The 70,088-nt window shown below is 44.0% G+C and overlaps 4 protein-coding genes across 4 annotated transcripts; 1 reads left to right on the plus strand and 3 right to left on the minus strand.

Moving 5' to 3' along the window:
* Positions 1-7,476: 7,476 nt before the first annotated feature.
* Positions 7,477-17,793, plus strand: SLC30A10 (solute carrier family 30 member 10). The gene is made up of 4 exons (XM_059469037.1): positions 7,477-7,993; positions 8,435-8,518; positions 11,940-12,176; positions 12,908-17,793. The coding sequence occupies exons 1-4, from the start codon at positions 7,477-7,479 to the stop codon at positions 13,372-13,374; spliced, it is 1,305 nt and encodes a 434-aa protein (XP_059325020.1). The 3' UTR covers positions 13,375-17,793.
* A 20,117-nt stretch (positions 17,794-37,910) lies between these two features.
* On the minus strand, positions 37,911-40,782 carry LOC132071358 (acrosin-like). Its single transcript, XM_059468918.1, has 6 exons — positions 40,712-40,782; positions 40,190-40,432; positions 39,610-39,875; positions 39,195-39,340; positions 38,479-38,720; positions 37,911-38,019 (listed from the first exon to the last, which is right to left on the minus strand). The coding sequence occupies exons 1-6, from the start codon at positions 40,780-40,782 to the stop codon at positions 37,911-37,913; spliced, it is 1,077 nt and encodes a 358-aa protein (XP_059324901.1).
* Positions 40,783-45,052: 4,270 nt separating this feature from the next.
* LOC132070669 (acrosin-like) lies at positions 45,053-47,175 on the minus strand. Its single transcript, XM_059467653.1, has 5 exons — positions 47,108-47,175; positions 46,607-46,828; positions 46,039-46,304; positions 45,714-45,859; positions 45,053-45,238 (listed from the first exon to the last, which is right to left on the minus strand). Exons 1-5 carry the CDS (start codon positions 47,173-47,175, stop codon positions 45,053-45,055), a joined length of 888 nt encoding a protein of 295 aa, XP_059323636.1.
* A 4,271-nt stretch (positions 47,176-51,446) lies between these two features.
* Positions 51,447-53,679, minus strand: LOC132070670 (acrosin-like). The gene is made up of 5 exons (XM_059467654.1): positions 53,609-53,679; positions 53,087-53,329; positions 52,512-52,777; positions 52,098-52,246; positions 51,447-51,632 (listed from the first exon to the last, which is right to left on the minus strand). Exons 1-5 carry the CDS (start codon positions 53,677-53,679, stop codon positions 51,447-51,449), a joined length of 915 nt encoding a protein of 304 aa, XP_059323637.1.
* Positions 53,680-70,088: the final 16,409 nt, after the last annotated feature.

Genomic DNA, 70,088 nt, shown 5'->3' on the forward strand with positions numbered 1-70,088 from the left:
AGTGCACTATGACATCCAGCTCCTAAATACTATGCATAAATGAAGGAATGGATGATTTATGCATTTATTTCCATAAATCCCAGAGATGTTAATGTGTTGGCATGCAAGTAAACAGAGCCTACTGTAACAAAATATTTAGATTTTATGGCTTTGCTGGATGTAGTCCTCTCAAAAGGAATAAAAAGGTCAAGGGACAGTCTCAAAGTATTTTTAAGTGTTTATCAAATGTTTAAGACTGAACACAAATTTATCTGAAGATCTTTAGTTTAATAGTGTAGCAAATAGTCCTCATCAAAATTTTCCAAAGCTTTTCTGAGCAGCCACTGAAAAGGTAACCTGATTTGTGTTATGTTCAGTGGAGCTCTAATACAAAGCATTTAAAAAGAAAAGAGAAGAGACTGTGAAATTTTACTTAGCAATGTCCTTCTCTAAATTTTCTTCACAATTTTGAGTGCTCTTCAAAGAGAATTCAGAAGATAATCTGAGGGTTAGTTGTCAAAGAGAAAATTGTGCATAGAAGCAAATAAAAGCAAATGTTTTAGAGCTACATTGTGTCCAAAATGAAAAGTGCAGAATGGAAAAGTGAAGTCTTTGGAGAAAGCAAGCAAAGCATCCCTGGATGGTTTATGCAACAAGATAAAGGTGAGATTAAACTCTCTGAACCTAGATTCCAACAGTGCTAGTGCTGCTGAACTTTGGGTACTGCCTTCGCTCTCAACCTTGAACCAATTTCTTAGGAGACTCTGAATTACATCACAGTATCTGGGGTGAGCTGTAAGGAAATAAAAGTACTCTAAGATGACTGAGTTCAAAGTCATAAACAGTTTCAATACAATGGGGTTCTTTAAGGCTGACATGTGTTGTATGTTAACTGCAATTGCTTAAATTGGATGTTCTGCAGACACTGACACTGGCATATGTCTGGTATCAGTTTCAGTCTAAAATGCTGCTGATATAAAAAAAAGAAGCTTTTGCAGTAGGACTCAATGGAATTTACAGTGATGAAATCAGTGATTGGCCTTTTCATTGTCATGTTCTTCGCAATGGGCTGTGCTACCTGGAAAAGGTCATATGTAGGCATAAATATACACAAAAGTACATTTATATGGGAAACTACATTTTTTTAAAGAAGTGAAGTATTTGAAATATTTCAGGAAGATTTATCCAGGTGATAGAGAAGACACTGACTGAAGTACGCAGAAAGGTTTTTATGCTGGATATTAGGTGCAGAGAATGGTGATTTGTGACTAAAAAACTGAACAACCATCTTAAAATAGGGAAAAATATAACAAAAAGAAGACATTACATCCTAGGAATTAAATAATCCCACAGGTTCATAACTTCAGATTGACCCACCAGTATGTTCAAGTGAAATTTAGGAGAGCATGAAAAATACATTCCCAGGCCAAACTCCAGTACAGAGTCTCTCCCCAGGACAGTTTCAGGACTGTCACGAAGAGTAACAGCTGTGATTAAAAATCCAGCAACATTCACCTCTGTACTCTGCCAAGGACACTGATAAAGCTTTCCCCCAGACTGAAGTCTTGCTAGTCTAGGCTTCTGCTCCCTGGGTTGAAGCAGACCGAAAGACTTCCCAGCCATTCCGTCTTTCAGTCTATGCCAAGAAACCCTAAGAAGAAGAAACCATCTTGAGAAAATAAATAAACCTAACCCAAGAATAAATAAATAAACCACCCTAACCCAAGAAACTATCTTCCTCTTCCAAGTGTGAGAGGGAGGCACAAATAAAATGAGCAAGGAATGAGGAACAAACCGCCTTCCACAATTAGGTCTGTTGGCCAGTGTTTATTTTGTTCTTCATTTTGTGGTTGAATTTACCTGGGGCAGAAGCCAAACACATGGTTTCCATTTAGATTTGCTATAATTTGGTCCATGATTCCTAATTTAGAGAAACAAGGTTCACAGTCAAGGCTGTCACCAGGTCTTCTTGCAATGAACCTTAAAGGCCCTCTCACAGCCACACATTGCATCTCAGGCTAGGGGTGCTGCCTTAAAATGCCCAGGGACAGCCTCAGCTTTTTAGTACAAAGGTAATATTTTCCTTCCCACGGCCTTAGAGCTTGGTAACTCCTTCATTACATACAGCAGGCTGTGGGCGTTGGCTCCGTTCATTCTCTAGTTTCTTCCAGATCGTTCCTGAAATGTGTGTTGTAAATAATTTTTATGATGGGTTAAAAAAATAAAGTCTGACAGCATTTTGATAAGCAGAATGAAAAGAGATCTCTCTTAACGGTAATGTTAATGGTTCCTTATTTTCATGATTATTTTTGCCATCCAAATTCTACAGAAGCACGAGACTATGAGTGACCTGTTTTCATTCAGCAGTAGAAGAAAATTACCATAATTGCTGCTGTTATTATTGTCATATTTCATAATTACAGAGATATCTTACTTTCAAAGGCCAGTAGCCATTGAATGTTTGTCTTGTCTTCTGAAACAAGAGCATGTGAAGTGAAACTAGCAGGATTCAGATTCAAAACAAGAGGAAAAAGGCAATAGGCTGAGAGAGTTGTGGTTGTTCAGCCTGGAGAAAGGAAGGCTCTGGGGACACCTTAAGGCACCTTGCATTATCTAAAGGAGCCCACAAGAGAGCAGAAGAGGGACTTTTTACAAGGGCAGGTACTGACAGGACAAGGCGGAATGGCTTTAGACTGGCAGAGGGTAGTTTAGATTAGATATTAGGAAGAAATTTACTCTGTGGGTGGTGAGGCACTGGAGTACATTGCCTAGAGAACCTGTGGATGCCCCATCCTTGAAATGTTCCTGGCCAGGTTGGATGGGGCTTTGAGCAACCTGCCCATGTCTCTTCCTGTGGCAGGGAGGTTCCAAACTAAACTATCCTATGGTTCTTGTTTCCAATTAATGTTGAAGTCTGCATTTCTTAGTGAGGGCCTGGACTAGGACATGAAAGAAAAATCCACTGAGGGTACAAGATACAGATATCTAGCTCAGGAACTCACTTGGGCTGAAAAGACCTGAAGAACAAGAGAGTATTAAGGAAAGTGTACTATATACTTACCCTGCTTTACTGTTACCTAGGCATCGCTTTATGGCCACAGGTAGGGACAGACTCCTGGCTGCCAATGGCTAAGTGTTTAAAATTGGTGTGTTGAGTACTTTGAAAGCTTGGTACACAGAGATCTTGAAGCTTACAGGAGTGCATTGCATCTTTGTGGTTCAGAAGGGAAGTTTTCTTGTTTGTAATAATTTTAGAACTTTTGAAGAACTTTTCTAATTTTTGTTCCTGATTAGGATGAGGAAACGGCAGCTTTTCTAGCAGCATTGTAGCTGAAACTAAAGTTGGCAAAGCATTCAGAAAACTAAAGTGCTGGACAACCTTTTCTGCATCTCCTAAGAACTTGTTCCAACTCAGCATAGTCAGAAATGGGGAGACTGGGATATTTAGGCTGCTTTTTTCTTCAATAATATGTAGCTAGTTCAGGCCATCTCAGGGCTGGATGAATAAGTGAAATCATAACATTCTACTGTTGAATGTCTACAGTCAGTGTAGAACACACATGGATGCCAAGCACACTGCAGAGCAATCATACTCATGGTTCCTTTCTGAAAGGATTTGAGACCAAATGCTCTGATGCTGCAGGTGGATGTGTGCAGGCAGAATGGAAGTGCCAGAAAGGGGCAGGAGCCTGAGTGAAAACACTGGTAGTGGAGTCAGTGACTCCTATGCTCAGGATCATTGCTTTCTTTTGGACTATGAGGAAGGAGATCAAAGCAGAAAAGAGCTACAGGGATAGCACATATTTTATTCTGAAGATTCACCTGAATTAATTATTCTTCTTATTGAAAGCAACAACTTCTTGAATGAGAATGATTGAGGTAACTTTGCTCACCTGGTAGTTTTAGGAGCTGTTTGTGTTTAAGTGATTGTGGCACCTGGATAAAGAGAGAACGGGGAGGTTTGGATGCATGATGAGATGAAAGCTTAGATGTCCAAGAGGCTTCTAAGCAGCCACAGTGCAAAGGCCCTTGCATGGATGAAGAGCTGGTCAGGAGTTGTTCTGGTTTTGGCTGGGATAATTCATTTTCTTCACAGAAACTGGTACAGTACTGCATTTTGGATCCAGCATGAGAAAAATATTAATAGCACTCCGATGTTTTGGTTGCTCATAAGTAGTGGTTACGCCAAGTCAAAGAGTTTTTGGTTTTCCATGCTCTGCAAGTGAGGAGCTGCACAAGAATCTGAGAAGGAGCACAGTCATGATAGGCAGGACTTGGACTGGCCAAAGGGGTATTCCATACCACAGTGTAATTTTCAGAACATAAGATGAGAGGAGGTGGCCAGGAGTCACTGATTGCTGCTGGGGGATGAGCTGGACATCGATCAGAAGGTGGTGAGCAACTGTTAGTGCATCATTCGTGTCCTTGATTTATTTTTGTTTTGTTTCTGTGGGTTTGTTTGTTTGTTTTTACTTTGCTTCGATTATTAAACTGCTCTTATTTCAACCCACAAGGTTTCTTTACCTGTTTTTCTGATTCTCCTTCCCATCCCACCTTGGGTGGGAGAGAGTGAGCGAGTTGCTGTGTGATACTGAGTTGCCAGCTGGGCTTAAACTGTGATTGAAGATGAGAAACAGAGTGATTCCATAGATGGAACAGATCAGTTCCATAAAAATGTGTGCTAAATGTTCAGAACAGAAAAGTGAATCAAATGTGAGACCATACAGGGAAAGGAGCAAAAGAGACAGTCAGGACTTTTGCTGTTCCTCTCTATCAGTGTATCTCCTGTTTCTCTGTATCTGCCCTGTGAAGACTGTGCAGGTTTGGTTCCCTCATTTCCCAAAGGTGTAGATGGGAACTGGAAACAGTCCAGACACAGATCTGTGGTCTGACCCAGCAGACACTGCTCTGTTCTTGTGTCGGTGTGTGGCTGTTTTGTGACAAGCAGATGGAGATGTGTGAGCTTGACAGAAGGAATAATCACTGGATCAGCAGATCCAGTGTCAGAGCTGAGGCTCTGAATACATACAGTTTCTGACACCTTCAGCAAGTCAGCTGTAATTGTGCTCCATGCCAGAGGACTTAGTCACAGCCGTATTTGCTGAAAACAATATTTTTAACACTATGTCTTCAAAATAACTGTGATATTTTTATGTTTTGAAGTGAGTTCAGGGCTATGAAACTTCCTTTTTTTCTTTCCAAAGAGGATTGATATATATTTTTCACAGGAGGATTAATGATGTTTCAGCTATTGTATTATGTCTTCCTAAAATAAAAGTCACTAGGAATTCCTTTCAGTTCTATGAAGGTGCAATTAGCTGGGTTTCAGAGAGCTGAATTTTTTTTTTTTTTTTGATTGTAAGTCAAGTGCCAGAGTTTGCTATCATTAATTATAGTAAAGAAGATATAGTCTTTCATTTTAAAATTTATATCTGAGTATTTAACTTCCTATAACTCCTTCTTTTCTTCTTGTTGTTCTACCTATTTGCTTTTGATTTGACCCATTAAGCATTTCTTATCCTATGTTAGTAGTTGCAGTTCTAGAGCTGAAATGTGTGTTGATGTAAGTTATTCTATCCTCTCTGACAACTCTGTTTACTTTTATGGTAAGGTTCATTTCAATACATTTATTTTCATGCATTTGTTAATTTGCATATTGCAGGATATCAAGTGTGTGAATCTCTGCTTCATTGGGAGTTGTGTGGTAATTCTTTGCAGGGGAAACCACCCTCTGAAAGGCTGCTCAAGACCACTCCAGAGGTTAATACACATCTTGGGTTCTGTGCACAGAATTAGGAGAAATGGAGCGGCCTCATGTAAAAGATGTATTCAGGCAAGGGATCAACTCAGTCAACAGCAGTAACAATGCAACTGCTTCAGAGTTAGAACAAAGAGGAAATTCCCGAGGCCCTTAAGGAATTTCTGGTTGTAGAGAACACTGCCTTAGGTAGGTGGGACAAGATAGTGTTCCCTGGCCTGGCTGACTTAAAATCTGACAGCAATGGGTGCCTTGTCAAGTGTGGTGAATTGTGCGATGTGGCACTTCGGTGTGAATTGTAGCTGCTGAAGTGGTACCTCAGCACTGGTTTGCCTCTGGCATATCTGAAATGCTCCCAACTGTCAGAGGATAATGTTTTAAGAGCCTAATTTTCTCTAGGTCTTACATATTTTATTTATTATTTTTGGGCCCTGTTCTGATACTGAGAACCCCATAGCAGCTGCTTGATTTGAAATGATGTATTGGTGGTTCAGCTGTCTTTTTTCCATTTGCAAGTGGGGCTGTCATTTTTGCAAGAACTGTCCTACAAACAACAGCAACAAAAATCTACAAATAAGAGAGTGGTTTACTACCTTTTCATGGTTCATGTAGACTATCCTGTAGGTTAAAAAGTGCATGCAATTACCTTTCTATAGAGTAATGATAGAGTTGTGAACACTAAGGTACTATTTTCATAGAACAATAAAATCTTAAGGGTTGGAAAGGACCTTAAGGATCAAGTTCCAACTTCCTGCCATGGCAGGGACACCTCTCACTAGACCAGGCTGGCCAGAGCTCCATCCAACCTGGCCTTGAACACTGACAGGGATGGGGCATCCACAGCCTCCTAGGGCAACCTCTGCCAGTATCATACCACCCTAAATTTGCCTCTTTCAGTTTGTAACCATTGCTCGTTGTTCTGTAACCATCATTCCTGATGAAGAGCTCCTCTCTGGCTCCTCTGTAGCCCCCCTTCAGATGCTGGAAGGTTGCTACAAAGTCTCTCCACAGTCTTCTCCATGATGAACAGGCCCAACACCCTCAGCCTGTCTCTGCAGGTGAGGTGCCCCAGTCCTTATCAAATTTGTGGTCTCCTCTGGACTCAGTCCAACAGCTCCGTGTTCTTCCTATGTTGGGGCCACCAAATCTGGATGCAGCAGTGCAGGTGGAGTGTCACCAGAGCAGAGTAGGAGAGAATCTCCTTCAAACTTCTGGCCACGCTGCTTTGGATACAGCCCGGGATTCCCTTGGCTTTTTACACCTTTTTAAAGACAGGTGTCTGGAAACGAGCTGGCTCAGTAGATGGCACTCTGTCCTTTGGTTTGGCACTTTCGTCGCCAATAAAGCACCAAAGGTCCGTAATTATTGGATCCTTCGCTGGAACGTGACCGTCTCGGCGTGGCAGGAGCGCCGGCAGCACAGCCCTGGGCAGCTCTGCCTGCCGAGAGGGCCCTTGCCCCGCCGGCTCCGCGCCTCCCTGCGGCCCATCAGCTTCTCTTTATGGCAGCTCTGGTGGATTTCGTGCGGCCCTTGCCCCGCCGGCTCCGCGCCTCCCCGCGGCCCATCAGCTTCTCTTTATGGCAGCTCTGGTGGATTTCGTGCGGCCCGCTGCTCGGCTCGGGGCGGGGCGGGGCGGTGCCCGGGCGGGCGGTGCGGCCTGGCCCGGCCCAGCCCGGCCCGGCCGCTCTTATTGAGGCGGCGCTGGGGTGGAGCGTTACCGGCCGGGCCGCGCCGCCGCCATGGGGCGGTACTCGGGCAAGACGTGCCGCCTCATCTTCATGCTGGTGCTCACCGTCGGCTTCTTCGTGGCCGAGCTGGTGTCCGGATACCTGGGCAACTCCATCGCGCTGGTGTCCGACTCCTTCAACATGCTCTCGGACCTCATCTCCCTCTGCGTGGGGCTCTCCACCGGGCGCATCGCCCGCCGCAGCCGCCGCGGTCCCCGCGCCACCTACGGCTACAGCCGCGCCGAGGCGGTGGGAGCGCTCAGCAACGCCGTGTTCCTCACCGCGCTCTGCTTCACCATCCTCGTGGACTCCGTCCTGCGCCTCGCCCGCCCTGAGCCCATAGACGACGCCCAGCTGGTGCTCATCGTCGGCACCCTCGGCCTCGCCGTCAACGTCGTGGGGCTCCTCGTCTTCCAGGACTGGGGCGCCTGCTGCCGTGGGCGACGCCCGTGCCCCGCTCCGCCCGCGGCGGCCGCGCTGCAGGACGCGTCCCCCGGCGGCATCCCGAACGGCGAGGAGGATGGAGCAGGTGCCTTTCGGCTGCGCTTCGCCTCCCCTGGTGTCCCGCATCCATCTCTGCCCGCCCCTCCCTCCAGCGTCCCTCTCAGCCTCCCTCACCCTTCCCCATCCTCTCTCCCCCCCCCGTCTCGTTCTCCCTCGGGACCCGCCGGGCTGTTGGCCCAATCCTCTGGGCCCTTTCAAAGCCCCAAGGCCACTCGGGGGCCCCAGGGGGTCTCACTAAGCTCACTCAGGCTCCCGGGGCCTCTTACACCTTGTACTTTACCCTGAGCTTCTGGGCGTGCCCCCGGGATGGTCGAAGGAGGTGTTGCCCAGGGAGCTGCGTGGGAAAGGTTTTGGAGTGTTTTTGGTTTTCTTCTTGTCATCTTTAAAGTAATTGGTTTTGAGAAGGTTGATTTTTTTTCTGTTTGTAGAACTTATACACAACACAGCGTTTCTTCTTTGAATGCAGGTGATTCACCAAATGACCAAAAGAGCCCTGAAGAGGGGTTTGAGGAGAAAAAAGAGAAAAAATCTGAAGCCTTGAACATCAGAGGTATGGCATAGGACTATGCTGCTCATGTTAAATTAACTTGAAACACTTTATGGTTTCCATCTCAGGTTTATATATGCACCCACAAATATCACTAAGAAAGAGAGAATTCCAGGACTCATCCATGTAATTGGATCCAGTTATTCTCTAGCAGAAAGATTTTGATTATATGGAATAGCATGAGTAGTAGCAAAATAGTTTCATGCTGATCTGGCTTTGAGCATACTGACATTTTGATTTTTATTCTTAGAAGAGTGCAGCTGGACATTTGGAAAGGACACAAACCCTGCTGCACTAAGCTGAAGTCACTAGAGTATTTACAGGAAGGTTACACAGGGAGCTATGAGGTGAATCTTTGTGTCACTGATGTAGTAGTAGTTGAGCAGTTTTCAACCTTAAAATGCTTTTGGGCAGAAAGCTTAAATACTTCTAAATCCCAGGGTTGATAATGTTTTATTGTCAGCATAAGGAAAAGGGTTCTGAAACTGGTGCTTCAGCATGGTGTTTTTACACGTGTGAACCTGTTCTTGTGAGAGTGTGTGACAGGATCAGCCCTTCCCTCACTGTAATTTGGCAGGTCTTTGGGAATCTGTGGATTTTCATGGAGTGAAGCATAAAGCTACTCCTAGGAATAAATTACCCACATGTCTCTCCCTCTCTGTGTACGTGTTTCTCTGCATACACGTTTATGTGCCTACTCTGAGCAGAGCCAAAAGCAAATATCTTCGAGGATATGAAATACTGAGTTTGTCCCAAGGAAAGGACTGTCAGAAACTTTAATTAGAACAGAAGTTTTGGGTTTCTTATGGTCACTGATCAGCAGCTGATATTCCCCCAAGGTTGTGTGAGTTTGCGTTACATGAATTCAGCTTGAGAGGTCAATGTGGCAGTCAAGCACGTGGGTTTGCTGGTTTTTGTATTTGTGTGTGTGTCTTTCAAAAGTGTTTACAGAACTACACAAACAGACCTGTAAGGGAAGATGCTTTGAAAATCAAAGCATGTGCTAAGGACACAACACTTGCTTGAATGCCTTTAAGTTGGTGTCACTGGGTATTGGCATTAGAGTGATAAGACTTTTGGAGAAGGATGAGCAAACTGTCACACTCAGGGATGGAGGAGAGTAAGGAACCAATTGCTTTAGAGAAGACCTTGCTTGCCTGAACCACAATGCTTAGATATAATGAAGCTTTCAAAAAATGGCTGAAGGATAAAGAATTTTGTGACAGTTATTTTAAGATATGGATTGTCTTTGATTTTTAAAAGAAATTTTTAGGTGTTACTTTAGTATGTCACCTTTGCAAAATCTATTTTCATTGTCTTTATGATTACAGAGGTAAGGAATATTGATATGTGTATTTGAAATTCTGTTTCACTCCATACTTTTCCTTTTAAGTTACAAGCTGTATACTTTATAGTCACTTGGCAAAAAATTTTGTTGTGGAATGGGAGCCTCCCTGAAAAACACAGTTGAACGAAGTGGATTGGCAGAGGAATGGTTTCCTTGATTTTATAACTTGTAGGAACAGGAATCCATAGATTCTGCCTGGCAGGATTAATTATTGCAGTGTGAAATTATTCCTTTTGCTGCTTGAGCATACACAAAGTATTTCAGTTAGACTTTGGAATGCAAGCTGTTGGAAACTGCTGCCTATGGTCTTACCATAAAGACTTCATTTAGTAAAAATTAATTCTTTATTCCAGCTTATAATCATAGCTTTTGGGGTTTGATAGGGAAATGGACAAATTTTGGTCTGAGCCCTAATTCTGTGATGCATTACCAGGGTATCTGTGTTAATGACGTTAAGAATGTAGAACGTTTTTCCAAATTCTGTATTCTCAATTGCTAATTCATCAAAATTCTGACATATTTTTTTCATTTTTTTTTCTTAAATTCTTTTTTTTTTTTAATTCATTTTTTTCCTTAACTCTAAAGAAGGATTTCTGAAACATTTCCCTGTTCTTTATAGGCTGTGCTCTCTTGTTTGTTGCCTGGGCAATGCAACTGCATCCTGCCCATTCCTCTTGTTAGTGCAACAGCTGATAGCCCATGCTGAATCAGGACTATTTGTAAATGAAAAGGAAACACTGCGACACTGTTAGGAGGAGTAAAACCCCCTGGTAGTCTGCCAAATGGGGCAGAACATGCCTGACTCCAGCAGAAAGAGCTGGACTCACCAGGAGCTTGTACTTTCTTATCTGACCCAAGTGATTTGGAGAAACTCCAGAGGCTGTGGCCTTCATTTCTTGCACAGATCAAGGTGCGTGTACAGGGCTGGTAAGAAACACCAGCATGGGCAGAGTTCTAGGGCTAATCCAGTATCCAGCACCATCAAAACTCTTTGCTGTGTTGTTAGTGAGTTTTGGGGGAGCCTTTTACAGTTTCTCACTTGAAAGTCTATGTGATAGGGTTGTTGAAAATAGATGGTTCATTTTCTTCTCTCACAGGCCCTAAACAAAAATATTGATGAAGAAATTCACTTCATACAGGGAGAGATGTTCTGAATTAAGGTGTGGGTTGGAATAAAATCTGAGTCTGAACAGTAAAATCTAACAAAACTGGAGTATGTTTGAGCACTGATGGGAAGAGGGAAGTTTATGTAGAGTAGTAAGAAGAAATAGATTATTGGATTTTTGTAACTCTGTAGCAGAAAGACTGCTTTGGTCATTGTAGTTTAAAGAGCAGCTAAATATTTTACTGTAAGAGCCTGTTTTGTGTCTTTAACTTGTGTACAAAACCATCTTTATAAGATGTAAAAAGAAGTGCCCAGCATTCCTCTCAGAGTAGTCCAGGCACTAAACAATGTGACTGACTGTAGAACCAGATTCTGATTTTGACAGGTCTGAAGGCTAGTCATATCGATGGAAGAAGGTTTAATATGACTGGTAATCTAGTTTGATCTAAAAATTGGAGTCTGATGGTATTTGGAGCCAGCTTAGATTTCACTTAGGCAATTTTTCAGATTTCAGCAGTGTCGCAGAAACTGGTGGGGGAAGGTAACTGTTACTGGGGGTGGTCTGCCGCTCTCCATTCCCCGGATAGAATGGATAGATATAGTCATGAATTTTTAATTTAGATTTAACGTGCCAGGATCTGTTAATAATCTTCATGCATTTTAAGCCGGCACATTTTGTGTTACCATGGCATTCCAGTTGGACAGCAGTCGCTAGCATATCCTACATGCTTGATAATGCATCCCACTAAAACAGCAGTGCTTCAGAGTCAGTATTTTCTTGCTGTTTTTTCCAAAAGCTGTTACTGAAAACTTTGGTTATGATATTAATGGCTGGAATATTGCATTCTTCATGTCAAGTGAAACATACTTGAAAAATGCAGCATTACACCTACCCCAGGAAAAAACCCACAAAAACAAAGCAAAAAACCCCAAACCCTCCCCACTAATGAAAATTGTGCCTTTTGTTTCAGGTGTTCTTTTGCATGTTATGGGAGATGCACTTGGATCTGTGGTCGTGGTAGTTACTGCTACTATCTTCTATGTACAGCCTCTGGGGGATGCTCCGTGCAATTGGCAGTGCTACATTGATCCAAGCCTGACAATAGTTATGGTGCTCATCATCTTGTCTTCTGCATTCCCACTTATAAAGGAGACCTCAACTATTTTGTTGCAGATGGTCCCCAAAGGTGTTGATATGCAACTACTGAGTAAGTCGAATTTGTTGCTGAAATGCTGTTAATTTTAATGGTGGATTTCAATGCATATTGGTGGTATTGGTGGAATGAACATGTTTGGATTATTTATTCATAATAGCTCTAAATTCTCAAGAACTGTGAGAAATAGTCACATGCCTGTGTCCTAGCAACATGATTCAAATCTCTCTGGATTAGTTAAGGCATGCATTTTGAGAATGTGGTACTCCAACAATACATCAAACATACCAGGTCTTGAGCTGTTAATGCTTTGTGTGGGTTGTTTGTGAAAGAAACAACTTTGAGTTACAGTCTTTTCCAATCCTGCGGCGGCTGCTTCCAAAACTTATTAGAAATTTCCATTAAGGTTAGTTAACTTTGTAGTTCTTAGGTGCTGTTCATACTGGTTAATTGTGGGTAATTCTGGAATTCCCCCATGCTCGGGGCTTAAAGAAACCAGAAAATGTGGGGTCTTGACAGAGGAAGTGATGTAGTATTTCCTGTGTGAATAGCTGGTAAATTGCCATTTGGGAGCCTGAGGGATGGGTGAATCCAGAAGGAAAGCTGCCATGTTCATCACCGGGAGGCCGAACTGAAGGCAGCTGGGAGTAGATGCATTGCACCAAGTGTATCTCCTCTAAAATGATGGTTTTGACACTGCTGCTTTTGGATAGGATGCCTAGTGAGGCAGCTGATAATTAGCCAGTGCATCAAAGCCCCTAATAGCTTTCCCTTATGCTTTCCAGCTGACAGACTAGCTCGTGTACCAGGGGTGAGCAGCCTCCATGAGGTGCACGTCTGGGAGCTGGCAAGTGGGAGGAACATCGCCACTCTTCACATCAAGTGCCAGACCCCTTCTGATTACCAAGGTGCTGCTTACCAAATACGGAAGGTTTTCCACAAGGCAGGAGTCCATTCTGTGACCATCCAGCCCGAGTACACTGACCACAAGACCTCACATCTACTGTGCAGCTCACCCTGCATCTCAAAAGCCTGCGACTCGCATCTGTGCTGCAGCCAGAGGCAGCCCCCCCAGGCTGAAACGAATGGCTACGTGGAGAAAAGCGAAAGTTCCGTTTCTGCACAGCACGAAGACAATGGTTCAAGGAAAAGTGACGTTGAAATCCCTATGGAGGACCCAGTGGCAGAGGAGAATGTGAAAAATTGTGATGTGTCTGGTGACAAATCACAGTCGGGTAGTACACGATTTTAGGCAGTTTGCTCTGCTCTGTGCTGTGCTCTCATGGAGCAAACGTATCTTGTCTGGGAAGGGGGGCATCGGTGGTTGTAGCTGAAGTTGGTGTGGCAAAAAGATTTCTGTGCTTTAGCTGTAAACCAAAACACACCTAAAACCCCCTTGTACCTGAAATAAGGATTAAGATTTCCACCAAGGCTGTTGCATTCACGTGATTTTTGTGATGCAGCCTTACTCAGTTCCTTACCAAACTAAGGCTGAATTCCTGCTGTTAGAGTGGATGGGGTATGTTGCTCTCTGTCTGCACTGATGTTTGCAGTTCGTGGCCAGTAGCACTGGGAAAGAACCTCTGGCCTTTGTGGCTGGAGTGAGCTGTTTCTTGAAAGCCCTGTGGCCAGTTAAGATTGTACTGGGCTGAAGTACTGTATATTTATAAAGGGCTTCAGTAGAGAGAGATGCTTTGCTGATCCTTAAACCCCATTTTTGCATGGGCAGTTCATTTTTAAAAATAACAATTCTGGCCAGTGGAGTTTGTGAATGAAATTAAGAGTGTCTAAGGGGAAGCACTCAGGAATTATGACTTGTGTTATTTTCTTTATTGACTCCTGTATTTTGGGACTGAGCAGAAGCTGGTCTTGCTTCTCTACAAGTAATACTGGAGTCCCAGCCTAATCACAGATGAGCGTGCTAAGGAACAGACTGCTTGTCATGAAAGCAAATAAGTACCTACCAACGTTGTCTGTATTGATTCTAGCAAATGGAAATGCAGGTAGTCATCCAATTAACTTTTATCTTTTCACTGTTGTGATTGTACAACTCAGTCTTTTAAAGTTCTTGTTAGCCTTCTCCTGACAACACAAGTTCCAAGAGCCATGGTCTTATTTCATCATTGTGTAGTATAATTGCATTATCTTTAACACTGAGTCTGTCATTATTCATGCTGAATAAATAAGCTAATGTGTTTATTATGAACAGTTGAAATTCTGCAATTCTATTATTAAGGCATAATTTAATATTGTATTAATTAAGGAAGCACCTTTAAAGTCTTTTATGCAGTATTATCACTTAGAGGGAGCTTTAAGAAATTTAAACCAGGAAATTTTTCCTGGTTTAGTCTCAATCATTTCTTTTTGGCTGGTTTTAAAGGTCTTGATGCCTTGAACTCTACCCTCTACCCTGGTCCTCCTCACCCTGCCCAAACATGTATCTCAAAATGTATTTAGTGAAGAAGTTTCCTCCCTTTTTGCTGCTTTCTGAAGGTATGCAAGGGTGCTCTAAGGAAAACAAGGTGATGAGCCCTGTCTCCAGTGCTGGATTTCAGTCTAGTGGGCTCCATAGGTTTCTGGGAGGGGAAACCCACTGCTCAATCCACACTGTGTCTAGGGCTTGATCTCCCTGGCTATGCAGATCAGATCCAGAAGATTCCAAATATAATTTATTGACAAAAGAGCCTTTCAATGGTCTGTGTGGCCTGGACAGGCTATTTTATCAATTCATTCACAGGGACACCTTTGAAAAATAGTTGTGTCTTTGCCTCAGTGGCATCTTAACAGAAAGGGCAAATTGATTTCCAGCCTGGACTGGGAAAATACCAGGACCTCCTTGTAGGGATGGCTTAAAAGCAGCCAACTCCTTATTAATAAAGATGATTGCAATAATTCAATGAATATTGAAACACACAGCAGGATATTTTATTGTTTGGAATGTAGTTTTTACTGAAGCAGTGATTTCAGTCTGCATAGAACATTTCTAGAATTGTAATCACCCCTTTAAAACGGATTTTTGGATGAATTAAGATATTTTATACCAATTCATTGTAAGTTTGTATCATATAAATTAACAACCTATTTGTTAATATAATTAAGAGCTTGATTCTCCAGCCTCCTTGATTCCATTGGCAGCAGCAGGATCCTGCTTGGCAGTTATTGCATGAGTTAATGTAAATCAGGAAACATTGTAAGAATTCGTCTGTTTTTTAAAAGCATGTGCCATGATGTAAGACAGCCCTTTCTTCTGTTCTTTTTTTTCCCCCTCTTTATTTTCACCTATGATGATGCTTAAATGTAAATAACAAATGTATTTATTGTGGTTTGAGAACTGGAATAGAAATCTCCCAGAATAAAAACAGAGAACTTTCTTCCCAGATAGCTTCTAAAACAAGCACCCTTTCATAATTACTTGTATCTTAAATCAGGTTATTTGATTTGTGTATATATATATACACACATATTTTATTAAATGGTTGAAAGCTGGAATGGCAGTATTTACTCTGGGATTAAAGAAAACTAGTATGTGTGATGTTGGGGCATTTGTCAAAATGGACAGTTTTTATTCTTCCAGTGTTAAAACTGTGGCTATGTATTTTTTAAAACTTTGAAAAGTGTTGTAATCTAAAAATACAATGAAAACACATTCTTAAACTTTATTTTCTCTTGTCTGGTTGAATGTACTGCAACTGTTGCCTGTGAATAAATGGAAAAAAATCAGGGATTATAGAAATCTTAATATCTAGAAAACAAAAATGTTAATTTGCTTCATTACTTAAGTAAGCAAAACCAACAGTGCTATGTTATCTCTGAGAAAAATCTTGCTTTTTTTTTTTGTGTTGGGACTTTCAGGATATTCAGCTAAGGTTTCTGACCAGCATCTTTGCCTTCCATTGAGTAACAAAATATTTTTCTCCTGTACTGTGTGTCCCCGCTCCACTTCTGTGGGAGACTTCATTCCAATCCGTGTGTATTTTGTATTGGCCTATTTCCCTTCGGTTCTTGGCACGTCTCTTCTAATTCTGTTGAAGCAGGCTTCCCTCAGTTTGAGATACAGTATAGTTCCATGTTAGCCCTTATCTATGAGCACTTGTTCTAAATTCAGTTTTGTAGTCTATTGCACTGTCATAAAAGCTCTGTTCTGGCCTCTCTAGCTGAATCACTTTATTTCCCTCCATGACAAATGCAGGTAGATTGTGCTGCTCTGTCCGCTTCAAACACTGCCTTGTGATTGTCTTTCTTGGTTTTCAGGTTCTCTTGCAATGATTGTCCCTTCTGTCCATTGCTACTGGTAGCAAAGGAAATCTGCTGAAATTATTTGTGACTTTCAGCTGGTTGTCCACCTCCTGTGGATGTGATTTGTAGCCAGTCATGCATGTGACCTAGTAGAATGATGATAAAACCTTTGCTAGGCTTGCCAGATCATTCTGCAGTAAAAGTGTAACCTGGAATAAGTTAACATGACATTGAAAGCAAAAGCAATTTACTGGCCTTCATCAGTTGTGTGCCTTTTCTTAAAGGGAATAAATTCTTTGTCACCTTTTCATATGTGCCAAAAGTGCTGATTTGATTTTTAATTTTTTTCTTCTTCTGAAACCCTCTAAATGCAGGCATTTATTCTTCATTATAAAGAAAACTGCAACTATTTTCAGGAGTATTGCCTTTGTTTTGCCAGTTTTCAGTTGACTTCCTTTTCCTTGTCTTCTTTATAGTACTTACCTTGACTCATAGTGCAAGTGTGTTTTTTTCCCTCTTAATGTTTTTTCTCATTTTCTCTTCCATAAAAGCAGGATGGTTTTGTTAGCCTGGTCATGGTGATCTACCAACAATACAGTTTAGAAATTCCTTTTTATGCACTGGTTTAATTTTTGTACTCCATTCTATTAAAATACACCCACTTTCTGGTTTTGCTATGTGACACACCTTACCATTGCAAACCAGTTTTTGACCTTTATTTTTTTCCTATTCTTTCCCTTTCCCATTCCTGATTATAATGCTTGCTGTCCTGAATATTCCCTTTTATTCTGAACTTTGAAGGGAACATGCCACTTGAATTTTTCCCAAAGAGAAGTTCACTACCCAAGTTCTATATATGGCTTGATATGAGCTACTCTGAGGACTACTTTGTGTTCTGTGGTCTGTGTAGAAGTGTTATCTGAGTAGTCATCCTGAGATATGAACACATGTGTTTATGTATAATTAAACTCTTTATAAACACTCTACCTGAATCAACTTCTTAAGAAAGGTGGATTTCTAAACCTGGGAAGATGTAATGAAATCAGGATGGTTCATTGGTCATTTGTTAAAATCGTGAGGGAAAGCTTGGTAAAAGATAATTCGTAAGCCATGAACATTCCTAAGTTCTACTGCTTTGCTGTACAGTGGAAGCACTTTCTATATTAAATACTTTATTTGACCAGTGATACCTTGATGTGAGGATGTCACTGTATAGGATTGTTACATTTATGGAGCTGTGTTGCTTAAAAGTTTCTTCCAGTTTTTCTGTTCCTTAAGTAATTTAATGTGCCAAAATGTAATTTCCATGATTGCTGAAACTCGCTGTGGTTTTATTAACTATTAGTGAGAAATGACCTAAGTTTTTATGTACAACTATATTTTTATCAAAATGAAGATTGAATGTCTTGTAAATAAAGTGTATTTTTGAATAAAACTTTGTTCTGAGCTTGTGTCTCTTGATAATTTTAAGATATTTGTATGAGTGAAATTTGTTCTTATCCTGTGAGGCAGTTCATGTTGCAAATTTTGTGTGTATTTAGAAGAAACGGGAATCGACACCCAAAAGTTTTTCTTCTGTAAGCAGCCTTGCATTTTGCCACATGGAGGAAGTTGAATGTGTATCTTGTGATTCTCACTCCTGGGTTTCGTGACCTGAATGTACATGCTAGAAATGGGATGAGGTCTAACACTACAAGTTTAGATGCTTGTTTTGGAGCAGCAATCCTGGAGGTGCCCTCATACATTTCTCTCTTCTTAGCATCAGTATCATGTGTCTGCCACCTGGTTCCTACCCTCTTGTGTCCAATTGTCCAGTTGTTCATGTCCCTACTTATTTAGTTTACAATAATCAATAAGGAGGTAGTTGTGGTGGTCAATAAGTGGTCATTGTGCTTGGCTTTTGTTTTTTTTTTATTCTTTGAGTCTGTCTGAGTGGCAGATGCTACATAAAGGCTATATAAGAAATTCAGTTAGTGTTTGGCTAATAGATTGCCTGTGCTTTTGTGTGTGGTTGGTGTTACTCAGCTTGTAGATGATGGATGGCTAGCAATTTGGGAGACAGAACTGAAACATTTTTAAAGCAATTCCTGAGAAAGTTAAAATTATACATAGATTCACAGAATGTTAAGGGGTTGGAATGGACCTTAAGCATTGCTTAGTTCTGCAGCTCCTGCCATGTGCAGGGATACCTCCCACTTAACCAGGTTGCTCAAGGCCTTACCTAACCTGGTCTTGAACTCCAGGTTTGGGGCACCCAACAAATTCCCTGGGCAACCTGTTCTAGTGTCTAATCACCCTCACAATAAAGAATTTGTTCCTAATATCTAACCTAAATTTCCCCTCTTTCAATTTGTACCCATTATTCCTTGTCCTATGACTGCAGTTCCTCAGGAAGAGTCTCTCTCTGGTTTCCCTGTAACCCCACTTCAGATACTGGAAGGCTGCCATGAGGTGTCTCCACAGCCTGCTCTTCTCCATGATGAACAGCCCCAACATTCTCAGCCTGTCTTCCTAGGCAAGGATGTCCAGTCCTCCCATCCACTTTGTGGCCTCCTCAGAGTTGCTCCAACAGCTCCAAGTCTTTCTTATGTTGGGGTATAGTAGCGGCAAGCCCCTGCAAGGGGAATAACGAGCATTGACTCCATGCTTGCAGAAGGCTGATCAATTACTTAATTGCTTTATTGCTATGCCATGCCATGCTATGCTAATGCTAATGCTGAAAAACCCATTGCCCTTGCCAGACAGTCTGATACAGTTTTGACCTAATTGGTCAATCAATCAAAACACCATCACCAGAGTCCAATTAAGAAACCACCCTTTGGTAAACCACCTCCATAACACATTCCACAAGAGCACAACAACAGGTGCAGCAAATGGAGATAAGAATTGTTTCTTCTGAGCTTTCTCACAGCTTCCCAGGAAAATCCTGGGAGAGAATTGTGTCTCTCTCTGTTCAGAAGATATGTAATTACCACATTAGGGTCCCCAGATGTGGATGCAGCACTGCATGTGGGTCTCACCAGAGCAGGGTAGAGGAGGAGAATCACCTTCTTTACCTGCTGACCATGCTGCTTTGGGTGCAGCCCAGGATATATTTTCTTTTCTGTGCTGCAGCTGCAAGCAACATTGCCAGCTCTTGTTGAATTTTTCATCCGCCATCACCTCCAAGTCTTTCCTTACATGGCTGCTCTCAACCACTTCTCTGCTGAAACTGTGGGTGTGTCTGGGATTGCCATGACCCAGGTGTAGGACCTTGCGTAGGAACAGTTTCCTTGCTGCAGACAGACGTAAGGCACTTGAAATTCCAGGACTTCTCTACACAGAGGCCCTTATTTTGTATCTTGGTCCTTTTGGAACAGAAGGTGTTTCTCCACCATAGAGGGCTGCTACTGTTTTGGTACTTTTGTACTCTCCAAGAAACTACAGAAATAGGATGAGTTTGGGCTGAATGTGGTAGATTGTGTTTTTTAAAACAGCTTCTCAAAAAAAGTGAGGAAGTGAGGAAATAGTAGTGATCACAAATGGGAGATGAAATATCAGTTAAATTCTCTGGCAAATTTAGAATATATTTGGGGGCCAGTAAGTGAATCTTCCAGTTAGGATAAGGTGGAGGTTCAGTAAAAAAGAGTAGGAAACATGCAGTGAAATGCCAGTGGAAGTTAATGAGGTATTCATCAGGGATGACTAAGCCTCTATCACTTCAAGGACACAAGCTTTGCCCTCTGATTCAAATATGGAATTTATTGTTGAGTCCTAGTTGTATTTTACAGGAAGAGACTTATTTTGCTATAAAATGGTAGCTGGAAAAGCATAATTGCAATGCTTACCATCAGCTCTCTAGAGAGCCAATAGAAGTTTGTGGTTGAACTTCTCTCTGCTGAGGTGACATTGTCTGTCTGATGAAAGAAGCACGTATCTTGGTCAACAGAGATAATAGGGATTTGAACAACCATGAATTGTTATCAACTACTTGTATGTTAGTCAATTACTTATACCTGGGGACATTGCCAGGCACAGAGAGCAGCTGGCACACAAAAGCTTGTATCTGTGCTAGGGAGATACTCTGGGAGAGGGTGGCTCCCTGCTGAGGGCCAGCTCAGATTAAGTCCTCGACTCTGGACTGTGCCTGGGAATGGCTGGGACAGCAGTAATTGGCACAGACTGTGAAATGCTTGAACACCTTGCTAATTGTGATCGTGATTCATTCCCAGTTTTGGTTTAATTTGAGGGCCTTGGTCCCTGAGCCTCCACTCTGTTTTGCAAGGTAGCAGAATCTGCAGGTAGAAAAGGAGATGAGACTGATGGTGGTTTCTTGGGCTCTAGGGTGGAAAGGTTTCCTGTCTTTCCTCTGCATCAGTGCACAGGGCAAGCTGGGTGGGGAGAGGCTGCCCTGGTCAGCAGTGCAGTCAGCAGATAACACTATCACACCAGCTACTTGCACGGCTCTGGAAATTAAAGGTGCAAGGCAAGTGGCACATTCGATATGGTACTGCCCTTTGCTTTACCTCCTTCCAGTTCTAGTACATTCTTTTTTTTTTTTTTTCTTTTTTTTTTTTTTTTTTTCCAATGTTCACCCTTGTTTAATAAAGCTCTGTGTCTTCTCTGTGTCTGTTTAACCATACATTGCTGGCCACCCTATGGTGAGGAGGAGAGAACAAGAAAATGGTTAAGGAACTTCAGGGTATGTGTGGGGAAATAAATCAGTGATGACATTACACAAGTCATTGACATGACACAGTAGGTCCACAGCCTTGAGTATAGAAAATTTTTCAAGCAAAAGACTGTGTTAATTCAAGCGGTAGAAAGCGACCCTTTTTAAAATAAACACCTTAAAAGTCAGTCTTGTAAAAAGCATCGGATGTGGATGAGCCTATCCCCCAGGCTATAAACCAGGAAGTACAACAGGCAGTGGGAAATCAGCACAGGGAATGCCATCACATCTTGCAGAGCAACATTCTCTTTAGTTAGCTCTTTCTTTTTAGAGTTCCCATATGAAGTAGGAATGGTGGCCTTTCTGCATAGAAAGTTTCCTTTGCCCGCATTGATCAGAGAAAGTGTTTTTTTTTATGGCTGAGCTTTAAGTGCCCAGCAGTGTGCAGGGTCTACGCTGTGACAAAACACCTACCAGCAGCAGAGTACCTGCAGCTCTTTGTGGTGGTAGGTGCACACTTCAAACAATTGCCCCCAAATGATTTTGCTGACATTGCCATCTGGGGAGCACCCTTCTACTTACGAACTTCTGGTGTGTAATTTCTGGGAGTGTAAGTGGGTGTTCAGTGAGCCCTATATTTTCTGGGTGTAGCTTGATAACTCATGAGAGAAGGAAAGAAAGGCCCCTGAGGCCTTGGCATAGTGCTCAGAGGAGCTGCTACCCAGGCTTCACTGAGGAGGAAGAAGCTTCTCCCGCACCGCCAGCCCTGGGGGAGAGGACCTGTGGTGGACCATCTGCTCCACACTGTGCCTGTGCTGTCACAAAGGGACGTCCTGCATCCCCCAGGACAAAGGGGATGGGGAAGGATTTGCTGAGTCTTTCAGAGAGGGAAGAGTGGGAACCTGGGGAGCTCCCTCAGTGGTCCCCACAAATGTTGTTCTCTGAGTGCCACCTCTGCATTCCAGTACAGTTTCTGAGGCCATCTAGAAGTGGGCAGTGGTGTAGGCATCTTTCTGCCTCATGCTTCAGATGCTTTTTGCTTGAAGGGAAACAGCTATTCTTGAAAATACCATTTCCTTTGATTCCTATTGTCTTCAGACACAGTTTTTTCTCTTGTTTGCAGTAGCTCCTCTTTGCTTCTGCCCTTTATTATATAAAATATGAAATCTGATCGTAACCAGCCAGCTCCTTACACTCACAATTACAGCAAGTCCATCTACCCCTAAAAGTAACACTGGCACAACTTTTATGCTAATATGCTGGCACTGTGTGTGTGAAAAGAAAGAAAAAATCAAAAGCAGAGATCCGAAGGTATAATTCTCCTAAGAGCTATGAAATTCTAAAAATGATGAAATGGATTATGCTTCCTCCTGGTTGTAAGGCAGGGTATTGTTACCCCAAGAAGAAAACTGATCTTTTTGGGTTAGTGGTTGGGCTGACATGAAGGCTATTCCCAAAGCCTGCCTTTAGCAAACTGAGCATCAATGTTTTTGTGCTTCTTTGCCAGCCCAAGAAGGAAGGGATTTGGCTTCTGGCGCAGGAATACAAGAGAAAGCTATCTGCTGATGGAAGCAAGTGGAAGCATGTTGGCTAGAAGGAAGCTATGGCTGTTTTCACTGGCTGAAAATCTGTCCCTGTCCTCTGCTCTTCTCCATGTAACAGGGAACTAGGCTGCCAGTGCAGCAAGGAGGGGTTACACAGTGACTCAGCTGTCACCTTAAGGGGATGAAAATTTATTTTTATGGCTACAATGAGGATTTCCAGGGACCATGGAGCAGCAAAGCAATCACCCTGTACTTCTGCATGTTCCTGTATATGTATGTATTTATTATTTCTGGCAGATGTCAAAGGTTTCCACAAATTATTTTATATTTGCAACCCCCAACTCACACTTAAATTTCCTTCTGAAAGACAAACACTGTCTCTCCAAGCACTCTGTGTGCTGGCCAAAGAATAATCATGTGAGGCAGCAGCAACAGGAGGCTGAGGGGAACAAAGAGGAGCCTGGCTCACAGAGCTCTTTCAAAGCAGTTGTTCACTTGGCCAAAGAGTTCAGCAGCATGCCTGTTGCCTTCTTTGCATTCAGCCTCTCTGTCCAGCCCCATGCCTGCATGGGTCAGGGAAACCTTCTTCGCACGGGACACACACAAAACAAAAATCATTCTGGGTAAATGTGGCTTCAGGACAAGGATCCATAGGGAAGAGACGTATGGAGCCTCTTGTAGCATGGAGGTTGTTTCCACAGCTAATGCCAGAAGCAGTGGGTCTGATAAAGTGGAGAAATGTCTCATATTTAGGGCACATTCACATATATGCATGCATTTATTTTTGCATGCACACACACGTGCGTGCACACACACACATGATGCTGACTATATATGGCCATATTTATTATCATGTCTCAGCAAATGCAAGTTCTTGCTTTAGTCAGAGTGCCATAAAATACGGTTTACTGGGTATTCCTGATATCTTCTCTCTGGTGTCTCCTTCTTGTTTATAATTTTGAAATTGGACCAATTCAGTATGTCAGGATTTCGCAGTTGCCCTGGGTGTCTGCCTGGCAGAAACCCTAGCATCAGGGTTTTGTGTGTATTTGCTAAATACTATGTACTATTATTGAATTCTGCCATGTGGATCCCAGCTGCGTGAGGCATCTTTCTACTAGGTACTGAAGCTGTGTCAAGGGCAGAGGTATAATAAGTGCACTTTCATTGTCCTGGAGCTCACACAGGATTTTCCCTGCTGTGGTTGGTCTGGGTAGAGAGGAGCACAAAGATGTTGTTTAAAAGTTAGTGAGATGTGCACAGGGGAAAAAGAAGAGGGCATGGATAGACAAATAGAGCCAGTTCCCTTGGAAAAGTCCTCCTACTGCTTTGTTCAATGGGTAGTTAACTACTATAATATATGTTTTTGGCTGAAAACAGCCCCAATCTGACCAGCTCTTATCACCCCTCCACAAGCATGCTGGGCCCTGCTCCACCCTGCCTCTATCTGGGCACTCCACACTTTGGGCCCTCCAATTCCTTTTATTATTTTCCTTCTGCTTGCTCTTCTCAGATGCTCTGTCCCCTGTCATCCAGGGGTCCCCTAATCTCCTTTCTTCCTTGCTCATCTGTTCAGGGCTGCCAATCTCTCCCTCCCCAGCATGCTGCTGGCCAATTTGCACTTGCTGTTTTTCTGCTTGGAGACCTCCTTAACATGGTCCTGCAAAAAATCTAAAATGGAGTAATTCAAAGTGCCTAGGTCTGGGGCTTGAAAGTGCAGTGAGCTTGCAAACTAATTTGCAACCCATATATCTAAGATGTGGACATTGAATATACATTGCTGGCCAATTTTTTCTTTTTTACTGAAAACTGACTATAGGTTAGCAAGTTTGAAGATGTGGAAACTCATCTTGGTTACTGTGGCTAAGGTGAATTGTTTTTTAGCACTACTACCACCACTACCACTAACATGAAAAGAAAAGGCTGTGGTGACTTGTTTCAAGCAATTTGGAGAAGAGCATCAGTACAAAGATACTCCGCAATACTGCTGCTGAAGGAAATACTTGTGAGCCCTCAAAGTTTTTGTGGGAAACCATGTAAAATCAGAAGTATAGGAAGTGTTTGACTTGAATGTTTTCCACAGTCTTCCTTCAGGGTCACTTAGTGACTCCAAGACAAAGCTCTCTCCAGCTGCTGAGTATTATCCCTTTGGCAAACACCACAGATAACCTCAAGATCATCCTTGAGGTCCTGCTCATCCACAGCACTGACAAACCACCTCTTTTTAAAATCTGTTTTTTGTCTTATTTGAGACCAGGCTGGCTAGACTGCAGGTGGGTCTGCCAATAGACTGACCTTTGCTCAACCCGTTCCTGCCTTTGCCACTTTGGTCAATCTGCCCCTAACAGGAGTGCTCAGAAAAACCCAGAGCATCTTCTGAAGCATGATTTTTCCTAAGACACTGAGAGCATTTTAGCGCACTTGAGGTGAGCACAAGGTCCAGAAGAATGCACTCACATTTGTCTCTTGTTCTTTATTTATTGTTCAGGGAAGAAAAGAGGGTGTTTTGGGTTCAGTGACAATAGAGGTTTATACGTGCTCTTTACTCAGCACTATGTGATTTAGCATAAACCTCTTGACCCCTGGAGAATTGACTCTGTCATGATAACAAGCAGACATTATGAGTTAATGCCTATAATAACCTTTCATATGGTAAAAAATTTCCAGGGTTTACAGCTTTGAACCTGTTATCCTACACCAGATTAATACAACTGTATCTACAAAGTGATTACAAGGGCACTACTCTTGAGATAGGCAACTTGTATGAATGATTAAACAATTCTGACTAATTTGACTGCTGTTACATATTTAAAGAAAACAAATAAAACAGATCTTGATCAAAGATTCTAGGCACTTAACCTTTCAATCTAACTAATTAAAAATGAAGTTCAGCTGACATGAAAGACTGGTGGTTATTTAAAAATGAATTTAGCTCATTTGAAGGACTGATGATTCCACCTTCACTGGAAGATCTCTTCACTGAGATCATGGGCACTGTGCGACTGAGCCTCATGAACTTCCACTGTGGCACCCATCACAGCTGTTTGTTTTTCCTGGTTGAACGAATGACTCTGTCCTCTGGATAATTTTCTTTTTGATCCCCCCTCTCCTTTGGGCTTTCAGTGATAAGACCATGTTAATAAGGCTGAATTTTGTTTGCCCAGCTGGGCATTGTAAAGGGACCCTCTGAAGTCTTGTTTGATCACACACTAAGGGGTAAATGCTTAGAAACGTTGATCTATATAGAAATACATTGAAATTTATTGCTCTAAATATTACTAATTGTTTCTTTATTAGAAGAGCACCTGAGAATGAAGGTCAGATCCCTATTTTGCCAGATGTGCTTGTAACATAAAATGGGTTGATGGTTCTGAGCCTGAAGCATTTATAATGCAGACCAAATTCTCCAACTTCTAGTTGATTTGAGAATTTTTGATGTGAGTTTTGCTTTTTAATGGTGTTTGATGTGGTTGGCCAAGCTAGCTATGATGAAAGGGGTGTCAGGAGCATGTGTTACAGCTGTTTCTTGGTTGCTTTGTCTTGACTTCAGATTTAGTGATGCTGAGTCCAGTTATGAGTTAGTACATTGGGATTTATGCATGTACATCTGTTTTAATCAGCAGACTCATTGATTTCAGTGGTTCTATAAATAGCTTAGATTTAATAAAGAGGCTAAGAAGTTAATGAGTCTACAGCTTTGAAAGGAATGTTCAGACTGGCTTCCAGTCCTGGTGCCTATTTCAAACTTTTTGCTTCACCTGTGGATTCAGAAAGGAAGTTATTTGGTCTTTGGTCACAGGCCTGTGGCAGTCAAGGGCCAATATCCTTTTGTTTGTCTTAGGCTGGCAATATAATTCAATTAATGCTTTCCAAGAAATATTTCATAAAGTCCTGCATGAAAAGTAATGACCTTTACTTTTACGGAAATTGTGCTGAACTGGAGTTCCATGGGAGCAGGGGTCTGTACTATCAGGAATTTTATTATCTGTCTGAAGTACATCCTTTGTTTCTTATCTGCTTATCACACTGTGCAGCCAGAAATCTCCTTTCTGTAAACTGTACACAGAACAACTTAAGCATTTATTGTAAACTATGTAGGTTTCTTAGTGAGCAAGTAATTAGCTACTTAGCCAGCTTTGAAAGCATGCACCTCTTCTGTTACATTGCCCAGTAGTGAGAGGACTATACATTTACATGGTAGTTCCCTGGCATGTCTTACATGATCCTTAAAAAGCATGACCCTGATGACCTGCCCTCCCCTACAGCTGCAGTCTGACACTTGCATCTCAGAACGGAATAAGGTAACTTAATGTAAACTGAATCACACTTGAATTTTTGTTCAACAGGAAAAATCCAAATGAACAAATGACTGTTATCTTAGTGCAGTCTTTGGCTGTGCATATATCTGTCTAGGCCAGATGTAACTAAGCAGGGTCCACTTCAGCGCTTGCTTGAGAGACATTAAAAGTGGCCTGCTTAGACTTCATATTTATTTCTGTGGAATGGAGAGTTACTGCTGTCTCTTGTCCCTATCCCCCAGCTATGCCCAAAGTCCCCCAGGGGGAGGTGAGATGTCAGTAAAACAGAGAAATCATAGGGGAATTCATATGAAATGGTAGGAAGTCAGACTTCACCTTTACACTTGTAGATCAGATAATCTCCAGAGCCATTATGTAAGATCCTGGCTCTAAGCATTGCTTTTTATGCCTTCACACGAGCCAGAGATGCAAGCCTGATAAATACTGTACTGGTTTAAGTCTTTCACTTGCTCTGGCTTCATATTGATGTTGCAAATGGAATTTATCCTGGTTCATGCTGGAATAAATCAAGGCAGAGTCTGTGCCATGGTATCTTGAATTCTCAGTAACAATTTTAGTCTGAAGTGCAATAGATTTAAAATCCTAGTGAGCTTACTAGGCACTGAATCATGGTTAAAGTTAAAGCTTTTGATGACGTGGAATTTTGGTATCAACAAGAGTTCGTTCTTGAGTCAGTAATAATTTGTAATAATGATTCATAGAAGAGACAGAAAATGGTGGTCAAAGGTGAGATGAATCATGCTGCCAGTGAAGCTCCATTTTGCCACTGATTCATGCCTTCCCAAGGTGGAAGAAAGCTGCTTTACAGAAAATCACTCTATGAGAGTTGCTTCAGGAAATCTATAATTTTTAAACTACCAGTGTTTTGCAAACAAAAGCATCCTGCACTTGTTTAAAAGCAGCATTTTCTTTCCTCATTGCCACTCCTTGGCTCTCTACTCTTCTACACAAACTGCACACAGAGTGAGACTGGCAATGCTGTGCTGTTGGTACCACTGCTGTTCATCCAATGCTGCCAGGAGGAGCTGCAGCATGGAGCAGCTTGTGAGGAACCTGGAACTGTGCTGGCTGCTGTCCCTCTGCCAGGGCAGGCATGGCCTCAGAGTAATTCCTGCTTGCTCTTAATTTTCATCTCCTTTTTCGAGGTGCTGCAGGTTAAATTGCCACTTGTGTCACATTGCCGTCTGCAGTACTTCAGCTACACGTCTTTGCTAACAGCAGTTCAGTACAGCTTGTTGACAATCCAAGTTCATTTAGGTCCCTATTGGGAGTCATACATTGCTTTCTCAGGGACTGGGAGGTAGTTTGATGGGTTTTTGAATGTAGGAGTGACCTCTTGCTGGACTTCTGACTCATCCTTTTGTTTAAGTCAATATTGCAGGGGATGTATTTGTTCAGGTTAATGTGTGCTAAGACCCCCTCCCAAAACAACATCTATGTGTGCTCAGTAAAAACAATCCCAAAATAATAAACCCAAATATTTCAAGATGTTTTTAGATAAAAGCAGATGAAAGAGCATGGGGGAGGAGACTGGTGCTGGTTGTCTTAGGCTGACTGGTACATTGTGTCATAATATTCCTCAGACAAGGAAATTATAAAGAATAAACCAGTGAGGGCCATCCTTCAGGTGAAGTACGAAGCAAGGCTTAAAAAAGTATGTCAGGGAAGATCTCTGAACAGTACTGATCATCACTTCCCTTTCCTCTAAAATATGATTTTTAAATCTGGTTAGTGACATTTCTGCTGTAGAAAAAATGTCCTGTAGGTGTTTATTTACAGCATTATAAACAGTACCTAGCAAGCACAAGCCTACAAGATTACTTAAAAATGTATTTTATAAAACATTCTGGTTATTAGTGGGCAATGCTGAAAACAGGTGGTGTTAAAATTAGTACTTATTAGAAGAAAACTAGTGCTGCAAGTACCTGAAATGAACACAACAAATTTCAGGTTCTGAAAATCATAACAAACTGATCATTAAGGTGGTCTTTCTTAAATTAGATCACTGCCTCAAAGAGGATTGCCTGAAAGAGCACATTTCTTCTTTGCTGAAGAGAAAAGGGTTTTTTCAGATATCTGTCCATTTACCACTAAACTCTGGTGAGTGTGGAGTTAAAGCATTTTCAAGATACATTTCTGCATGATGTGATTAAAATCTGGGAGATGGAAATAGTCCTAGCAAAGCTATTTTATATTTGATTGCTGCGTTTTAAGATCACTAATTATCAGCAGATTAATGGGACATAGTGATGATGGAGTTAAGATCAATGTGCAGGGAAGACTGGAAAAACAAGCTTCCAGAGAAAGTTAGAGCTTTTACACAGTAAAAATGGTAAAATATTCCAAGTTATAGAACCATGGAACATCTTGGGTAAGAAGGACCCACAGGTATTTTCCAAATTCTGGCCCTGCAAAAAAAAAGCCCCTGCTAATATCCAAACAATTCTTGAGTTCTGTCAGGCTCGGTGTTGTAACCGCTTTCCCAGGCATCCTGTTCCAGTTCCCAAACACCCTTTGGGTAAAGAACCTTTTTTTGATATCCAACCCAAGGCTCCTCTGACACAACTTCAGTCAATTCCTTCAGGTCCTGTCACTGGTCACCACAGAGAAGAGACCAGTGCCCGTCTCTCTCTAAAGTAAAGGTTTAAGTATTAGAAAGCAGGATAGAGTAGAAAAGAAGTATTTCAAAGTCTGGGAATTATTTAAGGAAGAGGTATAAGAAATATTAGCTAAAGGCTATTTCATTTTCTTTCACCTGAAACTATTCCCCAAAAAGCTTTCTGAAATTATTTTCTTGAACATTCCTCTGCTTTTGGGCTGCCTACCTCTGAGTCGGGAGAAAACTTGGCTGTTCCATAGGCCAAACACAATTATAAGTTAGAAAATAAACTGGACCCACTCCCCACCAACCCAGTTCATTTAATTATGGGTACTTCAAATATATTTTCTTGCAGTGTGTTGAAATTAATTTTTTGCCATATCTTCCCTGATACGCATGGCAGTCCTAGTTTATTTTCTGCTCTAGAAAATAGCAGATTAGTTATCATTGTTGCATGCAGGCATAAAGGTAGCAATGCCTCTGACACAGGTGTTTACATTATAACATTTGAGGCATTTTTAGTAAGAGGAAGCGATATGGAAACTAGGGAAGTTTACACAGGATAATTAACAGCTTGAACCCAATAACTCTTATAACTGTAATACACAAGAATTTTCCATTGCACTTTCTCCTCCGCAATGGACATATCTGATTTTCTTTATACGTTATTGAGGTGTCACTGACCAGTCATAAAATATGACCTCTTTTCCCTGCAAGGAGTGGAATGTCCTGGACACAAGTTACATACATCTTCTAATTGCAGGACAAACCAGTGCTTCTGAGTCTTCCCTGGAGGCTCTTCTTTTGACCACCTCTCTGTTAAATTTATCTAGCTCAGTATCAGGGCCAATCTGAAGTGGAAGTGGTTTCCCTTGCAGAAAAAATTCCTTACTTGAGATAAATGCTGAGAAAAGATAGAAAATTACTTTGCTGTAGCCAGGAGATGTGGTGCAGGGATTTGCAACTGGAAGTCAATGCTTCAGAGCCTTTCTTAAAAAAAAAAAAAAAGAAAAAGAAAAAAGGAAAAAGCAGTTTTTTGCTGAAAAAGACCAATAAAACAGAGGAAGAATGAGACACCTTTCTACCAAACAGCAAGACGTCATGACAAACTCTCTGCCTACACAGCAATTCCATTCAGACCCATGACGCCGATCCTGGAGCCCATTTGTGCCAGTTGTTGGAACAATCTGGGGGCACTGAGTTTGCTGCTCTGCTATCAGCCTTTCCTGCTGGCCGTTGGGTTCACCGCATGATTTGAGTTCACTTATGAGGTGGTTAACAGCCCTTTAAGAATTTGCTCTGTGTATGTAAAGATGGATTGTATACCCTGAACTCCCTTAATCTCTGGATGCTATAAATGGTTGTACGCCCTTGACACGAACAGTTTTTTGCAAACAAGGCCCATTTGGTTCTCACCTTGAGCAAAGGCACCAACCTCTGGAGTCCACAGGCTCATTTTGTCTGCCTAGGCCAGAGATCACCTCTAGGGCACCGTCAACATCCATTTGACCCATTCCTGCCTCCTGTTTGTGTCATTTCTCATTGCCCTGAATGAGATCAACCTCTCCCTGTATGGACGAGAAATCATTTGCTCCAGAGTCAATACCAGTTCTTACAACTGGTCTTTTTGCCTCATTTTAGAGTTGCTTTTCACCAAAGGTTCTGAGCACAGCTCCTGAAAAATCAGTAACAATAACAAAGGTGCTAGTAGATCTTTTAGAGTGCCTGGTATTTCATACCTTGCAGAGAAAACTATTATTGAATTGAGTTTTCATCTGCCTTCAATTTCTTTTTGTTCTTATATCACTTTAATTTATCTCATTTTTTAAAGTTGGTGTTGTTTTGAGACTATACATGTTTTGCTAGAAGCTTGAGGTACTGCATGCTGGGGTATGTTGTGAGCTCTGCAAGGCTGGATAATCACAGTAAAGGGGAAAGGGAAAGGATCCCTTAACCTCCAGGATATGTAGATGTGGAACACAGGTGTAAGATTTAGTGGTGGACCTGGCAGTGTTAGGTTTACAGCTGAATTCAATGATCTTAAAGGTCTTTTCCAAGCTGAACGATTCTATAATTCAGTGATGTGATTACTTTAGCTTTTTCAGTTGGTTTTGTGCCCCACTAGGAGCATTAGAAACATCTTTTCTCCCAAATGAAAGCTGAAATCACCCATGGGTTTGTTAGGTGGGCAGTTTAATAAACCCCTGCAACAAGAGGAGACTTGCCATGATTTTGTGCCTGCAGCTGGAACTGAGGTTTGTACGAGCAGGGCTGTGAACTCCAAGACCACCATGCTGCCTGAACCCAGAGGTTCAGATCCTTAAGTCCACTTTAATCTCCAGATAGCAAAAGCTTTATTCCATTGTTGGACTCTGAGAATAATTTTTGCATTTTACACTTCTTGACGGAGACTGGAAATTTTACAAGGTGAAGAGCTACTGCTTGTTCAGTGAGCTTTCACTCAAGCCATTTATTTTGGTGGGCTGTAGATACCTATTTTTATCCCACCTTATTTAACTGTGTTCCAATGCCAGCTTCTTTTAGTCTTTTATTCTGAGGTTAATTTTAATTGCAGATGTAAAATATCTTGAAAGACTCAGTCGAATAATTTCTTCTCATAAACCAGGCAATAAATACGCATCAGGTAATTGAGCTATTTACAAACCATAACTACCCCTCAGCAGCACAAAGGCACACGGGGGCTCCAGTGTCGTGGTTTGACTGACAGGGATGTGGATGCTGATGAAGAGGTTTGCCTTCCGTGCTTCAGAGCCCTATGGAGATGATCCCTCTAGTGGGGACTTGGAAAATCAACTGGTGATCCTGCTTGGCAGTGCGGGAAGGCGAAGGAGGGAACAAATTAAATAGTTGCCCAACGTTAGGGGGGAAAAAACCCCAAACAATGAAAGACACAGTTGTATTTTCCTAAGCTAAAATTACCACTGAAATAAGATTTTAAGGTAGTTGTTATGAGACGTGATAAACACTGCCAGAATGCTCATTCTGCAAAACACTTTAAAACAGTTTTATTTAGATTTTTTTCATTGAAATAATGAGATTGGTTTTTTATGTATTATCATCTCCTTGGGAGAGAAAAAGAACAAACTATTTATAAAGTACTTTCTGAATGATCAGGGGAAAAAACCCTTGTGATTTCTTCCTTAAGATGAAAGCATTCAATCTTTTTATGGAAAAAACTTTTCAATTTTTTGAGAGATTTCAAAAATATTTCCAAGAGATTCAAAGAATTTCCTATCAGAAAAAAAAAAAGTCAGGATTTGTGCTCTAATTGCATGTACTACCTTCTTCTGGTTCATCGTGTGCTTCTTGTTACTGTCATTACTCACAGCGCCTCTTAAGAGCAGGCCATAAAACATGGAGCTTGCTGGCCCCCCTGACACGGGGGTCTGTTCTGCCTGAGTTTGGAATGTGTGACATTCCTGGACAATGTCTGATGGAGGTCCCAGGTGTCTCTTAACTGTAGCTGCCTTGAAAAAACAATTTGTAGTCAACATTTTCTTGCTGCTGTTACTGTGAAAAGCCTTTGAGGCAGCAGCGAACTCCTCCCTGTATAACCTGGTATTGGATCACTCCACACTTTCCTGAAGGATCAACAGTGTAACCCTGTGTTGCACCAAGTGTTCCCTTGTGTAAGAATAAATCTGACAGCTTTTGGATAAATATCCAGGTGACCCTAATGCCACTGCTGGACCACACCTCCTGTTGCAAACCCTTGCTTGGCTCACTGGAAGAAGACGTGGGTGTAGACAGGAGTTATGATACCAAAATCTGGTTCCTTTTGGATTTGTCCTTTATCTCCCTTCAACACCTCCTATGTCTAACTCAAGTATTTCCCTTCCCAGGTCCTCCATCCCACAGCTGTTCTGTGCCTCCCACTTGCTGGGGTGTCCTAAGCAAACAGTGGAGCCTGCTCCACCAGGTGAGCCATAAAACCCACCCTTTTCCTGATCTGGTGCAAATTCTTGCCTTTACCCAGCTGGGTGCCTGGCCAAGGGCAGACCTCTCAAGCTGTTCTTGTCGGAGCCACATCGCTAACAGCTCTTTTTAAGTAAGAATTTAAAATGTTTTCATTTTCAAACATCTCTGCTTTCAGATTTGAGATGTGAGAAGGTGTTTGTCCACTTGTGAGGCAGCCAGCGGCAATTTCATTCCCCTGTGTGTGGCTACACAGAAAGTGTAATGATTCATGGACAAAGAATCATTCTTATCCATGCTGCTGCTCCATGAAGCTTTGGTAGAAGAGATCTGTTCTTGGAACTATATTGAAGTCTTCAAGTATAATCCAAAAATTATCTCCAGGTATGTTCTTATGCTCTCTCATTGGAGAGTGTCTGTCTCTTTTGGGGGCTGACATAATAGAAATGCTCTTTTATATTTGCAAAATATAAATTGTCAATGAAAATTAATGTGTACTTGGGGGGCATACAGATAGAAAAAGTAAAAGAGAGGAGGGAAAAATATAAAAAGAGTACCTTGTCACCAGCCTGAGGTTGTGTGGTGACTTAATATAATTACAAAGCCTTGAGTTTCCTGAAATTATAAAGCACCTTCAAAGAGAGAGGTCTGCATGGTTTTAAGTAAGAGTGGAACAGTTCTACCCTTGTGGGTAGCATGAAGAATTCTATTCTTAGGCATTGAATATTAAATGCTTCAGAAAAGAGATGCTTGAAGCTCTGACATCAGCTGTAACTTCCCTTTGATGTCACATGCAGGGTTAGTATTAGTTTGGGTTAAAATAATGTCTGAGCTAAAGGAGTTTGGCATGTTTGTGATTATGGACTCACTGAAATGTATGGAATCAACTCTGTGGGTATTAATCACAGCATAAATGTTTGGATCTCTTTTTTAAACTGGTATTGTATTAGAGAAAAGTGTTTTTGGAAAAATACTTGCTTTGTAAAGAGCTACAAAAGTATTCATCAAATTCTGACTTCTACACACTGGTAAGAGTGCAGTTCCAGTGAGTGATGCTGTTGGAGTTCTCCACTCATCTTTGTAGAGAGGATGCTTTTTTGAGAATTGTGATTTTTTCCTCTCCTACCCTGTAGGAGAGGAAAAAATGTGCAATGGAAACAAAAGGATTGTTTTAACTGTACTGCATGGTAATAATTTTTGCAGACATTATGCTGAATTCAGCTTCTCATAGAAATCTTGTAGAGGACATTCCATGCCACAGAGAGCAAAACAGTGTGAGTTTGGGCAGCAGTGTCTTATAGTCTGGCAGGATAACAGGTGACCTCTTCCTTCCATCTCTGGCCAGGGGCATCTTGCAGTGATTCTTTCAGGTAGAACATAGCTTGCAGGTAGAACATATTTTTGGTTTTGTAGAGGTTCCTCTGTCATATGGGGAGACTTTATTGTTTTGCTGCATATTTTTGTTCTGTTAATAAAGGCGCAAGTTTAGTAGCAACTTTTACTAGAAGGAACTGGATCAGGTTCCTACAGAATTCATTGACACAAACTGATTTTGTGTTTGTGACTCAAATTCAGGGAAAATAAAGTCTAATGTCCTGTCTTGAATAGGTAAAATGAAAACCAGTGAAGTTTACAGTGCATTGCCCGCTTATCTGAAGACTTATAAAATTGGCTTCTATGCAATCTATTTCTGCAGACTTCAGTGGCCTCCCAGTACCTGAAGGGAGCCTACAAGAAGGAGAGAGAGAGAGTTCATTCACAGGAGAATGTAGTGACAGGATAAGGGGGAATGGCCACAAACTAAAATAGAGTAGTTTTAGATTAGATATTAGGAAAAAATTATTTTCTATGAGGGTGGTGAGGCACTGGAGCAGCTTTTCAAGAGAATGGATGTGGATGAGAATGGATGCCTCATCCCTGGAAGTGTTCAAGACTAAGTTGGATGGGGCTCTGAACAACCTAGTCTAGTGAATGTGCCCCTGCCCCTATCAGGGATTGGAAGAGGATGATCTTGAAAGACCCTTCCAAACACAAACCATTACAGAATTCATTACCCTTATATGATATAAGCCCTAAGTAATCAGTGGTAATATGTTAATTAATGTAATTGCATGTTTGTGCTAAGTAATAGGTTATATGGGCTAATGATGCCCAAACTCTGTTCTTTGATTGTTTTGAGTTGTATCTAGTGAACAGGAAGTGAAAGCAATTTATGCAATTATGTGGATGGTGTAAACAATCAGACCTGACAGACCATGGATTTCAGGGGAGTGCTGTTATATGCCTCAAATGTACTTTTAGGCTGGCAGTTGACTCCAATGACTCAAAGAACCCACAGACCACCTCAAAATACATCACCACAGGGTTTCCCCATGGTTGAGAGTTTTTTTTGGGTTACTGTTTTTATTTTTTTTTAATTATAGGTTATACCCTGGCAGAACTAGGGGTGCAATGTAACCTTGTAATTGGCAATCACAAAACTCTGCCCTGCTTTCTAAAATGTCAACACTGTTCTCATCAAATGCCCTCAAGGTTGCCATAAAGTGGTGCTTCTGTGGGGATTTTTGAACACTGGTGAAGTTTTAGTTCCAAGTACAAAAATCAGCTTAGTTCCACATTTTTTATATATATGAGTTCCTGGTAAATATTCTCACTGAGCAAGTGTGTTTCTTTGCAGGGTTGAGGATGAATTATTTGAAATTAATTGAATTATTTGAAATATTAATTGAAATTAATTTTTCAATTAATTTCTGAGCACAGGTGGAAATCCAGTCTTTGAAGCTTTCATTGCACTCAGATGACTGGAGTATTGGAAGGACCAGATTTGAAAATATCAGGCTCAAGACAGGGCAGTTTGGCAGAGCAGCCATGTGGGTGGCTGGAAGAGCTCCAGGGAACAGACTCAATTTGGGCTAAGTGTTAGCTGAGTAAGGCATGACTAATAAGATTTTTTAACAAAGCATTTTTAGAGTCTGTTGAAACCATTGATTTCCCTTGAAGAAAATTAAACATTAGCAAGTTTTCCCACTAATTCTAAAATAAAGATCATGGTCTCACACTTAGCTTGTGTGGTGGGAAACTCCCTACAGTTCACTTTAGACACCTTTCACTTTGGAAACCTTTTTAGGATTTAATAATCATCAGTGAATTGAGCTACTTAGGTCATTAAGCATTCAGCTGTTTTACCATCACAGTGTACAAATGGGTGCCTGCTTTTCATGTCATCTGGGGTTAGAATGTTGGAGAGAAGAATACTGAATTAGTTGGAAAATTAGCATAGATTGAATTACACTTTTGTGAGCTGTCAGTGATTTGGATGGGGAGGCTGGAAGTGTTTACAGGGGAATGAAGCAGTGTGGGGAGTGGGCATGGGCTTTAAATGCACGGGGACAGGAAAGTGTTTTGGATTGTGGTACTTCTTGAGATGGAGGGCAGGTGGAATTTGTGGCATGGCATGAATAATACAAGGCATAATAATTTTTTTTTCCTTTTCCTCTGGTGGCTTTTTGTTTTGGTGCTAAACATAATGCAAAGGGTGCAAACAGTGACTTCCACTGAATGCAAGTGTGTTTCAGCAGGCTATTGATTAAGGTTGTAACGGTATTGCTTTACTTGGTTTAAGCTTAGTAGGTTGTGTATAGGGTCAGGGGGAATGGTTTTAAATGGAAACCATAGATTTAGAGTAGATATAAGGGCTGTCTGCAACCAGCTTGGATATGGGAACCTTCAGCTTTTCTCCGCCCCAAATGACTACAAGCTATGGAAATTTAGGTTTGCTTTTGCTTATGAATGTCACAGGTCAAGGTGTGCTCTGTGTGTGGGATTTTGAACTCCCTCCCCTAATTTTTCCTCTTCTATTAGGATTTTAAGAGAATAAAGCACAATTTCGTAGGCTGGTGAGATATGAAAATTGGATGAGATAAATGAAAAAATACAAGTAATAGCATTGGTATCTGTACTGCAAAGCACAATGCCTATTTTGCCACTGAGAAGAGGGGGAAATGACGTAAGGGAGAAGTGTCAGTGTTGTAAAAATGTGACACTTCTCACAAATGGTTACTATTGGAGGAATTTATCTTGAGTACAGTAAGGCAGTAATATCTCCTAGGGGTTTTCAACCAATACTGGAGCCTTAACAAAAATATTTTCCTATCTTCTTCCTAGGCTTGATGTACCAGGTTCCTCCAGGCCATGGTGGCTCTGAGCACTTTCCTCTCTGACCAGGCACTTTGGAGCTCTTTGGAGCCACCCTGTCCCTTTGTGTCCAATGGATCTTACCCAGGAGTTGGAATTGCATTGAAAAGCTGATTCGCTTTGAGCATAGGTAATTTTATTTCATCAACTTATTCAACTCCAGTGTTTGCCTGCACACAGGAGAGGAGTGTGGTCAGGACAGAGCAGGGTTTTGACCCTGAGGCTGCCTTTGCATCAGCAGGCATTGCCCCAGCAGGAAATGGTTGTGGTGCACTGCAGCCTGCCCTGGATCCTGCCTGCTTCTGCTGCTCAAGCTGTGTTTTGTCCAAGGACCTCATGAAGGAGTTTCTTCACCTTAGTAAAGAAGTCTACCAGTTTGTTGAGTGGATATGGGCAGGAGCTAACCTCACCCAATGGTGTTGGTTCTGGAGTGGGGAGGGCTGTTGGCAAAGGCTTTTGAGAGGGGATTGGTGTCGGCCATGGCTTATGAGTGGGGGGTTGTGTTGGCCATGGCTTATAAGTGGGGGGTTGTGTTGGCCATGGGTTAGAAGTGGGAAGTGGTGTTGGCCATGGCTTATGAGTGGGAAGGGCTGTTGGCAATGGCTTATGAGTGGGAGGTACTGTTGGCCATGGCTTATGAGTGGGAAGGGCTGTTGGCAATGGCTTATAAGTGGGAGGTACTGTTGGCCATGGCTTATGAGTAGGAAGGGCTGTTGGCAATGGCTTATAAGTGGGAGGTACTGTTGGCCATGGATTAGGAGTGGGAAGGGGTGTTGGCCATGGCTTAGGAGTGGGAGGTAGTGTTGGCCATGGCTTAAAAGTGGGAATGGGTTGTACTGGCCACGGGTTAACAGTTGGAAGGGGTTGGATTGGCCATGGTTTCAGAGTCTGTGGTGGGGGAGCTGTCAATAAATGATTCCAGGTTTGTGATGATGGAGAACCCCTTCCAAGTGTGTTTGCCCCTGTGTGGACCAGGATCCAGTCATAGAAGTACTGAGTGGAGGTGTAGACTCCAGGCTGCCTTGCTCTGGCGCAGCCTTTTCCCCAGCTGGTTATTCCGACAACCCACCAGGAGTCAGCCTTGTTGTCCTGGCACATGAGAGGACCACCGCTGTCACCCTGCAGCAGAGCACAGAGGATTAAGCTGATGTTGGTGGCACCTGCCAGCACTGGGGCTGTCTCCTTCTCTCTCACAGCCCCTGCCAGAGCTCTATTCTGGGCAGAGAAAAGCTCTGCTCAGAGGCTGGAGCCTCCAGAAGCTTGGCTGTGAATGGCATGTGTTCATGTAGGGTAGGGCTCTCTCTGGATTCTCTGCACAGGACTCCTGGATGTGCAGAGGATGGAACTTTGGAACCTGGACCTCTTCACTGCTAAGAGCACTAGCTGGGCTTTCTGGGCTCTCTGTCACAAGGGGAGGCCTGGGCAGGCAGGTGTGGATGGGCAGTGTGTGGGAAGCCCCCACAGCAGTCAGGGGGAGCTGGGGCTGGGAGGGTGACTGAGTGGCCGGGCAAAGCAGGCCCTGGGCTGTGTTGGGGTGGTGCTTCCCTGGCTGCTGGTGCTGCTGGGGCTGAGTGGCTCGTGGCATGTTCCTACCTGGCAGGTGTCGATGCCACCCTGTGGGTAACCAGCACACAAGTTGTGGGTGTGGATCTCCCCTCCGTACCAGTCACTGCTGTTGCAGAGCTGGAGATCGATGAGCTGGACCTTGGCCTCCTGCAGGTGATCAGGTGCATCTTGAGCTGTGAGCAGAGAAAGGAATAAACCGTGAGCACCACATTGCCCATTCTCCTCTCCTGACTTGAGAAGGGCATTCTCTTCCCTAGGGTTTGGCTTTGCCTCTGCAGAGACACTGGAGCACTGTGACCCTGCTTCCTGCCTCTGGGGAGCAAGCCAGATCTGTTTCTCAGAGGCATATGTTCTGCAGACTGGCTTTGGTCTCTGCTGTGGGAAAGCCCAAACCCTCTCCTCAGTGGGCTGAGCTGGCCCAGGAGTTGCTCTTGGAACTCACATCTTGCAGTAGTGGCCCCCCAGCCAGCAATCCAGCAGTTTTGCAGCTTTGACACTCTCAGTCTGGCGTCGGGCACACAGGCCAGCTGGATGTAGGGGCTGCACTTGACAGGGTGGTCCAATTCCAGAAGAGCAATGTCATAGCTCATGTCCTTAGGGTTGTAGTACTCATGTACCAGCAACTGCTTGACGCTGCGCATTTGTGCCCCATGGCCCGGCTGAGTGAACTGGGTGGCCCCAATCACCACAGACAGCAGGCTGATGTTACTGGAAAGGAGATGGAGAGTGAGATGAGAGGGAGCAGAGCCATGTGCCAAAGCAGCCCAGCAGTTGCTAGACCTCGGCTTGGAAAGGCACAGAGGGAGGAGTGCTCTGTCAGGTGTGAGTGCCCTCGCACATCTTAGGCTGGGGGAATGTCAAGCTGGAGGCTGTTAGGAAGCTTTGGCACGAGCCCAGGCTTCTCCTGAGCACTGTGGCAGCCTGGCTGCCTGAGAGGAAAGGGGATGGGAGTAGCAGGTGGTGCTGCTGGCAGGGCACCTGCTGGTGTTGTGGACATGTCCCCGTTCCCTGCCCCTTCTTACTCAAATTTATCGAAGCAGTGGGCTGCTGTGAGGACCCACTGTGTGTTGATGAGGGACCCTCCACACAGATGCCCTGGGTCTGGAACCCATGGGTGGTGGATGCTGACGATCCAGGGCCAGGCTCCTGGCAGGGCACCAGCACCACCCACGATGCGTGTCATGCCAGATTCATAAGCCATGTCGCCATAGTAGTACGCCATGAGGCCATAGTCAGACACCACGGCTCGGAGTCCGCAGGTCCCTCTGCAAGCAGAAAGTCATTTCCATGCTGCTTCATGGCCTGCTGTGGCTCAGGCTGAAGCTCAGCCCTCTGCCCTCCCCACAAGGCCTTGCACGCACAGCAGGCCAGGGAAGGCCATGGCGTGTGTGTCTGTCCGTGCCAGCACCTGGCTGCTGGCAACGAACTGAGGCTTCCCATGGTGGGTGGGAAGCTGCGGCCTGGCCATGGGGGACAGGTGGGTCCCCTCCAGGGAAGGCCGCAAGTGTTGCCATGGCTCCTTCCCTGGGCCTGGGCCCACTTACCCGCAGTTGTCCCATGTCCCGTGCACCAGCCCGGCCACGGTCAGCAGGACGAGGATGCTGAGCCAATTCATGTCTGCCAGAGGCACGAGTCAGCTGCAAGCACTGAGAGCTCCGTGCAGCAGCACAGTCACAGCCGCACTGCCCACAGCAGCTGTGCTGCCTGTGGTGCCCTTGGTCCTGGAGCTGATGTCACAGACAGGTGGGTTCCATGTTCTGAGCACTGCGGGGTTCTGTGGCACAGGGCCCACTGGGGGAGGGGCAACATCTAATTGAGGAGCCATAGAATGGTTTTGGGGTGGAAGGGCGCTTGGTGATCATCTAGCTCTGACTCCCCTGTCTTGCTTGTGTCGGGATGGCTTGCACTAGACCCAGCTGTCCACAGTGTGCATGTCTTGGCTTAGAAGCTGTCCTTGAACACTTTCGGGGGTGAAGCATTTAAGTACTAAGTCCTGGTCATCAGGCCCTGGTTAAGGCCTGAACAATAGGCCTTTTGCCGAAATTCGCCACTAGATGGACCTTCGAAACAAGTGTTATGTATAGCCACTCCGTAGATGAATAATGGATTTACCTTTCCATACTTAGGAACTAAACAAGGCCAAATCTGGCCTTGTTTTTCGAGCGTGGGATCACAGAGAAATCTCCTGTATTCTCTTAGAGCCCTCCCAGGCCTTGGAAGCATCCCAGTAGGAGAATGAAGCCAGATGTTACTGCACTAGAAGTTTTGGTGTCTTGCCTCTTCCGCAGTATAAAAATGGGGACCTCTCACAAACTGTCACTAACCTCACTGCCTGTAGGGGAAGGTACCTGCAGGATTTCCAAGTTCCTGTCAGTGGTTCCCCAGTCCTTAACTATGACAGTGGCTTCCACCCAGTTGATGGGCAGGCCTGGATGAGGATCAAGGATTAGGGTAAATTGTGATTTATCTTTCTTCATCACTGTAGGTGGTCTTTTATAGTAATGATTAGATGCATCGCCTACCTTGTCCTTTTATAAATATTTGATAATGATTTTATGTCCAGTTTACTTGTCCATTTGCAATTCTTTGCAGTTTCAAATTGTAAGAAAAGACATTTATTCTTGAAGTTGGTGTCTGTGTCTTCTGTGCTGACCCTGCTTACATGAAAAACAGGCACCCACAGCAGCTCTGGGATGCCAGTATCTCAGCAGCCTCACAGTCAAGAATTCCTTCCCAATATCTCATCTAAAGCTACCCTCTGTCACTGTAACGCCATGGCCCCTTGTCCTATCAGGACCTGCCCTTGTAAGAAAGCTCTCTGCTGCTTTCTCAGGGCTCTCTTGCTGCAGGATGAGGCTGTGCAGTCCCTGGGGCAGGCAGCAGCTGAGGAATCCATTTGGGGCAGGGAGCTGGGTGTGCAGCTGCAGTGCCAGCTGCAGATTGAGCTCTGGCTGGCAGGACCAGAGGCTGTGAACTGCCCGTGCTTTGCATAACAGAGGGCACAGGGAGCTGTGGCACTGGCCAGGATTTGAATGGACACTGAGCACTGCAGCAGGAGCTGGTGGCTCTTTATGGAATGTGACATCTGTGAGTCTGCTGGGGGAATCCTGAGGCTGAATGGGTATGGAAACCTGCTCTGACTGGGTGACAGTGGTGTGGGTAGAGAATCAAACAGGGCAACCATTGGCTCGTTGGAGCCACCTGTGCTTCCAAAATGGTCACCCAGGGGAGTTTCCTCAGCACTTTGGCAGCCCAGATGCGACCCAAGGGCTGCTGGAGCCTCCGTCCTTCAGAGCAGGTACTGGTGAGGTCAACTGGGAACTTTAGAGCAGGAAGGAGCCAAATGGGAGTGTTACAATTTTGTGTGTAGACTCTGTGTAAATTATAAGGGTGCATTTGAGCCTCTCTATTGTTGTGGCATTTGGTGCAGATTTGGTGAAATCACTGGTAGAGGGTGGAGAAGGCATGCACAGCATGATCAGTGTAAGGCAGCCACAGAGGAGTTGTGGAGGCCCCTGTAAGACGTGAGGTGGGGGGCCCTGAGTCTCTGCTAGGACACTTGAGTCTCTGTTCAAAGTCTTTTGGAGACAGGCACAGGGAGAGCCTTGTGTTCCTCATGCCACACAATGGGTGCTAGGGTCCCTGGGCACACACAGAAGGGGGTGGAAGTCCCTTCACAAGGGACTCCTTCAGAAAGGGGTTTCATGTGCTTCGAGGTGTTTGATGTGATGGGAAATATCCCTGGTTTATTTAGGGGAAGAGATGCCCGTGGCTGAGGTTGCACAGAACTGGGAGAAATTGTTTGGGCAGCAGAATCTTGCCAAGACAGCACAGTAAGGTTGTTCCAGGATGGTTGGGTGGCTCTAAGCTGGTCTGCTCACTGGACAGGGTAATGGCCATCCCCAACCCTGAGTGACACTCTTGCACTTCCCTGGTCTTTAGTGACCAGGCAGCCCCTGAAATTTACTTCAGGAAATATTTGAAGAAGCTTAAGTCAGGGTGGCAGGGACCAGTACAGACGTGGGGTGGTTCTTCTCAGCCCAGCCCATCTTGATTAAGACAAATGGAGGAGTGCCACCCACTGTGAGATAGGATTCCATTGGCCTGGTGATGCCAGATTGATTTTTGCCTTTTCTCTTTTATGTATTCTCTGTATTCTTTACACATGTATTTGTAGCTCTGTTGTTGTATCTGTGGCGAGTTTTCTCAGTACTTTTCCCTACCTTTTCTACCTACCTAAGTAGAAAGACAAAACATATTTCAGACCTCCAAGCCCTGCAGCATACAAGGCAACTAAACTTATATTTGTTCTTCTTGGAAACCAAGGCTGGAAACAGCTCTTTGAGACATATTTTCATAAGCAAGGTTTAGTTTCCATCTGAGTGGAAGAGGATTTAGAGAGTGTTGAACTGAGGGAGGAGTTACTTCACCATGTGTGGTCCAAATTGGTGATTTCTGTCAAATATGCTAATTTATTAAGCTTATAAAACTGCATTCATCTCATGTAGGGGAGGAATTCTATGGTCATTTGCCATATCTGCTACTGGAGGCCTCCAATAAAGATGAGCCTTTATATTACCTCCTATGTCAAAAGTGTGGTTTTTTATTGTTTTGTTCTAGGTCCTTTAAGGCATCACTTGAAGCCAAGAAGAATATCCAAAGCAGGCGGAGTGACAACCAGCCCAAGGCATTTTGAAGCATTCTATTAGATGGTGAAAGTCAATGTTCACTTGCTTTCACCTGTAAAAGACAGGTGAAAACTGCCTCCAACAAGTCTACCCCATGGCATTCCAGAAGCCTCTACCATTCCCCCCCCCTCCCCATCCAAGAGTATCAAAGTTTGATTGAAAAGGATATAAAAATTTGGTGCAAATTTGTACAGTTTGTAGATGATTTGTTAATTACTGAGTTAAGATGATTCTTTCCCATCCTGTGGTGATTATCTACAGCCCTCAGGCAAACCAGCACAGCAAGCTGCAGTTTGTGTCTCTGCAGCTGGCTCTTTGATTGCTCCTTCCCTCCATTGCCACGCTTATACAGCCCTCATCTTCCACAACTCCTCCCTTTCCCTGCCCTCGTCTCCTCCCAGATATGGAGCCAAGCCCAGGCATCATTTCCCCCTGGCTCACAGGCTGGCCGTGCCTGTGAACAGCCTTGGTGTTGCAGGTGTTGTTGGCCCGCTCACCTTGGCCTTCCATGGCATTCCTGGTGCACTTTCCTAGGGTTCCTGCCAGGTTCCTCTCCCCAGAATGACCCCAGCTCTTCCTCTGAGTATCTGTGAAGTGTGACCACCTGGCACCTCAATCCCCTCAATTTGCTGCCTGTGAAATCTGGCTCTGCCTTAGGGCACTGGCACTCCAGTCAGGAGCCAGGAGTTTCCCTTGTCATGCTTGGGAGTTTCCCAGATGTGTTCCCTTAGCCCAGGCTCTCACCAGGCCCTAAATTAGCAGCCCATGTGCATTGCAGCACCACCGCCAAGGTATCTGCTTTTTTCCTATCCTCTTCCAAGGCTTGAGGTAGCAGGTTCCTCCAGGCCGTGGTGGCTCAGAGCACTGTCCTCTCTGGCCAGGCACTTTGGAGCTCTTTGGAGCCACTGTGCCCCTTTGTGCCCCCAGGCTTGTTGTGCAGGTGCTGAGCATGGCACTTCTTGTCTTACCCAGGAGTTGGAATTGCACTGAAAAGATGGTTCCCTGTGACCAAAGGTAATTTTATTTCAACAACTAAATCAACTCCAGTGTGTGTGTGTGTGCACAAAGGAGAGGAGTGTGGTCAGGACAGAGCAGGGTTTTGACCCTGAGGCTGCCTTTGCATCAGCGGGCATTGCCCCAGCAGGAAATGGTTGTGGTGCACTGCAGCCTGCCCTGGATCCTGCCTGCTTCTGCTGCTCAAGGAGCACTTTTAACTGCGTTTAGCTGCATATTGTAATCAATCCAGTTATAGAAGTGCTGAACGGAGGTGTAGACTCCAGGCTGCTTTGGTCTGGCACAGCCTTTTCCCCAGCTGGTGATTCCAATGACCCACCAGTAGGCAGCGTTGTTGTCCTGGCACATGAGAGGACCACCGCTGTCACCCTGCAGCAGAGCACAGAGGATTAAGGTGATGTTGGTGGCACCTGCCAGCACTGGGGCTGTCTCCTTCTCTCTCACAGCCCCTGCCAGAACTCTATTCTGGGCAGAGAAAAGCTCTGCTCAGAGGCTGGAGCCTCCAGAAGCTTGGCTGTGAATGACATGTGTTCATGTAGGGTAGGGCTCTCTCTGGATTCTCTGCACAGGACTCCTGGATGTGCAGAGGATGGAACTTTGGAACCTGGACCTCTTCACTGCCAAGAGCACTAGCTGGGCTTTCTGGGCTCTCTGTCACAAGGGGAGGCCTGGGCAGGCAGGTGTGGATGGGCAGTGTGTGGGAAGCCCCCACAGCAGTCAGGGGGAGCTGGGGCTGGGAGGGTGACTGAGTGGCCGGGCAAAGCAGGCCCTGGGCTGTGTTGGGGTGGTGCTTCCCTGGCTGCTGGTGCTGCTGGGGGCTGAGTGGTTCATGGCGTGCTCCTACCTTGCAGGAATCAATGGTGCCCTGTGGGTAACCAGCACACAAGTTGTAGGAATAGACTTCTCCTGAGTACCAGTCACTGCTGTTGCAGAGCTGGAGATCGATGAGCTGGACCTTGGCCTGCTGAAGGTGAGCAGGTTGATCTACACCTGTGAGCAGAGAAAGGAATAAGCCCCCAGCAGCTCCATGCTGGTTCTGCTTCTCTGTCAGACGAATCCCTTCCCCTAGGGGCACCCCTTCTCTGCAGGGATTTATGTTCTGCTGTGGGGAAGCCCAAAACCTATCTCCAGTGTGCTGAGTGGGCCCAGAAGTCACTCTTGGAACTCACTTCTTGCAGTAGTGGCCCCCCAGCCAGCAACCCAGCAGTTTCTCAGCTCTGAGACTCTTAGGGTGGGTTCAGCCAGACAGGCCAGCTGGACGTAGGCGCTGCACAGGACAGGACGTTCCAATTGAATCAGCGCAATGTCGTAGCTCATGTCTTTACGCTTGTAGTCGCGGTGCATCACCACCTTCTTGACACTGCGCACTTGTGCCCCAGGGCCTAGCTGATACAAGTTGGTGGCCCCAATCACCACATACAGCAGGCTGAAGTTACTGGAATGGAGATGGAGAGAGAGATGAGAGGGAGTTAGAGCAGCCCAGCAGTTGCTAGACCTCGGCTTGGAAAGGCACAGAGGGAGCAATGCTCTGTTAGGTGTGAGTGCCCTCGCACATCTTAGGCTGGGGGAATGTCAAGCTGCAGTCTGCTAGGAAGCCTTGGCACGAGCCCAGGCTTCTCCTGAGCACTGTGGCAGCCTGGCTGCCTGAGAGGAAAGGGGATGGGAGTAGCAGGTGGTGCTGCTGGCAGGGCACCTGCTGGTGTTGTGGACATGTCCCCATTCCCTGCCCCTTCTTACTCAAATTTATCGAAGCAGTGGGCTGCTGTGAGGACCCAATCTCCAGTGATGAGGGAACCTCCACACCAATGTTTTGTGCCTGGTACCCATGGGTGCTGGATGCTGACGAGCCAGGGCCATTCTGCTACTGCGGAACCAGCACCACCCACGATGCGTGTCATGCCGTAGTCATAAGCCACATTGCCGTAGGAATAAGCCACAGGTCGGTACCCACAGCTCCCTCTGCAAGCAGAAAGTCATTTCCATGCTGCTTCATGGCCTGCTGTGGCTCAGGCTGAAGCTCAGTCCTCTGCCCTCCCCACAAGGCCTTGCACGCACAGCAGGCCAGGGAAGGCCATGGCGTGTGCGTCTGTCCGTGCCAGCACCTGGCTGCTGGCAATGAACTGAGGCTTCCCATGGTGGGTGGGAAGCTGCGGCCTGGCCATGGGGGACAGGTGGGTCCCCTCCAGGGAAGGCCGCAAGTGTCGCCATGGCTCCTTCCCTGGACCTGGGCCCACTTACCCGCAGGTGTACTGGCTCTGTGCCAGCCCGGCCACGGTCAGCAGGACGAAGAGGCCGAGCCAATTCATGTCTGCCAGAGGCACGAGTCAGCTGCAAGCACTGAGAGCTCCGTGCAGCAGCGCAGTCACAGCCGCACTGCCCACAGCAGCTGTGCTGCCCGTGGTGCCCTTGGTCCTGGAGCTGATGTCACAGACCGGTGGGTTCCATGTTCTGGGCACTGCGGGGTTCTGTGGCACAGAGCCCACTGGGGGAGGGGCAACGTGGAATTGGTTAGCCATAGAATGATTTGGGGGTGGAAGGGACCCTGGTGATCATCTAGCTCTGACCCCCTTACCTTGGGCATAGTGGGGTAGCTTGCACTCAACATGTTTTCAGAGCTCTGCTCAGAAGCTGTTCTCGAACTCAGTGACAATGGCTCCCCCAGTTGAAGGGTTTACCAGAATGATGGTCAAAAATTAGGATAACTAGTGATTTGTATTTCTTCATCACTGTAAACAGTAGTCTTTTATAATAATGATTAGAAGCATTGCCTATCTTATACTTGTATAAATATTTTCTAAGTATTTGATGCCCTGCTTACTTATCCATTTGGAATTTTTTGCATTTTCTGATGCCTTCAATTTTAGCTTTTATATTTTTCTGATTCTCTGGTGCCTTGCTGTGTAACTCTGAACTTCATATTAAGTGGCAAATAAGTTCTTTTTGCAGGGTAGTTAGATAAAACAATCCCTTCTCAGCTTGAAAATCAAAGACAATCATTACCAAAAAGCAGAAATAACAGCAAATTGAGAGGGGAAAGCCAAGAGGTTGAGACTTCATGATCTGAAGCTGTAATTGGACAGTTAACCTCAATATGTAAATTGACCAAATATTAAAATTGTAAAAACTGGTGACCAAGATCCATCTTACATCCAACCAGGGTGTAGCACTGACCAGGCTCTTGTACTGCCCAAGGTGTATCCCTTGAAGGCCTTCCAATAAATACCAACTTTATTCATTTAAATCTGTCGAGTCTCTGTTCCAGATAAACCTCCTCAGGCATAATTTTGAATTACAGTAAATGACATTTATTCTTGAAGTTGGTGTCTGTGTCTTCTGTGCTGACCCTGCTTACATGAAAAACAGGCACCCACAGCAGCTCTGGGATGCCAGTATCTCAGCAGCCTCACAGTCAAGAATTCCTTCCCAATATCTCATCTAAAGCTACCCTCTGTCACTGTAAAGCCATGGCCCCTTGTCCTATCAGGACCTTCCCTTGTAAGAAAGCTCTCTGCTGCTTTCTCAGGGCTCTCTTGCTGCAGGATGAGGCTGTGCAGTCCCTGGGGCAGGCAGCAGCTGAGGAATCCATTTGGGGCAGGGAGCTGGGTGTGCAGCTGCAGTGCCAGCTGCAGATTGAGCTCTGGCTGGCAGGACCAGAGGCTGTGAACTGCCCGTGCTTTGCATAACAGAGGGCACAGGGAGCTGTGGCACTGGCCAGGATTTGAATGGACACTGAGCACTGCAGCAGGAGCTGGTGGCTCTTTATGGAATGTGACATCTGTGAGTCTGCTGGGGGAATCCTGAGGCTGAATGGGTATGGAAACCTGCTCTGACTGGGTGACAGTGGTGTGGGTAGAGAATCAAACAGGGCAACCATTGGCTCGTTGGAGCCACCTGTGCTTCCAAAATGGTCACCCAGGGGAGTTTCCTCAGCACTTTGGCAGCCCAGATGCGACCCAAGGGCTGCTGGAGCCTCCGTCCTTCAGAGCAGGTACTGGTGAGGTCAACTGGGAACTTTAGAGCAGGAAGGAGCCAAATGGGAGTGTTACAATTTTGTGTGTAGACTCTGTGTAAATTATAAGGGTGCATTTGAGCCTCTCTATTGTTGTGGCATTTGGTGCAGATTTGGTGAAATCACTGGTAGAGGGTGGAGAAGGCATGCACAGCATGATCAGTGTAAGGCAGCCACAGAGGAGTTGTGGAGGCCCCTGTAAGACGTGAGGTGGGGGGCCCTGAGTCTCTGCTAGGACACTTGAGTCTCTGTTCAAAGTCTTTTGGAGACAGGCACAGGGAGAGCCTTGTGTTCCTCATGCCACACAATGGGTGCTAGGGTCCCTGGGCACACACAGAAGGGGGTGGAAGTCCCTTCACAAGGGACTCCTTCAGAAAGGGGTTTCATGTGCTTCGAGGTGTTTGATGTGATGGGAAATATCCCTGGTTTATTTAGGGGAAGAGATGCCCGTGGCTGAGGTTGCACAGAACTGGGAGAAATTGTTTGGGCAGCAGAATCTTGCCAAGACAGCACAGTAAGGTTGTTCCAGGATGGTTGGGTGGCTCTAAGCTGGTCTGCTCACTGGACAGGGTAATGGCCATCCCCAACCCTGAGTGACACTCTTGCACTTCCCTGGTCTTTAGTGACCAGGCAGCCCCTGAAATTTACTTCAGGAAATATTTGAAGAAGCTTAAGTCAGGGTGGCAGGGACCAGTACAGACGTGGGGTGGTTCTTCTCAGCCCAGCCCATCTTGATTAAGACAAATGGAGGAGTGCCACCCACTGTGAGATAGGATTCCATTGGCCTGGTGATGCCAGATTGATTTTTGCCTTTTCTCTTTTATGTATTCTCTGTATTCTTTACACATGTATTTGTAGCTCTGTTGTTGTATCTGTGGCGAGTTTTCTCAGTACTTTTCCCTACCTTTTCTACCTACCTAAGTAGAAAGACAAAACATATTTCAGACCTCCAAGCCCTGCAGCATACAAGGCAACTAAACTTATATTTGTTCTTCTTGGAAACCAAGGCTGGAAACAGCTCTTTGAGACATATTTTCATAAGCAAGGTTTAGTTTCCATCTGAGTGGAAGAGGATTTAGAGAGTGTTGAACTGAGGGAGGAGTTACTTCACCATGTGTGGTCCAAATTGGTGATTTCTGTCAAATATGCTAATTTATTAAGCTTATAAAACTGCATTCATCTCATGTAGGGGAGGAATTCTATGGTCATTTGCCATATCTGCTACTGGAGGCCTCCAATAAAGATGAGCCTTTATATTACCTCCTATGTCAAAAGTGTGGTTTTTTATTGTTTTGTTCTAGGTCCTTTAAGGCATCACTTGAAGCCAAGAAGAATATCCAAAGCAGGCGGAGTGACAACCAGCCCAAGGCATTTTGAAGCATTCTATTAGATGGTGAAAGTCAATGTTCACTTGCTTTCACCTGTAAAAGACAGGTGAAAACTGCCTCCAACAAGTCTACCCCATGGCATTCCAGAAGCCTCTACCATTCCCCCCCCCTCCCCATCCAAGAGTATCAAAGTTTGATTGAAAAGGATATAAAAATTTGGTGCAAATTTGTACAGTTTGTAGATGATTTGTTAATTACTGAGTTAAGATGATTCTTTCCCATCCTGTGGTGATTATCTACAGCCCTCAGGCAAACCAGCACAGCAAGCTGCAGTTTGTGTCTCTGCAGCTGGCTCTTTGATTGCTCCTTCCCTCCATTGCCACGCTTATACAGCCCTCTCATCTTCCACAACTCCTCCCTTTCCCTGCCCTTGTCTCCTCCCAGATATGGAGCCAAGCCCAGGCATCATTTCCCCCTGGCTCACAGGCTGGCCGTGCCTGTGAACAGCCTTGGTGTTGCAGGTGTTGTTGGCCCGCTCACCTTGGCCTTCCATGGCATTCCTGGTGCACTTTCCTAGGGTTCCTGCCAGGTTCCTCTCCCCAGAATGACCCCAGCTCTTCCTCTGAGTATCTGTGAAGTGTGACCACCTGGCACCTCAATCCCCTCAATTTGCTGCCTGTGAAATCTGGCTCTGCCTTAGGGCACTGGCACTCCAGTCAGGAGCCAGGAGTTTCCCTTGTCATGCTTGGGAGTTTCCCAGATGTGTTCCCTTAGCCCAGGCTCTCACCAGGCCCTAAATTAGCAGCCCATGTGCATTGCAGCACCACCGCCAAGGTATCTGCTTTTTTCCTATCCTCTTCCAAGGCTTGAGGTAGCAGGTTCCTCCAGGCCGTGGTGGCTCAGAGCACTGTCCTCTCTGGCCAGGCACTTTGGAGCTCTTTGGAGCCACTGTGCCCCTTTGTGCCCCCAGGCTTGTTGTGCAGGTGCTGAGCATGGCACTTCTTGTCTTACCCAGGAGTTGGAATTGCACTGAAAAGATGGTTCCCTGTGACCAAAGGTAATTTTATTTCAACAACTAAATCAACTCCAGTGTGTGTGTGTGTGCACAAAGGAGAGGAGTGTAGTCAGGACAGAGCAGGGTTTTGACCCTGAGGCTGCCTTTGCATCAGCGGGCATTGCCCCAGCAGGAAATGGTTGTGGTGCACTGCAGCCTACTCTGGATCCTGCCTGCTTCTGCTGCTCAAGGAGCACTTTTCATTGCATTTACACGCATATTGTAATCAATCCAGTCATAGAAGTACTTAGTGGAGCTGTAGACTCCAGGCTGCATTGCTCTGGCACAGCCATATCCCCAGCTGGTGATTCCGACAACCCACCAGTGGTCAGCGTTGTTGTCCTGGCACATGAGAGGACCACCGCTGTCACCCTGCAGCAGAGCACAGAGGATTAAGCTGATGTTGGTGGCACCTGCCAGCACTGGGGCTGTCTCCTTCTCTCTCACAGCCCCTGCCAGAGCTCTATTCTGGGCAGAGAAAAGCTCTGCTCAGAGGCTGGAGCCTCCAGAAGCTTGGCTGTGAATGGCATGTGTTCATGTAGGGTAGGGCTCTCTCTGGCCTCTCTGCACAGGACTCCTGGATGTGCAGAGGATGGAACTTTGCCACCTGGACCTCTTCACTGCTAAGAGCACTAGCTGGGCTTTCTGTCACAAGGGGAGGCCTGGGCAGGCAGGTGTGGATGGGCAGTGTGTGGGAAGCCCCCACAGCAGTCAGGGGGAGCTGGGGCTGGGAGGGTGACTGAGTGGCTGGGCAAAGCAGGCCCTGGGCTGTGTTGGGGTGGTGCTTCCCTGGCTTCTGGTGCTGCTGGGGCTGAGTGGCTCGTGGCATGTTCCTACCTGGCAGGTGTCGATGCCACCCTGTGGGTAACCAGCACACAGTTGGTGGGTGTAGAGTTTCCCTCCGTACCAGTTACTGCTGTTGCAGAGCTGGAGATCGATGAGCTGGACCTTGGCCTCCTGGAGGAGATCAGGTGTAGTACCTTCCGCTGTGAGCAGAGAAAGGAATAAGCCTCTGGCAGGTCCATGCCAGTTTGCTCATCTCTCAGGTGGTTATTTCTTTCCCTGGGTTTGGCTTTGCATCTGCAGAGGCCCTGGAGCACTGTGTCCTTGCTTCCTGCCTCTGGGGAGCAGGCCAGGCCCATCTCTGCAGACATGTACATCCTGCAGCCTGGCTTTGGTCTCTGCTGTGGGGAAGCCCAAACCCTCTCCTCAGTGGGCTGAGCTGCCCCAGGTGTTTTTCTTGGTACTCACATCTTGCAACAGTGGAACCCCAGCCAGCAATCCAGCAGTTGATGAGCTCTGAGACTCTTAGGGTGGGTTCAGCCACACAGGCCAGCTGGATGTAGGAACTGCACTGGACAGGGTGGTCCAATTGCATCAGGGCAATGTCGAAGCTAAAGTCATTAGGGTTGTAGTCCTGGTGTACCACCACCTGCTTCACATTGCGCACTGCAGCCCCAGGGCCCGGCTGAGTGAACCGGGTGGCCCCAATCACCACGTAGACCAAGCTGGCATTACTGGAAAGGAGATGGAGAGAGAGCTGAGACGGAGCATAGCCATGTGCCACAGCAGCCAAGCAGTTGCTGTATATCAGCTTGGAAAGGCACAGAGGGAGCAACGCTCTGGCAGGTGTGAGTGCCCTCACACAGGCTGGGGGAATGTCAAGCTGGAGGCTGCTAGGAAGACTTGGCATGAGCCCAGGCTTCTCCTGAGCACTGTGGCAGCCTGGCTGCCTGAGAGGAAAGGGGATGGGAGTAGCAGGTGGTGCTGCTGGCAGGGCATCTGCTGGTGTTGTGGACATGTCCCCATTCCCTGCTCCTTCTTACCTCATATCATCAAAGCAGTGGGCTGCTGTGAGGACCCAATCTGGACTGATGAGGGAACCTCCACACAGATGCCCCAGGCCTGGTATCCATGGGTGCTGGATGCTGACGAGCCAGGGCCAAGCTGCTTCCGCGGCACCAGCACCACCCACGATGCGTGTCATGCCATAGTCATAAGCCACATTGCCGTAGGAATAAGTCATGGGGCTGTTTACAGATTGCGGAGGTCGGAGTCCGCAGGTCCCTCTGCAAGCAGAAAGTCATTTCCATGCTGCTTCATGGCCTGCTGTGGCTCAGGCTGAAGCTCAGCCCTCTGCCCTCCCCACAAGGCCTTGCACGCACAGCAGGCCAGGGAAGGCCATGGCGTGTGTGTCTGTCCGTGCCAGCACCTGGCTGCTGGCAACGAACTGAGGCTTCCCATGGTGGGTGGGAAGCTGCGGCCTGGCCATGGGGGACAGGTGGGTCCCCTCCAGGGAAGGCCGCAAGTGTTGCCATGGCTCCTTCCCTGGGCCTGGGCCCACTTACCCGCAGTTGTCCCATGTCCCGTGCACCAGCCCGGCCACGGTCAGCAGGACGAGGATGCTGAGCCAATTCATGTCTGCCAGAGGCACGAGTCAGCTGCAAGCACTGAGAGCTCCGTGCAGCAGCACAGTCACAGCCGCACTGCCCACAGCAGCTGTGCTGCCCGTGGTGCCCTTGGTCCTGGAGCTGATGTCACAGACGGGTGGGTTCCATGTTCTGGGCACTGCGGGGTTCTGTGGCACAGGGCCCACTGGGGGAGGGGCAACATCTAACTGAGGAGCCATAGAATGGTTTTGGGGTGGAAGGGACCCTGGTGATCATCTAGCTCTGACCCCCTTGCCTTGCTTATGGTGGGATGGCTTGCACTAGATCTGGTTGTTCAGAGCCTGGCTCCAAAGATGTCCTTGAACACATCCAGATGCAGGGCTACCACAGCTGTCTTGAGGCAAGCTGTGCCATTTCATCAGTATCCTCACAGTCAAAAGCTCCTTCCCAATATCCTATCTAATGTTACCCTCTGTCACTGTAAAGGCATTTCTCCTTTCCCTATCAGTACCTGCCCTTGTAAGAAGGTTGTCTGCAGCTTTAAGTCCCTGTTCCTGTGGGATGAGGGTGTGCAGGCCCTGGGGCAGGCAGTGACTGTCTCGTGTCACTGTCTGCTGGCATCTCACAGTAAAACACCTAGCATGGCATCACAGCCTCTTTGAATTTCACTGTCTTCCTGCTTCTGCTTCTCTCTGTTCTCTGCAATTTTTTCCATGAGTTTCTTTGCCAAACAGTATCACTCTGGAACTCCTTCAGGAAGCATGTGTGTGCTTGGGTCACCAGCCAATCCAGTCACAGCCACAGTGGGTAGGCATCCACATTTCCAATGTGGATGTTTGAAGGGCAGCTGTGAATGCAACTGATTCAGATTCAGCATGGAAATGAAGAAGAAAAAAAATCTGTCCTAATAGCTTTTAATGAACAAGCCAACTTGTCAACATCAAACTTATTCAGTTTGGTGTTGACAAGTTGGCTTAATTTCTCAGGTGGAAGCATCCTAGAAGCTGTTAGAAGTTTTGAATGAGGAACATTGTTTGGAAGCTACACTTCTAAATATTTCTGTAGCAATTGTGAAATTTTTTTCAGTGATTTTCTTCTAGAGATTGAGTCATGAAATGTAGGCATAGTAAAATATTTAAGATTTCACATGGCTTTTTATTTTGAGAAATGCTGGGTTATGTGAGTCATGACAGGGATGATACTGACCTAAACAGAGTAGCTGACTTTATTGCTAGGATGATACCTCAGAATCTTCACTATTCTTAAGGTACACCACAATTCTCCCCAGCATGGGTTTGCCTGAAAACTTTGAAAACAATGCTGAGTCTTCCAGAATTTCAGCAGCTTGTTTGGGAAGCCTTACCTGGTATTTCTGGAGCAAACAGAACTTTTTCTAAGACCATACTGGCCTTGACTTTTGGAAGTGCTTTATGTTTGGCACTCATCTATAGTAGCTCTACTTTGGAGCTCTATGAGAAAATGGGGTGAGAGGGGAGGCAAAATGGTTAATTGCTTGCTTCTCACAGGCAAGATATTTTTTGTTTCTTTACAGGGACACAGAACAAGAGATACTGGAATTTTCTATTTTTTAGAAAAATGTAAATGGTTGAAATTTTATTTCATATTGGAAATAGATTTTCTTCAATGTATTTTCCAAGGAATTACAGCTGTCTGTAAGCATAGAAGGGCTGGAAATAGTTAGGTTACATGGCAAATCTATTTATTTCTGCTGGTTTTTTTTAAACGCTTCCTTCAATATTAATGAAGGTAGACTATGAAAAAGATTTGCTACACAAGTGATCCTATTGGCTTGCCAGGTATGTTTACACAGTTCTTTTGTTCCATGGTAAGATAATACAGACATCCAGATCATTGATTATTCTTGTGTCTGTAGCACGGTGTTACTCTGAATCATGTACTACATACAACGTGAGGCTCAGGCATTCCAAGAGATGCATAAAGATATTTTATGGGGAAAAAAGTTAATTGCCAATTGATCTATGAACATAGCTTTCTGCAGAAATATGATTGGATTGAGTAGAGTTCAGGAAACTGTGATCTTTTGTGCATTTTTATAGGACAGTTGCATGCAGTTGTGACAAGTATAAAGTTAAAAATTCAGTTTTCATGACATTGGGAAGCTGAATGTGACTTCCTGACTTCTATAGCTTCAGTTCTCCAGGTTCATCCACATTGCAGCTGAGAAATGTTACTCTGCAGCGTCTAACATTGCCCATACACTACACAAAGAGCTGCAAAGCAGCCATAGTAGGAGCAGGCTTTGGGTTTGCATTAATCAGATGGTGTGTAGCATCTTTATTCATATTGTGCCTGTGTAAGCTGAGAGATGCAGTGCATAATCTACTCTGCTCTTGTACTGAAGAACAAGTGTCTCAATCCTTGTTGTCCTTACAGTAGGTAAAAGGTAGGTCCTTACAGATTTGACTTGAGCAATAAGGAATAAATGTTTGATGTTAACCATGGCATTCTATGGTGCAAATTAAAAAGAGAGGGAGAAAAAACAATCAGTTGTTAATGGGAGGGTAATGACTGTGGGAAACTTCTCTAGAAATTGGGAAAAAATTTGCTTGTGGGAGATTCTTCTGCTGGGGTTTGGAGAACTCAGGAGTACAGTAAGAGTGTGTGTGTGCATCTAAAAAGTATTCGCAGTTTTGAGGTGAGGGAGTAGAAGAAAATAAAAGTGAACAGAAATGGACAGAGTTGTTTTGGAAGTGAGACATTTCCTGTGGTGTTTTTTTCTGAGCAAGTGAAATATATCTTCATGTTTTTGTGTTGAGTTTTGAACCACTTCTATCTTCTTCATGCTTTTATTTTTCTATAACCTGTATTTATGACATGATTTTTCTTTTCATTTTATGAAAAATTATTTGAAACATACTTCAGTAAAAATGGGAAAAAACCCTTAAAGCATGGGTGTTCCTATAAAGTCCATTTAAACTGAGGTGTTGAGTATTTTATTCAGTTTTCTGCTTTTGTCCACATATGACTACATGTATACATGCACATATAAAAGGTTAATGGATTGTCTGGATTTTCCAATATCGCACTGTACATTTTCAAGCATATTTGAAGGCTCATCGTGTTTTTCACATTCTGTTCCAAAGCCATAGAGACGTCCTTGTCTAAGATGTGTACAAATTTATGGAGGGTGTGAAGTTTTTTACAATTTCCTTGGCAACACAACAATATTTACACCACCATAATTTTCTTACGCAATAAATATTTGCTGTTCAGCTGGCTGAGACATCCCTAATATCTTCCTTTGAGCTGTGTGACTGGGATAGCCTAGATTTTTGAACTGTTGTTTCCTGGGCACATGCATGGACAAAGGGCCTGTTGGTTCTCTGTAAAATTATGTAAGTTTACTTGTTTATTTCATGGAAATGCATGCAAGAATTATCTGTGGTGCCATAAAAATTTTGTCAGGGGTGCATATGGGAAACCGGGAAGATTTCCCAGGCAAAATACTAAATCTGTGGCTTTTCTTGCTGCTAGTTCATATTTTCTTAAGAAGTCTTCCCAAGTCTTTCGAAGTCTTTTTCCTCAGTTGCTGAAGGCTGCTTCAATCTTCACTCATGCAGTTTTTCTGCTTTTCAGAGTTTATTCTTGGAAAAGATGTTGCTGGTGTTTCTAACTAAGTATATGATCAAAGGATAGAGTCAAACAGATGCAGGAGGACATCCTGGTTCAGCTTACATAAGGATGGTTGTGTGGATTCAGAAGAGCCTTTCAGGAATGATTGCACCTAGGCTGTAAGAATTTCTTTTCTGCCTTAGGATCCAGGCTGGATTGTAATATATCTACGAGCTCCAGAAGTTCATGGCTCTGCTGTAGCAGCTGGTTTGTCCCTGTGTCAATATGTGTTGCTGACGACACACCATCATTGCCTGGACCCAATTTTGTAATGAGCAGAGGACCAGTGACAGGACCTGAGAAAATGGCTAGGAGCTTTGTCAGGGGAGGTTGAGATTGGACATTAGGAAAAGCTTCTTCACCCAGAGAGTGGTTGGGCACTGGAAGTGGTCACAGCAACAACTGACAGAGTTCATGGAGCACTTGGACAATGCTGGGAGGTGGACTTCAGTGATCCTTGTGGGTCCCTTTCAGCTCAGGATAAACCTGTGATGCTATGAGCGCCTTATGCTCTGGAGGAAAACGCAGTTAAATGCTTTCTGGAGGGAACATATTTCGTTTTCTGAGACACAAAAAGGAGAGGTCTACCTCAGCTGGCAGAGTACTGATCCCGGGGACTGCAGCATGCCACACGCACAAGCGCCCGAGATGACATCCCCAAGGCGGGCAGGACGAGCCCGAGCGGCCGCGGGAGGGCGGCAGAGCCTCAGGAACGGAGAGGCGCCGCTGGAAAACGGGTTCGGCAATAACAGGAGCTGCTCACAGGGGTCAGCATGTCCCATAGACAAAATAGGAGATGAGCTCAAATTTGCCTCGTTTCTGCTCTTATTTCCATGGGTCATTAATTATGTCCGTCCAGATTAGGCCGTAAGGTTCTTGGGGCTTGTCTAAACGATGTATTGCTAGGCACACCTATGACACTGTGCAAATAATTAACTGCTGTAATTATTGTGCTTGTGAAGCACCCTCACTTGACATTGCTACAGCAATGGGACAGCTATTGTCTGTATCGAATGTGGCTGTGTCAGCCAGACTAGGACCTTGAAACAAAAACTGGAGGAAGCCAAGCCCTCATTGACAAATGTGTTTTATTGCTTTGAAACATTTGTAGAAGGAAACCAAAATGTTACCCATTTAAGCTTTTCCCCTAAGTACTTCCTGGACAAGAATGACCAAATTGCCAAGGATTAATTATTGTCAATTGAGACATTTGGGACAACCAGATTCTAATCAAGTTCTATTGGTTAGATCTTCATATTAAAACCAGGAAGAAGTGCATTAGCAAGGGCTCTTGTGAGATCTTGTCAAGTTTTTAATCTATTTCACCATCTTTTAAGATGTTCATGAGTAGCAGGTGAGGTGTCTAGGGGCATGGCCTTCCACAGATTATGATCTTCTTCAATGTACTGTCATGATTCTCAGTGGGAGCTGACAGCAATCTCTCTCACCTGTCTCTAGGAAGAGCTGCTTGGGATGTTCTCTATCCTCTGGCTCTCAAAGTGATGCAGTCTCCCTGTTCAAAGGTGTCATTTTTGCAGCACAGGAATCCTGAGCAGGGGGATAGCAAGATACTGCTGGTTAGTGAAGGTGGCTGTCAACAGAGGAAATGTTCAAAAATAAATTTACACCAAGAATGTGCATGGCTCAAACATGGCTAACATTGAAGAAAATGAACACAGGCATGTGCGTGCTTGTGTGTAAAGCTTCATGCCATGGTTTCAGGGAAAGGATGGTGTTCAGTCCCAGAAAGCACACTGGTGCTAGCAGGAGCTGTCCTGGCTGTGTCAGACCTGCAGTTAAGAGCTTGAAAACAGCACCTAAAGTGGTGATCAAACTTTCTATCTGAAAGGGGTTATTTGGGACTGCCTGGATTATTTCCTTTCTTTATCTCCAGTGGAAAAGCAACACCTCAACAGGCTCCTAAAAGGCAGAAACAGCCCAGGTCATCCGCTTCATAGCCGAGCACCTCAACTGCTTAACTACAGGATGAGACTCCTTTTTCCTCTCATGAGTTTTACCTTCTTGGCTATCCACTATATTTTTAATACATAAGTATACTGAGGTACCTTCAAAAGGCGAATAGACTGGGATTATATCTGGTTTATTAATATTCTGTGCTGAGATGAAAGTTGGGAGAGGGGATGTCATGGATTCATCCCCCTCTTGGGCCAAAGGGGTCCTAGGCCTGTGCCTTAGTGCCCTTTCCCCATCTGGGGCTTGGCATGGGCATTTTTTGTGCAATAGGTCCAGCCAGAACATTTATTCTGGCACCAAAAGAGACTATGCCCTACACTACATCTCATCAGTCATCCTGCATCTAAATGATGTTCTTCGGAAAATTTGGGGCTGAAGAGGTAATATATATATATGTGTGTGTATGTGCATTGATCAGAAAGGCCAATGAGCCTGTGGTGGCCCATTGATACCAGACAGGCTTTGTCACATGGATATGCTTAAGCTTTTCAGCTCTTCTGGGAGGTAGGTTGGTCTTACTCCCATTTTAAAAATGAGGGTTTATTGACTTTCTCTGAAAGGTTCCAGCAGAGCATAACTATGCAGAGTAGAGAGTTGTGTGCTGCCCTCAAGCTGTGCTGCCCCACTTTGGCATCCCCTCTGTGTCAAGGCCAAGCTCTGCAGCTCTCCCAAGTACATTGAACTCAACAGCATCAAACACTTAGGAGAGCACAATTTGGTCCTAAATATGCAAAAGATTTAAATGGGTGATTTGACACACCAAGACAAGAGAGAGACTTCTGAAAAATAACAAAAGGTTGTGAAATTGCTAAGGGAATGAGTTGTTTGAATCATTGTTCAAGCTTTATTAAAAAAAGGTATAAATTCATTTCAGTTCTTAGTGGATCTCAAGCTGCCAATTTCTGAGCTTTCACAGCCTTTGATGTGATTCCAGCTTTCTATGATGTAAGTGGATTATTTTTTCCTTAATTCTGAAGAGGCCATTTCCCTCCCAGCCCCCTCCAGAAAAAATGTCACAGCAATCAGACTCAAACCAAGCACTGACTTTGGCTCATTGTAGATTTTAACCCACTCTCAGCAGTGGTTTATTTATCAAATGCTTCTTTTTAGACTTGAGTATAAGGGGAAGATACTAGTGGTAAACCACTATTTTAAATAACACTGATCCTAAAACACACAATGGACCTTGCAATCCAGTTCCAAAGTGCATACATAAAGAACAGTTAATCCATCCTTTGAATACAGCCAACTTTGGGATGGAATATGGCAGCTTTTTAGCATACAGAGCAGCAAAACACAGTGTAGACTGCAGCATGAGGAATAGTTTATCCAACAAAAAGCAAAAGGGAAATGTAGACAGGAAGAATACAATTATGTACCTGGACTTAATCCAAGATACCTGAGCTGACATTTCTGGTCTTGCTGAACCAGCCCCAGAACCCTTAAATCAGGACAATCAGTGAAGACTATGTACCTTGTGCAGTGGCAAAGACCTCCAGTGGTACCAGAGTCCTTCCTGTGGATGTGGATAAGCTGGATCACTGCAGGTTCAGAGGAAGACATCTGTCTATTGAATTATCAGTGTTGCAGCCTGTACATTTTCTTACCTCTGGTAAGAAAAATACACCAGACAAAAATTGCTGAAATCACATCTCACACAAGTGTGACTGAAGATATTGGTGTATATCTGAGGCCAGAAATAATATAGCAAAGAGTTGCAGTGACAAACTCTGCATTTTCTCCTTTTTGGACAGGTTGTATGTACTTCTCCATGAGGCATCCAGCACCTTTTGAATTACAGTGGTAACCGATGTCCTGAAGTGTCTGGCAAGGCATCCAGGAATAGGGAGATGCAGAAAGCTTCCTGTGGGCACTAAGGAAGAATGAGCAGGGCTATGGGGGCATGGACACACATCCCTTTTGGTAACTGTCACACACTATCTTGTATCATGGGCCGGAGCTTGGCCATTGTCCAATCCAAAGAACAATTTAAGTCTGCAATGCAGCAGACTCCTACACACGACACTCTTAGAACACACCATCTCCTTTACCTTGCATAGCTCTAAGCTTGTCCTGTCGTGGCAGAGATGTGAAAATTTGGGGAAATGCTCCGCTGGCTTCTCCAGTATTAGCTTTCTTGCAGATATGCTGAGGATCATCTGGTGCTGCTCTGGCAGGTTTTATTTTTATGTTCTTCTGTTCTATAAGCATAATCTTTAGTCTTTCTGAATCAATTGCAATATTGCTCTCAGAAGCAAAATAGTGGTTTGTAAATTTGTGTGTTTAGTTCTTATAAATGTCTTATCATTAGGTTTTAATGAGCAATCATAACCAGTTCATTACTTGAAACTCACTAGTGATTCTTCTTTGATTGCTTTAATCTTCCTTAGAAAAATTTGGTACACAGACTGTGAAACCAATACTGTTGCAATAAATATATGCCTAATTTTGACGGTGGCTATGAATTTGTTGGAAGGAAAATGTTTTCTCTGCGTAAGCCTTTAATGAAATAACTCAAAAGTTGAACAGAATAATTAATTTGCATATTCTAGACCGAACTTTTACGGACAATTGAAATCTGAAATTTTGTATTCAATGTATCTTCAGGATTGAGCAACATAGTTGCTTACAGGATGTTTTCTTCGAGGAAAAAAGTAGTTCAATCTATCATCCAGTCAGCACTAGATGGCACTATTTTATAGCGTGTGGAACTGTCGTTTGTCCTGCAACTGAGTTTATTTCTCTGTAGGGAAAGTCAGTGCCTGGATAGCTGCTACATTTGAAATACTGATAAACAAACATCTTTCACAGGATCTGATTGTTGTTGTTTAATATACATACTGGCTCAAAGCAAAATACTGAAATAACACTTGGTTAGGGATTTTGGCCTGGAATCTGGAAACAAGGTCCACAGTTAAGCTTTAAATTACACCAACTAAACCAAAATCAACTAACATTTTAGGAGACTTATTTAGACTTTGAATCCTTGCAAGCCTCCTTAGCCCCTTATCTGAGCAGTCCTGGAAGACATGCAGGAGCATGACACCAGAGACAAGGGAACATCATAGACATGTATGCACTACCCTCTATACACCTGGACACTAACTCATTATCATCACCAGATCCTGGATTTGGCCTAAAACATACAGCACAAACATGCCCTACCTGACTGTGCTCTCATCTCTAAAATGAGGGTTTCTCCTTTTCCCCCCCTCTTATTGGATTAGGCTGTAAATCATAGCTATGCTCAAATTTCCCTGGTTTTGGCTGGGGCCTCCAGGCTACTATTACTATGAATAATACTATGTCTTCATAATGCATTACGGTCCCAAAATAGCAATGAACTTTATAGGAAACTATGTCCCAGGGTAGTACCAGTATGGTTTTTACAGTCCAAGTGGATATTAATTTATATAATATTAAGGTTCCCCTTGCAGAATAGCAGACAGCCATTGTTTAAGTTTAGATGTTACACTCTACGTATCTGAACCCAGAATGACTCTGAGTTGCTCATTACTCCATTGCACACACTTATTGTTAATGTTGCTTATGGGACTGTGAGAGCATGAGAGTGAGATCCAGCTATTTGATTTTTCCCCCCTGCAACACAGAAGAGCTTTTTGTGGTTCTGGTTTTTCAGGTCACATTCATTTGCTGTCCTTCTAGAGTTTGAAACTGGCAGCCCAACATTGATGGACAAAGGCAGTTAACCCAGTGAGCCACCAAAGCACACTGCAGAGCCAACAAGCATTTCTGAGGACACCAAGGTCGGTCTTGCCTCTCAGAAAAGCATTTCAGCTGGGTTTTGTTCACTAGGTGGCACAAATGCATAAGAGATTGATTTAGAAAAGTTTTCTCTGCAGTTTTACTGTTGATGTTGTAAATGTTTCCTGGGTGATTTTGAACGTGTTTCAAGAGTGATTTAGGCTCCAAAGTTAATTTTTGAAGAAAGACCAGTAGTGATACGTTCACTGGGGAGAAGCCAGTGCATGGAGTCTTAGTCAGCTCAGGTTTGCTCGTCTCAGCTGCATTCATGTTCTTCATGATGAACTGGTTGTATCAGTCTCCCGTTCCCTTCTTTTTCTTCTCTCAGATCACAGAACCAGCAGAAAAAAAATTTTCACTAGACCAACCATAACATAATGATATCAATGCCCTTTTTTTCCAAGAACAGTATAAACTGGACAACATTAATGGAAATACCAGTTGATGAAAGAGATGGTAGCCATATCCTTCCTTATCTAAGGTTTGTCTGGATGGAGGGAGCAGAGGCAAAGCCAGTGGTGAAGCAATGGGGGTGACCTATCTTCCTGCTATCCACCAGCCACACAACTTCCAGCCACAGAGCTAGAAGAAATAGACTGGACATGTGAGTTTCAAAGACAATCTGAGGTTCCTTTTCTGGCTTGTCAATACAGGTGGGCTTCATACGTGTGCTTTTTGAAAGTACTAGCATAAATCCTAAAAGATCAGTGTGCTCTGTTTCTTTATGGATCTATTTTACTGCCTAAGATTTTCCCGATTTCACTAAATTTTATATATGTATATATATATGTAGGCTTCATATATTCTTTCTGTTAAGGGATAATCAACTCTTGGGTTTGTCTCCCTATTTCTTAACCCTGAAGATAATAGAAATTATGTGATTTCAGACTCCAGGCTGAGTGTAAGACCTGAGACTCATGAGGTTTGTGCTGTGCATCAGGAGGGAGCAGGCAGTGGCAGAAAGCCACTGCAACCATTAAAATGCAAGTGGAATACTGAAGGTAGGGAGGGCTCAGGCTTTGGAAATGAGTAACTTAAACATTTTCTTTCCAAACATCTGTAAATTGTTAGTTTGATTTATCTTGAATTAAAAATCATGTTTAGTAGACTGACAGCATTTTTTAATTTTCAGCCATTAGACTTTTCAGATGTTTGAATTTCATGCTGCGCCATTGCCTTTGATGCTGGAGAAAGGTGCCCCTGCTCATGAGGTATACTTGGGTCCTCTACCAAGGGGTAAAGGTCTTTTCTTGCTCTGTGTAGACCACAATTAAATCCTGGAGATTGTCTACTACCCCTGTTGAAACTGATACCATTTTCAGTCCTATTGGAAACATCATTATGCTCACTTCCTAGGCCAGTCAGATGAAGTCGTATCTTGGTTTAATTTGATGTTGCCAAACACTATAACAAATATGGGATGTCAATGTCTCTGCACGGAGAAAGCCAACTAAAAGAATTCAAGACTTAAAGCGTCCCTTTCTCCACTCTTTTCCCTCCACTGTTGTCATTTTTCTTTTGTTTACAGTGGTTATTGTTTGTTCAGTGAAATTACTCATTCTCTCTTTCTGGAAATGCAAAACTCAACTTGTCTAAGTGTTTTTACCCCTAATTTCAAAAAGAATTATGAAAGAAAGAAAAGATATTAGACTGTCATTCACTTTGGTAACGAGTATTGACTAGAATTCAAACAAATGTCTTTGATTCTGAGCTTGGTGCTGTCACAACTGGAATAGGTGGATTTGATATTTGTTTTTTCATCTACAGCTGAGTAAGGACTTCCAGGTAGTTCAGATCTGTGCCTTGTCATGATCTTTCTAGAAGGTATATCTAACCCTTAAACTTCGCAAATATTTAAATCTAAATTTAAATAGACTCATTTTTACCTAAAATCATGTGAAGTAAGAGTTAAGTGTTTCTATAGATGATAATGTTCAGCATCAGATAATCCATATACACATAAAATTCAAATAATCTCATATAGCTGTATTTTCTTTGTTTTCAGGCCCACATAATAGGGATCATTATTATTTTATCCTATGAAATTCTTCCTGAGCAAATCTTTTAGGTTTGCTCAAATGCAGTAGCAAGCTCAGCAGATGAACGAGTTATTTTGATAGGCCCCAGAACTGACTCATCTCTAATAAAAATCTGATCACCCTAAAATTGAACCTAGTATGGATTGTAGCAATGATACCACAGGGTGTGTTTCGCTTTTATGATTCCTCCTCTTATTTTCTTAGTATTTATGGCAAAAGCCAGTTTTCTGTTGATCATGGCCTGCAGATAGCAAACATACCTCCCAGTACATGACTTGACCTCTGAATGGTATTAGGTTTGGACATTATAGGAACAAGATACATGAATGGTTCTGGCTTCAGGCTGCCATTCTGCAGACTTCCCTAGGTGCTTGAATTTGTAAATAATGTGAGCACTGCACTTGCATGTGTTTCCTCAGGAGTAGTATGATGAGCATCTTTCTGTGTCTGGGGAACTATTAGGTTAATGTTGAAGAGAGAAAAAAAATCTCCCTCCATCTGTGCCCATCTCATTTGAATGTTTGACAAAATATACACTGACAGATTCCTGAGCAATCCGCCAAGGCAATGGGTATCCCAGTGTTTTCCCAGACCTCCCCCTGTTCTCCCTTGTTGTGACAGGTCCTAAGCCATAGAACTAACAAAATACTTCTCCCTAATACAAATATAACAAGTCCAGGATAAGCCCAATGGAAATCCATACAAAAATCCAGTGAAAGAAATTTGCAAACAGAGATTGAAAAGTGTCTGCATGTTTAAATTCTTAATTTGTACAATGTTTTGGGAATCCTCAACTTTGAGGGATTCTGAGAAATTGCTTTTCATGGAAAGTGTTTAATGACTAGATATAAAAAAAATGCTTTGGGAGCCCTTGTCCAGCCTGAAAATTTTAGGTCCTGAATGACTTTAGTCACTTCTTTTGTACAGAAGATGGACTGAATATTTTGCAGTGTTATTTCCACTGTAAGGTGTTTCAGTAGCTTTTTTTTCCTCTGACCTTTCTGGAATCTCAGAGTTTCAGAGTTTGACTTATGCACAGTTATGGGTGAAGTGTGGTATGGATGTGAAGCAGATAATCCAGCTCTGTAAGCTACCAACTGCTTAATGAGACTGTACTTTTGCAGTAAGTGGTGGAGGAAAAACGCCTCATTAAATCAGAGGGAATCCAAGAAGTTTCTCAAGGACCATGAGTTACTTTCTCACATCTTAAGCACCTGGGTCTTCCTTCCTCTCATCCTCCCATTAGCCATTCCCCAGTAATGGTCTCACTGGCCTCTGAGGCAAGATCATGTAACTTTCAGGGAAGCCTACGGTTGCTGAAATTTCTTCTTCCAGCCGAAATAATGGCTTGTGAAGTTGGAAATCCACATCTTGAGTGTGATGGATTTTGTTTGGAAATTGATCCCAGTAGATAATTCTTTTAAAAAAGTGCCTAGAGATCAGACATGTCCGGGGAAACCTATTTAAAATGAGGCTCATCTAAACATTCAAGGTCAACAGAGAGATGTGAGAAAGAAATCTTACAGGATAAAAAGACTCATGTATATTAAACTATGTGTGCACAGTCATGCTGAATGATTTTCAGAGCCTTCTTCTTCCTCTTTTTTAAAAATTTTTTTAATTCATACATTATTCTTTGGGCTGTCTTTGCAAGATGTCTTTCCCATGGCACTTGGCCAAGAAAGAGGACACAGGGCCGCCCTATAATGGGAATCCCAGAGGAAAAGATCAATCATTCTCAGCCCACAAGAGAGGACTTATCAATCAGTTGTCAGACTATGAAACCAGAGCATCCAATGTTAAAGAAGTCTGAAATAGATCACCAAAAATACCTCACGGCTCTTCTGTAGCAAGTGCAAGGAGGATATGGAAGAAATGAGTGAGCTGTTTCTTCAGGTCTGGGAGAAAGTGTCATCATTCAAAAACCTTTTGATAAATTGCCTTGTAGTTTTTGCAAAAACAGTATACCAAGACAGCAGTCTGCAGGGCTGGGAACTTCAGATTACCAAAGGGAGGGGATGCCTGCAGGCAGTGGAGAATAAGAAATGCAGATAAAAGGTTTTAGAAGAGCTATCCTTAGTCTTCTCTGTGCTGCTAATTGTTTAAATAACTACTTTCCTGGTAGAAGTTTTTTTTCCACCTGTGTGTTCACAATCTCACTACCAGTTGCACGAATAAAAAAGTTTTTGGGAATTTAGATATGAATCAGTAGTTGCAGCCAGAAATTCCCAGAAGGTATTGGTGCATCAAAACTAGTGCATAGTATGCAGGACTCTAATACAAGCTAGGTAACTCAAATTGAAGATGCAAACAATAATGTGAATAATTAACTCTGGGAAGGTTAACATCTGTATGTGAAATGCTCCAGCTGCCCTCTCAATGTGTACAAAAGTACACATGTTGGATCCAAGGAGACATATTCTGGGAAAATTTAAGGCAACATGTAATCTTCCTTACTGGCAACCATCTCCTTAAAGAGAAAAAAAAAAAAGAAAGCAGATGTGAACTCTAGGAGCATTATGGATATTCATGATTTTAATAAGGGCTCTATGTATACAGTTCTTTTTAAAGAAAATAATTAGAGTGGAGGGAAATGCTGAACTTAAGAGGGAGTCTTAAAATCCAGTTAGGTAGGTATTGTAATATACATTGCTCTATTAAGGTCAGTTGGTCCTATATTTGTTTTATGTACGTATTTATATATATATAAATATAACAAAGGGCTGTTGGCTGAAGTCAGGCTTTGCATGACTTCACTCAGGATGCCATTTCTCAGGTTCATTAGGGATTATTTTAGTCTTGTAACACATAATATTAATTTGGATGTAGACAGCAAATAGAAAGCTGATGCCAGCTGTAATTCTGATCTCATTTTGTTGAAGTATCTGTTAATGGTCAAAGTGGAAGCGTTTGGGTTAATCCAGAGATGGACTCAAGATGTTGTCAGTTTTGAATCTGGACACACGTTTAAAAGCTCAAGTGTGAGGTGGGTGGAGGGCTACTTGGACCATTATAAATATTTCAAGATGATGAATAAACAAAGGATAGATATTTTGGTTTAATTCCATTTCTGTTATCAGCTGCCAATTCTTTACAGTCTCCACCCTAACTTCTAAGTCTAGAGCCAGACTGCAGAACCATTGTAAATCTCCTCCTGAAACTCTCAGCTCTGACAATTATTAGGTTGAATGAGTTTGCACTGCTGAGCCACATCATCCTCTCTGGCAACAGCTGAAAGTGGTTACTAGTCATTGCTCATCCAGGTAACATATTTGATTTGTTTTGAAGTGAACACCAGATCTGATTGCCTCTTGTGGCTGATAGGCATTGCACTGCATGGGAGCACTTGATTAAGAGGAGCATCCATTTGAGGACCATGTTGTGCTGAGTTGTAGGGAGCTAAGATGTGCTTCTTGCTCATCTCCAGTGCTGCTTTGGGAAGATCCACTGTGGCCATCTTGTCAAAGAAACCTCTGTGTAGTGTTTCTTGTTAGCACTGTCCCTGCCTAAGCCACTAGAGAAATTTTGGGCAGAGTTCTTGCTAGTAAACCGTCTGTGTGCCCTGAAGAGGAACCAGACCCAAAAATCTGTTGGAAAATCAAAATGGGAAGAGATAAAAAGAGGAGGAGAGAGAGGGGGAGCAAGAGAGAGCAAATGAGCGAGCAAGTGAAAGAGAGAGAGAAAGAATAGATAGGAAATGGGGAATACACAAAAATTTTCAGAAGTGTTTTGGATTTCTGGGCTGTATCTTCAAGCATGTGTCTGTGTTGATTTGCAGGCAGACAGAATCAGCCAAATATGAACTGGGAATGCTGTGGCTGTGTTAGGGCCGTGCTGAGCCTGGGTAGTGTGAAGCTGGCTCTCAGCAGGGCTTGTGTTCACTGCTGGGTTAACCACAATGGTGTGATTACATGTTTGGAGCTGTCAGACTTGGAGAGCACGAGCAGAATCACCTTAGTTCAGCCCAGAAAACAAAAATGCAGATATGTCCTTGTGCTGATAAGAGATTCTGGCAATCTTTCTCTCACTGGCAGTGCTGAATTGGTAGCCTGATCATACATTAGCACAGATGGATATGCTGCTCTTTGTTGCATCCATGGGGGTCCAAGGCCTGTATGAAGACTATCCATTAGGGAAAGGTAGTGTTATTCTCAAAATTGTGTTTGTTCTGCAGAAAGAAAATACACCTTGTCCGTAATGTCAAATGTTATTTGGATAACTGAATTGCTACCAGTATAATTAATGAATAATGAAGAGAAAAGGAAAATGGAGTGTAATTCTGGAAAATACTTCAATAATGATGCAGTTAAAATTGCTGTATACACACTCCTTTACACATAGCCTTTCTCTGCTGTTATGCACGATCTTCCCCTGCCCTTTGGCTCACTGGCTTCAGTCTAGAAGAGGAGTTACTGTGTCATCAATCTCCTAAGTCCTACACAAGTAGAGCAATGAAGGTGATGTTGGAGGTCTTTCCCTCTTTCTCTAGTGTACATTTGGGAACATTTTCAGTTTATTTTTTTTCTAGCATGATTTAACACTTCAGCTTTTTCATTAATCTGCACCTCTACATTACACCCAGATTTGCTGTTTGGAGTGGCTGCATTTAATAGAATATTGCTTTTGTTCACATTCACCTGAATAGCAGTTTTACACATTCTTTGAGTCTGCAGTTAGTGAGGTAGTTGCATCCCCAAAACCTCCTATGCTATCTCATGCCCTCTCTTAGGTCATGCAATGCCTGCACTCCTCTTCACTGTAACCTGTGTTCTCACTCTCAAGCATTCTGCTCTCATACCTTGTCTTTACACAGAAATTATTTTGTTGTTCTAGATTATTTAAGTCTACTTCATTCATTGGTACAGCTTGTTACAGCTGACTCTATAAAAATGATGGTTGTACAACATAATTAGCCAAAGACAAGGATATAAAATAGACAAAGCAATCTCCGCATAGTAATTAAAAAAATTACTTTTACAAGAGGATAAACCTAAAAAAAAAACTCT

This window comes from Ammospiza nelsoni, chromosome 3, assembly GCF_027579445.1.
Source record: "Ammospiza nelsoni isolate bAmmNel1 chromosome 3, bAmmNel1.pri, whole genome shotgun sequence".
Lineage (NCBI taxonomy): Eukaryota > Metazoa > Chordata > Aves > Passeriformes > Passerellidae > Ammospiza > Ammospiza nelsoni.

Bases quoted from the DNA above. Each gene is read 5' to 3' on its own strand.
- LOC132070670 (XM_059467654.1), bottom strand. From the start codon at position 53,679: ATGAATTGGCTCAGCATCCTCGTCCTGCTGACCGTGGCCGGGCTGGTG. The intron at 52,778-53,086 runs GTAAGAAGGAGC...TCTCCTTTCCAG, and splicing joins CACTGCTTTGATGATATGAG to TAATGCCAGCTTGGTCTACG. The intron at 51,633-52,097 runs GTAGGAACATGC...GCTCTGCTGCAG, and splicing joins GTGGCATCGACACCTGCCAG to GGTGACAGCGGTGGTCCTCT.
- LOC132070669 (XM_059467653.1), bottom strand. From the start codon at position 47,175: ATGAATTGGCTCGGCCTCTTCGTCCTGCTGACCGTGGCCGGGCTGGCA. The intron at 45,860-46,038 runs GTGAGTTCCAAG...CTCTGCTCACAG, and splicing joins GGGGGCCACTACTGCAAGAA to GTGTAGATCAACCTGCTCAC. The intron at 45,239-45,713 runs GTAGGAGCACGC...GCTCTGCTGCAG, and splicing joins GCACCATTGATTCCTGCAAG to GGTGACAGCGGTGGTCCTCT.
- SLC30A10 (XM_059469037.1), top strand. From the start codon at position 7,477: ATGGGGCGGTACTCGGGCAAGACGTGCCGCCTCATCTTCATGCTGGTG. The intron at 7,994-8,434 runs GTGCCTTTCGGC...CTTTGAATGCAG, and splicing joins CGGCGAGGAGGATGGAGCAG to GTGATTCACCAAATGACCAA. The intron at 12,177-12,907 runs GTAAGTCGAATT...TATGCTTTCCAG, and splicing joins TGTTGATATGCAACTACTGA to CTGACAGACTAGCTCGTGTA.
- LOC132071358 (XM_059468918.1), bottom strand. From the start codon at position 40,782: ATGAATTGGCTCAGCATCCTCGTCCTGCTGACCGTGGCCGGGCTGGTG. The intron at 40,433-40,711 runs GTAAGTGGGCCC...TTCTGCTTGCAG, and splicing joins GGGACATGGGACAACTGCGG to AGGGACCTGCGGACTCCGAG. The intron at 38,020-38,478 runs ATGGCCAATCCA...TCCAGAACCAAC, and splicing joins CCACCACAGACTCTGAAACC to ACCATTGGGTGAGGTTAGCT.